The sequence below is a fragment of the Rattus norvegicus genome, chromosome X, assembly GCF_036323735.1.
Source record: "Rattus norvegicus strain BN/NHsdMcwi chromosome X, GRCr8, whole genome shotgun sequence".
Taxonomy (NCBI): domain Eukaryota; kingdom Metazoa; phylum Chordata; class Mammalia; order Rodentia; family Muridae; genus Rattus; species Rattus norvegicus.
In genome coordinates, this window is record NC_086039.1 from 68,634,079 (window position 1) to 68,706,167 (window position 72,089).

Consider the following 72,089-nt stretch of genomic DNA (forward strand, 5'->3'; position numbering starts at 1 on the left):
GGTATTCTATAAGAGCAACAAGTGCTCTTAATTACTGAGCCATCTCTCTAGTCACTCATCAGAGTAGTTGGAGAAAAGTGTCAATATCGAACATGTATTTATTTTTTCTTGTCATTTTTTCCTAAACAATCCAGTATAACATCTATTTACATAGAAATTGTAATCTACTAGGTATTACAAGTAGATCACAGAAAATTTCATGTTTATAAGACATGGTGTACCGATTACATGTAAATAACACATAACTTTTGTAAGGAGCTTGAGTACCTGCAGATTTTAGTATCTGTAGGATTGAGCATTCTTGCCACTAATCTCTTTGCTAGTCTCACTCAATAACAGCCTTTAGAAGTCAACTGGCAGAGTAATTATTAATTCCCATGGTAGCCCAGTATTTCCTGGTGGGGATATATCCTAATCTAAGCAGCCATTAACTATTGACAGTTAAGATTTTTAGTGCCCCCAAACATGAATGCACTTCAGTGTTTTTAAAATACTGCAAACACTAAGAGCACTACTTCATAACACCTTTTATACTTAAACGTTTTTAGGTATAATCAGGGATTTTCACTTCCGTGGGATGATATCACAGAGTGCTACCAATCAGATTGGATAATGTGTATCTGTTTTTTTTTTCCTGCTATACTAGAGACTGCACTTTGGGCGGTGAGCTTGCCTGGCAAGGGTTTGAGTGACGAAGGTATATCCCCAACCCTAATCTTGCACATTTAAATAATTCTCCCCGGTTGTCTTTCTGCAAGGCTGGAGCATTCTCATTTTCTTTTGCCATGTGTGGCCCTGTTTTGTGGCTTGACTGATCCTATGCAGATTCTTCTGGAATTTGAGGCACCAAAGGAAACACCAAAAGGCTGAAGAGATGTAGTCAATCACGCTTGCCTCAAATCACTTTAGAAAACCAACTCCATGTTTTGTAAACACATCCTTGTATGTGTTTTGAAAAGCATCCTACCTGAGTTGGCCAGAGTTGAATTGCGTTGCTGACAACCAAAAGAAATTTACAAACTCAGAGACAGAGCCTTGAACCTGGTCATAAGCCAAACACCAATCCCAGCTACAAACTCAGCTCTAATCCAGGCCACAGACTTGGTCCTCACCCAAGTTTGAAACGGAGGGCCAATCCTAACCCCACAATTCACTGAGCCCTGTCTGGCATTTCTCTAGTGGGATGCAAGGGGTTTCAGGTGAGCCAGCCAGTGGCTAAGCTGCAGCCAGATGTCTCTAGAGCCTGGGATTCAGATTAAAGTCTCCGTGACAACTAAACCCCTGGCTTCTGCAACGGAAGACAATTCCTTATAAGACAAAGCTGATACAGTTAAAGTTCGAGATGGTTGGTGAAGGAGGTGTGGGTTTCAGAAAATAACATAAAAAATGAACCTGGTGGGGCGGGATCAGAGGTTTAGTTTGTGGAGGTAGAGGATGACGGCAGGGAGCTCTGAATGGGGACAGATGGGGCTAGACTGAATTCTCTGTTGGGGTCCGGTTGGATCTTTATGAGACTGGGGACCTGTACCCAAAGATCTGCGCACAAAGAATTTCCATGGAGAAGTGCAGGCAGTCTGTAGGCCAAAGGCCTCCTTTGTCTCTCAGCTTCCTGGCACTCTGTTGACCTGCCTATTGGCCTCAGGAGGCCTAGCCTTTCTGCAAGCTGCCTTGACTTCCCATAGGCCCAAAGCCACCTGCCGCCATCCCCATCATCCTTCACCCTCCTCTCCAGCCTTCCTTCCTTCCTTGGCAGGGCTTCCCATTGCGTGCTTCCTGTGGCATTTCAGGGATTAGAACTTTGATTTTTGTGTTTGTGTGTGTGTTTTCCCCTGGGGGATCTAGTTTCTTTCTTTTTTCCCTGGAGTTAGTAGGATCTTGCCAATTCTAGCCTCAGTCTCAACTCAAGGAACACTATAAGGAATTAGTTAGGACTTTCTGGATGTAGGACTGAAGGGGTAAGCCAAAAGTGTGGGAAGAGGCCTACATTGTCAAATCCATACTGTCAGGCAAGTACCTTTACTCCTCACAGAAAGCCATGTCACCGTCATGTTCAGATGAGGAGCTAAGGCCAAGACATGTTAAAGGTTTCGGCTGAGGATACGCAGATGAAGCAGAGCTGGATTTTGGACCTGGAAGTCTGCATTCCAAGCCTAGCTACTTCAAGGCCTAAGGTTGGAAGAAGGTGATAACCTCAGTTCCCGCCTAAAAGGGATGCCTTCCAAGCGGGGAGATCCCCGGTGGAGCCTGAAAACAGTATCTGAGGAAGAGTACCCAGCCTAAGCAGGCAGCAGGTTGTAAGTAGACTGGGAAGGGCTGGAGGGGCCAGGCTGGGCTGACAGAGAAGCAGATTGTTCTCCACTCTGCCCTGAGTGCCGCCATCTACTAATAGTGTTGGGGTAATCGTGGTGGGTTACACAGAGTTGAAAGGTCACAACATAGTCATTCATAGACAAGAACTTTGGATTGCCCGGAGGCCTCACATTTCCATCTTGGCAATAGAGAGATTGTATTAGCTAATGGCTGAGACCCATGGCAGTTGCTGCCACTGTATGGGTGTGTGTGGGGGGGGGTCAGCCTAGGCAGGGAAGAAGCATTGTGGCCTCATCAGTAGGAGAGCTTTGCCCACAGAACATGACTTGGGGTAAGAGCGAGAGCAAATATATGCTTGGAAGGTGGATCAATTGCTGGCACAAAAATAGCTCCATTGGGCTGGCCTGGGATCTGAGCCCTGCCTCTGGCTGCCTCATTCACAAAAGAAGTGTAGAGGAGAAGCAAGCTGCAGGCTGGGATTGTGGGAAACAGGCCTTTGAAAATAGGAACACCACTCAGGGAGTTACAAGCAGGCAAGAAAGAGTTGGAAACACAACACTGTTAGTTGTCCTGAGAAGAGGAGCCAAAAGGGAGAAATTTTTTTTTCAAGCAAAAAACTGAGTTCAGAATTCCATCCAGGCAAGAGGTGCTGGAGTTTCTTCACAAGACTGCCAACCTAGGTATAGTGGTGATACAAGCCTCTATTTCCTGGCAGTCAGGAGACAGAAAGAAGAAGGGCAATCATAACATGTTCAAGACCAACCAGGGCTACATATACAGGGTAAATTCTAAGCCAACCAGAGTTAGTAAAACCCCAGGAAAAAATAAAAGCAGGTCAATATTCCTGCTTGCTGTGCCACCCTGAACAAATCTTTTTTTAACACCCTCTCTCCACAGTGTTCCCATCAGCACAGTAAGTTTGGGTCTAAATGCCCTCTAAGAAACCTGGCACTATTAGTATTCCAGAATCTTCTCTAAGAATGCTCTGAGTTCCAGCCATTTGAGTTTGATTGTGCCTCAGACACTGACAGTTGTTTTTCTGTACTAATGGACTGTGGGAGTCAGAGTAACCTTGGAGGCGGGCACTGAAGGCAGCCTGGAAGCCAAGGCAACAAGCTCTTTGTTATGGCCTAGAGGCTTGCTTTGAGGGGTACTCTACTTATTCTCCAGCTTTCTCTCTCTCGACCTCTATGGTACCTCCCCACCTGGTTCTCTGCCTGCAACATAGCCATCTCCCTCCTGTATCTAGCACCTTCACAGAAGTGACTCAGCATGCTTGCACTGCTGCTCCCGGACCTCTTTGCTGAACAGTTCCTTTCGCTTTACCTCTCAGTGCAGGCCACCATTGAACCCAGAGCCGAGGGAATGCTAAACAAGTACTCTACCACTGAGCCCTCTTTGTATTTTTATTCTGAGACAGGATTTTGCTATGTTCCTGAGGTTGGCCTTGGACGCATTCATTCTGTAGCCCAGATAGACTAGACTTTGAATTTCCGATCCTCTTGCCTCAGTCTCCCTAGCAGCTGTGATTACAGGCCTACGCCACTAGGCCCAGCCTGTCCCTTTTGATCTTAACTGAAATGACGCACACTTGCTTCTGAGAAGTCTTCCCTGGCCATTAGTTTAGGTCTAGTCAGACTCACCCATTGTGGTGTGTCTATAACCCCCATCACAATGGTAGGCATGCATACTATGTAAATATCTCTGTCTCCTTTCCAAATTAGCTATCTGAAGACAGTGGCTTTATGTACCTTGTTCACAGCTGGTGACCAGCAATCAGGACATTTTCAACCAACAAAGATTTCTTGCAAAGACAATCTCTAATAGCTGTTTTGTATTGTAGACCTTCTTGGGGGCAGGGTGAGATACAGACAGCGTCTCTCTTGCTCCTAGGAGAACGGTCTCCTTTTCAGATTTCATAGGTATAGAGACAGAGAGGCAGAGAGGTGACAGGTTTTGTCCTGCCAAGAGATCTTTGTCCTGAGCTAGTGTGGAGTCAGCCTTGACAGCAGGTTTGCCTGCTTCGCGTCCTGCTTTTTTTTTTTTTTTTTTTTTTGCCTGCCGCCAGCCAGCCAGCCAGCCACCCTTCAGAGGGAGAGGAGCAGCAGCTGTGGCCTCTCCTCTTGTTTCCATAGCAACCAGTGCTTACCTCCCGCTCATACTGGTTCCTAATTGCCTGATTACGTATCTCCCCCCACCACCACCACCTCAGCTTCAGAGCTTCTTGAGAGCAGGGTCCATGGTGAGCATTGCTGATCATTGCGTGGCTCTGGGCTCAATAAGTATTACTTAAATGAACAAAAATGAATACGTGACCATCCACGCACATGGGCTTTTAAAAGCTTTCATCGCAAACAAGGCACCTGGCAGCCTGTAATGGTTAAGGGAGGGGGATCTTGAGGATGCAGTGCTCCTCAGCTCACCTCTGCTGAGTGGCGTGGGTGGCCACCCCCACCCTTTTCTTTCCCCTGTTGCCTAGAGAAGCTCTTTAGAAAACAGGCAAAGGCCTACGTGGCCAGGGTTGTTGGCAGGAGGGGGGATGCTAGAGATGGCGTGACACCCTCCATACACGCATTTACTATCTTTTCCTGATAGAAAGAAGCCATCTCAAATGGCCAGCTTTTGCTTTGAGGAGTATTCAAAGCAACTGGGCTTCCGCACAAATCGAATGTTCGGATGACCATCTTGAAACTTGGCCTCTTCCCCTCTCCATTCCCATGACAACGACAGTAATCTAGTTCTCCACCATCTTCCACCTGAGCAGCTCCAACCGTAACCTCCCTGCCCCCACTCCTGTCCATTTCCTTTCCTCCCTCCTCCTCCCTTTGCTGCAGTTTTTCCATGGTGCAGACAAAACAATGGTGCCACACAGAAATCTTCCAATGTTATCCCCAGTCAGAGACACACGGGAGGTAGGTGCAGACATGATTTTTTTTGTGGCACAGAATATAAGTCACCAAGGCCCCAGAGTGGGACCATGTCGACTCCTCATGCATTCATCTTGTCTTTCACGCTGTTTGCCATACTCTGGACCAGACACTGAGCTCCTGAGCCTCAAGCTCACAAGGATGGGACCATGATGAGTTCCCATCTTAGTGGAAAGGACCAAATAAAAGACCTAGCACCATGATCTACCCTCTTCAGGGCGCTGTAGGAAGGTCAGTCAGTATGCTGGTGTGAATCAGCAGAACATCACAGATGAAGAACTAGGTATTCTATGAGAAGTCTTTGATATGGCAGTTGTGGTAATGAAAACCTGTAATCCCATCACTTGCAAACCAGGAGATAAAAGCAGGAAGCTCTCAAATTCTAGTTAGCCTGGGCTACATATCCAGATCCCATCTCAAGAAAAAAATGGGGGGGGGGTTGCAAATATTTTCCAGAAGGAAATCTGTGGTGCTGTGGGATTAAAGTATAGGTCACAGGGACATCATATAATAGGGAAGAAGACCAGAGAACAGGCTGGAAAGAGACCCAAGGCAGCTGTTGGGGAGGGCTTGGGAAGAACAGGCATCAGGAAAAGTTCAGAAGGATGCTGATGAAGACGTGGACACGTGTGTTTCCTCTATTCTATGACTCGCTCCAGATTTAAAGTCCAAGGGGAGTGTCTGGTAACTGCCAAAGCTTGCCTTCTGGTTACATTGGGCTGGGGACAGGAAGGCCATGTCCTTTCAGCTTTGTGCTGGGAGGCACATGTGGAACTCCTGTGTCACCAACCTCATTCCCAATGAGGCAACGGCCATTGCCTGAAATGAAACAGAAACCTGAGGAAGGAGCAGGAGTGAGATCGGCCCAGCCATGAAGTAGCCAAGCTGCATTCCCTGCTAGACAGTAGGGAAAAGGAGGAGGAGCGCATTCAGTGAAGGGAGCAGAGCAGAGCGGAGCTCAATTGGCTGGGCCTGGGATGCTAGGCTGCATTGTGTGGCTGGAGAAGACAGAAGGGAGAGTGCTTTACATGGATCAGGAATGGGGGGGGGGGCTGCAGCACTGGAGCCAGGCTGGGGGGGGGGGTAGCAAGGGTGTGAGAAGTCACAGATGTCTCAGTGAGAGCCAGTGAGATGGCTGGCTGGGTTAAAATACCTGCCCCCAAGCCTTATGACCTGAGTTCAGTTTCTAAAGTAGAAGTGGAGAATCTACTCTCACAAGTTATCTTTTGACTTCTACAACTGCTGTGGCACAAAACTGCTCCCGTGAATAAATAGATAAAGAAATGCAATAGCTCATTAAAAAAAAAAAAGACCAAATCAAAGCTGGGCGTGGCGGTACATACATCTTATCCCAATGCTTGAGAGGCTGGGGCCAACCTGCACTATACAGGGAATTCTGGTCCAGTCTAGGCTGCAGGATGAGACCTCATCTCAAAAACAAACAAACAAACAAACAAACAAAAACAAATCAAAAGTCTAGAGGCAGACCCAGTGGCATAGGCCTGTACTACCACCTCATCAGGAAGCAGAATCAAGAGGATCACAAGTTCAGAGCCTGCCTGTATAGCTTGATGAAATACTGACGCAAAATAAAATGCAAATACAGGCTGGGAATATAGCTCAGGGTTAGAATGCCTGTCTTGCAGATGAGATCAACAAGAAATGGCTTTCCAGCACTGTTCGCAGAGCATGACTCAACAGCAATTCAGGACCCAGAATCCTTGGCCATGTGAAGGTGAGTAAGACCTAGGAGGGAAGGGAACGCTCTCAACACCCACACATTCAATAGCAAGCGTCAGAGGCCTGGGTAGGAGTGGGGAGGGCCAGCAACCTCCATGAGCCCTCCCATAGTCTGCTACTGGAACATCAACGGATACTTTGGTGAGCAATGTGGAAATTCATGTCAGTTTTAAAATGTATACCTTAGCAAGTTGATCTCCAGGAATTTAATCCCAAAAAGGGATTTGATAACTGTGAAAAAGCAGACACATACACAAGGACATAAGCATTATTTGAAGGCGAGAAAAACAGAAACAGCCTCAGCATTAGGACTCCAAGGCCTGGCTTGCATGCTGGCCTTGCCCTGCCACAAATAGGGCCGGACAAGAATGGACATAGGTACCCAGGGGAGAAGGTAACTCTGCTCCCTCTCTTTTTCTCTCTCAAGTGTGGAGTTTTGTTAATTACACTGCAGCAGGCACATTAATTCCTCCAGATAAGCACACACGTTTCTGGGTCTCTGAGAGTACGTCTGCAAAGGCATTGCTGGAGATTTTACTTGAAGAGAGGAGAGAGCTGTAACAGAGGAGGGAGAATTCAGAGGGAGGCAAGTTGTTTTCTGCTTATACAGTTCAACCTGTTCCCTGAAAGTTACAAAAACAGCCTTGAGTGAGCTCCGGGGGAGTTTTGCAGAGGAGGAAGTGGGCCTTTACTTAATACTTTAAACACTTCTGCATTGTCTGAATGTTTTAGACTCCAAAGTGCCAGATCACAGAAGTCAAAAGTCACTCCAAACAATGAAGATACTTGCATTTGCAAAACGGGGAGAGACACAAACGAATAAGCGGCCTGACCGGGGAGCCTCCCCAGCAGGACTCCAAAGTCGGTCCTGCTGAAGTCCTGGAGCCGTCTCTCCGTACTGACCTGCACATTACTGATACAGGTAGTTAGCGATAGATAGCTCTGGCTTCTATCTGCCAGGCGGTAGCACATCCCTGCTTTGAGTTGTGACAATCTGCCATGTCTCCAGACTACCAGACCCCTTAGGGGTCAGAGGCACACCCAGTAGAGAAGTGCTTTGATATGCAGGCAGCTTCATTAAACCCCTCACCTCATGACTCTCTACCAACCACCTTCTGTAGCTTCCCTAGCCAATCCTCTACCACCCATGGTCTGTGCCCATGGGCCATTGGAGCCTCATTTTCCTCAACTCTAAAATGGGATTAATAAGATTCATGGCTCAAGGATAGCCAGATTCTCATCTGCTGATCTCATCTTGGATCTTCCCCAGAGGCTTTAAAACGTCTTTGGGACCGGCACAGCAACCACCTCTCTGGACCTCACTTCCTGCCCAGGTGCTACCCTCTCTTCTTTCAACTCAATCCTTCTTGAGCTGGATACATGATTCCCTCCACAAACCCATGATAGTCTTCTGTCCCTGTTCATAGCAAAGGACCCCGGTCACTTTTCAATACCCAAACTACAACCTGGCAGATGTTCTCAGTGTCGCCCACAGTCCCAGCCCCATAGGCAAGCTCATTTGTTTTACTTCCTAAGTGACTTTGGCTTTCAAAAGTATTTCTTTGGGAGGCAGATTTCTGTGAATTCTAGGACACCCTGGTCTAAATAGTGAGTTCTAGGCCAGCAAGGGCTATACAGTGAGACTCTGTCTTAAAAACAAGAACCACCACCACAACAAAACATTCGAAGTGCAGCTTGTTGGTGAGCATTTGTCTAGCCTGAACAAGGCTCTGGACTCCACCCAGCACACACAAAAACTGGGTATGCATTTTTAACTAGGCAACACATTGTTTATTTATAACCAGGTAATACATTTGAAACTCAAATACATCGCAGGATTTGGTGAGGAATCTCACTGCAAGTCCATCAACTTCTACACCTGCCCCTCCACCCTGCACACATAGGCTGATGACTGCTATGATCTGAGCCTGGCTATCCTTCGGTGCCTTCCTTATGGGAAACAGACACTGTATGTTCTCATTTCTCTTATCCTCCCATGAAACAAACAATAGTGAATACGCTGCTATGTACTTTGCTCGTCCCCCTAACAATGTATCTTGTCAATCTCTCTGTTCCGTACACAGAAAGCTTTATCAGTCTGTTTTTATACATACTATTCTCCTGGGTACAGCTTGCCTTGCTTATTTTGCTGGAGTATTTGCCAGCACCAGCTTTAGGGTAGTCTTTTGTGACTACAAACCATATAGAAATATATGCTTTTTGCACTTTCTTGTGGTGCTGGGGATGGAACTCAGGGCCTCATGCATACTAGACTAATGTTCTTACCACTGACCACTAATCTACATCCCCAGCCTGGTCTAAACATACCTTGTCTATCTGTTTTGGCCTCTTTTGTGTCTACTCTAGGGCAAGAGTAGACATCCGACCGAACCCAACAGAATAGCCTAAATTTGCTGTTCAAACCTTCGCTTGTCTGAATGCAGTTTTCAGAACACAGCTGTAAATCCCAGATGTGGTGTTGCGAACTTGCAATCCCAGCACTTAGGAGGCTAATGCAGGATTGCAAGATTGAGGCCAGCCTGAGCTACATAGCAGGAAAACTTTTATTTAAAAAAAAAAGTCATCACAAGCTGGAGTGATGGCTTAGCTATTGAAGGCTAGGCTCACATCCCAAAAAATAACCATCAAAGTACAACTGTGAGCATTGTTGTTGTGCTGCCAAAACCCCTCTCTGGCTCTCCTGTGATTTGGAGTAACCAGAAAACCCATTAGGTCTGTGTAACCATGTGGAGCCCCATCTCCCCTTCTTCCCCTTGCGTCATCCTCTGCTTCTCCCCTTACCATACCACTCTTGCTGACTACCTTAGGGTCCTTCTTTTGCATGTGCTGTCCCTGCCGTGCTCAGTTCAGCACATTGAACTTCAGACCTCAGTTTCCTTGTCAGCTCCTCAGGAGCTTTTGCTGTCCTCCCTCCTGGGTCAAATCTCTGAAGACTTCTAGGTTTTCCCAAGTGCACCATGCCTCTTCACCATAACCCTAGGGTGAGCTACAATTCCACTCTTCCTGCAGGATGGCTCAATTCATGGGTCGCTACACTCCCCCATGGAAACTGTGAGGTCCGAGGGCAGAGCCATTCCTGTCCTTGCTTACCCACCAAGGCTCTGAATGTAAGGGAACTGTTAAGTGATTCAACCAAAGACAGAGCCATCTCCAGGCTCTAGCAGAAGACGCACAGCATAGCGGGTGCACAGCGAATGCTGTGCTCGTCTTTCTTGCTTTCACTCAGTTGAACACACTGGAGCCTGATTGCCTAACATACACATTCAAGTGTGCCTGTTCTGTAACCACCAGGCCTGCAGCTTCTGCCTGGGGCCTCCTACTCCGTCATGTGACTCATTTGAAGGTTGCTCACCCTTTCCTGGAATCCCCCTCTTTTTTCTTGGTGTGATGCCCCAGGAGTCTCTACCCTCAACTACTTCCTCTCTGCCTTTTCTTCCTCTGCCCACTCATGAAATTCTGCAACTGGTACCCTCAGGTCTCTCTCAGGTGCCTTGTCTTCCCTGCATAAAACTGTTTTCTGGTCTTCTCATTTATGCCCAAAGCTTCTGCCAGCACATATGTGCAACCGCTGAATCTCATTTCCAGGTTTCTGTAATTCACCTCAGGTTCCCTAGTACATGAAATGCAATGTAACGAGAATGAATGTAAACAGAACCAGAGAGCAAAGATCCTGTCTGGGTTTGCTTACAATGTCCCGTTTCCCCAAGCTGGGCTTACCACCCGGTACTGGTGTAACTCCTATTGCCAAACCCATGAATGGGACGGGCCAAATGTAGAATGGGGACAGCTTCCTTCTGCAAAAGGGCTTTCCTCTCAGTAGGGAAGTAGGGCAGGGAAAAGGCTGGGACCTGGGTGCTGTGGCCTATCTTTTATTGTGTAGGCCCAGCCAAACGCTTCCCAACCAGAGAAAGAGGGAAGGTGATAGTCCAAGCACGATCTGCACACAGGAGCCAGCAGCCCCCCAATCAGCACTCTGTCTTCAGGTTCTTCGTAGAGATGATTAATCAACCCCCAGGGGGGAAAGTAGTCCCCGCTCATCGGTGAGCATGCATGTTCAGCCTCCTAGTCTCAATGGGGAAATGGCTATCCTGACCTATAGTAGTATTGCCAGAGACAAAGGGCATGAGATAGAGACCAGGCCACCTTGCTCCCAGTGCCAGGGCTTTGTCAGTCAAGGCCAGAGTTAGAGGAAGGCCCATTTGGAGAGGTAGAAGGATTCTGCTAGAGTCCCTGCCACATTGCTTGAGGCATAGCCTCTTATTGCAGGCCAATCTAAATGAAGGAACAAAGCTCTCTCCTGTTTGTCATGAGAAGTGGCATAGAAGAACAGAGTTTTCTAGGTCATAGCTGAGTAGGCCCCAGATCTACCCTTCTTACGATTTTAATGGAGAAAGCAAAGCTCTGTTCAAGGCAGAGAATGTCCTGTACGTGTTCAGCCCCACATCTCAAGCTTACCACTTGACTAGTGACCTTGGGCTAATTGGCCTTCCAGAGTTCACAGCTTGTGACCAGAGACCAGAGAGAGCCCACAAGTTTAAAGAAAGATACACAAGTAGAAGATGCAGTGTGGAAGGTGGTGGCGGGGGGAGGGGGGAGGGAGCTAAGGAGAGCAGTGGGGGGAGGAATAGGCAGGCTGAATGTGGGATCTTCAAGATGTGGTCAGTGAGGTCTCCTTACTGAGGGCCCATTAGAGCAGAATGTGAAAGTGGTGAGGGAGGGGACAGCAGTGCTCTATGCTGCATGATGAGGATGTCCTAGAGGGGGCCTTGCCTATCACATTGTCTTTTCTAGGATCACGGCCACAAAGCATTATGGAAAGATGTTCTTTGATATTTTTGGCCTGACCACAGGGACAGAAAAAGATACATCTTTTGTAAGATGTCTGACTAGAGAACTGAAAATTCATGACAGCCTGGGTCAGGTACTAACAATAGTGACCTTTAGTAACAGTAGCACATAATCTACCTAAGGCCTTATGCCAGACAGTATTTGTAATATATTTATAAGGTATGGCTGTCCATCCTCAGAATAAACATGAGTGTTGATTGCAATTCTTTCTTTAAAAAATATTTATTTAGTGTGTGTGTGTGTGTGTGTGTGTGTGTGTGCGTGTGTGTGTGTATGCGTGTGTGTTTATGTGTGCACCTAAGTCCTGGTACCCATAGGCTTGAATGTCCGATCCCGAAGAGCTGTAGTTACAGATTGTTGTAAGCCATCTGACTTGAACTCAGGTCCTTTGGAGGAATAGTACACATTCTTAACTGCTGAGCTATCTCACCAGCTGCTAGATGCCCATTTTTTGCTCATTTCATACATGAGAAATTGGAGGCTCAGCGTAGGTACAGAATTTGCCTAAGGTCAAGGAAGAGCAGCTAGGCTTTGATCTTTTTAGGAACAGGAGCAGACTGTACTAATGTGATCAGAACAGTGGACTGGAGACAGGAAGCACATGAGACTGTCCCTTGGCTTTGCAGCTATCATCAGAAGAGCTGGGAAGTTCAGATTCAGTTGAAAGTGATGGGCTGAATAGAGGGGTATGGAAGGAAGAGGATGGTAGATTTAGGCTAAAATGGGCTGCATTAACTTCATCTATTTCAAAATCAAGTCATATGTAGCGTGGCACCTGACCTGAGGGGCGGACTTGATTTGCTGTCTCCATAGGAAACGATGGAAGATGGCTTACCATCTCCCCTGGAGTGTGAGCTCTATGAATTCACATCCGGTGTTTGGTTAACTTGATGCTCTATCACTAGGGCCTAGCACATAGTAGGTGACTGCAAAGCAGTAAAACAAATGAGCAAATCCAAAAAGCAATGTTCTCTCTACTGTCATTTGCCAAGACTGTCCCTGCTAGGGACATTGCAATCTTTTCAAGGCGCCAGAGAGTCTGAACTTCTCCCTCATTAAGAAGGTAAGGCATGAAGTTCAGGAAGCATGGCCAAAGTAGAGCTTGGGGCAGTAATGACAGAGACCTTGGAGCTTCTGCCTGGGGCAGTAATAGCAGAGAACCAGAACAGCCATCATGGTGGAACATTCTGCTAAGTCCTTGATATCTGCTTCCTTGTTTCGTCTTTCTCCCAGGGAAGTAGGGGTTATTTTTCTCTACCCTAGATAACAGAAGAATCTATGGATAGAAGGCCATGCCCCAGCTCATACACTGTCACGATGTCATGACATTAGAGTTCAGTGCATAAATTCTGAATCTTGCAGGGCTTTGGCAAGGTGGACCAGCTGTTTAGTGTGGTCTCAGGCTAGGATGATATCAGAATTTCCTTCATGCTGGTATAGTGTCACACTCCTGGAACCTCCAGTACTCGAGAGGCTAAAGCAGGAAGATCACAAGTTGTGGGTCAGCCTGGGCTATATAAGGAAGCCACTGCTAAAACCAACAAAGAAACAGAAAGAAAGAAGATCCCTCTCCATTGTGTCCTGCCTGGCCAGCCATTCCCTAGTTCCCTCCTGTGAGCCTCTACCCGGAAGTTCAGTATGGGAGGTGGGCTGATCCTTCAGCTTCTCTGAAAGGGAACACTCCACTGCAGTTCCTCCCTCCCCCCTCAGAGGAGGGTTGGGCAGGCAAGGTAGAAAAGTGGAGAAACAGATCTTGTCTCCTGTGTTTGCCACCTCAGAGAGCGAGACTGGCTTTCTGAGCAGAGAGGGTCCTGCTCAGTAAACTGGGTGTGAGCCATCCCATAGGTGCTTCTGAGGAACAACTAAAATCACTGTGCATGTCTGATGCCAGGGGAGGGCTTCATCCCAGACCAGCCAGGAGCCAGAGAGGGGTCAGGAGCTTCCATTCATACAGCACATTGTCATACCTTTCTAGCGCCCTTCTGTCTAGTCTAGCTTTAGCCTGCTAGGGAGCATTATTGTTCCTGTCAGACTCAAAAATCATATGCCAAACAAAGGCAGGTAGTACTTCTGTAAGTCACAAGGGCAGACATTCCAAATTGAAAGCAATGTGATCTTCCAGTGTGTGGAAAGCCCCTTGACCTCCGAGGATCACACTCCTCTGCCTTCGGGTATCTGATCTGGGGGTGATAGTCACAGTCTTACCAAGGACTAGTACTGTTAATCACGTCTTCCAAAGCAAGAGTCAGTGTTCATTGAGGCTGTCCTCAGAGGCACATTGCATTGTGAGCCTCTCCCTAGTCTCCTCACCCTAAGGCAACAGCAGTAAAGAAGGAAACGGGGACTGTTGCATCTTGGAAAAAGGAAATCGAAATACAGTCACAGCAAGGGTTGGGACAGGAGTGAGATTTGCAGGTATGTAGGATGGTGCCCTCTGAGCTATGAAAACTATGTTCTTGACCATTCTTAGAAACTACGTATTGAACAAGCTGAAGCGCAATTCTCTATCATCCTGTCCCATCATTTCCTTCCATGCATGGCCCTGACTCACACTGTCAACTTGCTGCTGTGCACAGAATGGGTCTCTTCCTGCTGTTGCTCAGACAGCTTATTCTTTGCATTATTTGATCTCCCTAGCATCTACAAAGCGTCTAGGTACAGACTGACTTTTTATCTCTTCTCCTCAGTCCTTGGAATGCTCTTTCTGAGAGACCACATCTTTCTGCTCTTGCCCTTTTCCTGTTGTGTGTTTAGAACTTTGCTCAGACTGCTAGCTGTCGAGGCCAGCCTTCAGGCCTCTTGCCTCTTCAGAGTTTGTCTCTATGCTGCTGTGAATTCAGTCAATGCTATCGTCTACTTGACTGATTCTCTCTATGACCATACCTAATTTAGAGTTATCCCATTTAGTGAGATTCCCTCCTCCTTTATTTTCCTTTTCTTTTTGGTAGTAATGAAACTTGGAGCATTGTGTATGCCCAAGCAAGCACTTTACCACTCAGTTGTATTTCCAGCCTCAGGTTTTATAAAAGATTTTCTTTTCTTATTTCTCTTTCTGGTTTTGAGCAACTACACTGTGCCCATTTAAGGGATATAATTTTTTTACGCATCCCTCTGTATATCCTACACATGCTTACTTCCAACATCTGCTAGCTTATTCTCCAAAACATAATCTGGGGCAAAGTAAGATGGTTTCTCTTAAGTCAAGCAACAGGCCAGCAGAAGAACCAGTATTTAATCCCATAAAGGTGCTATGACTCCAGAATACTCAGTGACCTCTCATTTAGAAATAAGATGAGGAATGCTGCTGCTCAAATAGCCCCTGGCTAGCCCTCAGAGACCAAGCCGGTACTTATGACGTTAGCATACAGATGTCCCAGAAGTGACTGTCCCAAGGCTGCAAGGAATTGTCTCATGACCCCTGCATGCTATGGCCCCATGGAGGCAGAGTAAATTCCCATGGCCAAGGCTCTGAGAAGGCCAAAGATCTCCCTTCTGGGGTTCGGCAGGCTGAGCACAGCCCAGCTTCCTCCACAGTTTTCTATAGCCTCTTCTTCTGACTGGCGAAAGCTTGGGAGGGCCTTTCACTTTGCTGAGCCTTGACTTTCTCATCTGCATATTTCGATGACACTGAATGTTGTGCCCTGTAGGGATGGCAGGGACATTCACTAAAACAGCTCATGGAAGGAGCTGGGATCAGGAAGATGATCGCCTAGAACATAGCTATCATCTTTTTCTTTTTCTTTGATGCTCGGCATAGATATATATAAAATAGGTACCTTTCTGGGTCTCAGTTTCCATGTCTATGAAGTGGGCATGATAAGATATGTCTTAGAGAGGCATCGTTAGAGTAAAAGAAAGTGCGCTTAACTAGGTGGTGGTGGCTCTTTAATCCCAGCACTGGGGAGGCAGAGGCAGACAGTTCTTTGTTAGTTCAAGCCCAGCCAGTTCTATGGAGTGAGTTCTAGGACAGCTGGGTCTACACAGAGAAATAAACAAAAGGAAGGAAGGAAGAAAGGAAGGAAGAAAGGAAGGAAGGGGAGAAGAAGGAAGAAAGGAAGGAAGGAAGGGAGGAAGGGAGGGAGGGAGGAAGGAAGGATGTTTAGCATGTAAAAGAGATTTGAATATAGCCTGTTTCAAACCACACAAGTAAAAGATCACTCGACAGACCCTTTCCAGCCAATCAGGCAGTCATGATCTTGACTTGGGCGTTCAACGTTTTTAAAGCAAGTGACCCAATCTCCCCAAGTCACTTGTTTTACACACCTTATACTTCACTGTTCCTTTCCACCCGCCCCAAAGACCTTTTCAGTCTCCACCGCCTCTGAAGGAGCCCCACGGAGCCTGACTGGCTGGGTTGCCTGTACCAGCATATGCCTGGGATCCTCCCCATGTATTCCTGGAGCCCTTTACAAATGTGATCCTGGAACCCGGTCCCAGAACATGTCACACCCTGAGGGGATTGGAAGGATGAGATCAAGAGTGAGGTTGCTGCTGGGGTCTCTGGATATCCCCTGTCTAGACCTGCAGTCTACAAAGAGATGTCTCTCAGGTATCACTGAGGCTTGAGGGAAGACTGGGAGAAGCAAGAACTGACTTTGCTGCCTGCCTTGAGTTCTTTACAGTTTGGGTTTACCTTAGGAATTCCTAAGAGTGTCCTAAGAGTGCCCTAACACTTTAAGGTCATGAACTCAGTTACCCTCCTTATCCTGTAGTCACCCTTTCTAGAGACAAGGATCCAGGGAGACTAATCATGCTCTTGCATAGCGTAGGGTGGAAGCTGGGATCAGTAGGGTCTCCTTATAGTGCCTAGTGAGATTTTTTATGTTAATTTAGTGTGAGGGACTTGGTGCTAGTAAGCAGACACACAGTTGGAGTTCCAAATTCCCACTGTAGTCCCCAGAGAGGGAAGCCCTTGTAGGTAAGGGAGACCTCTTACTAGGAAGTCTCAGTTTAGGACATGATAGGAAATGGCCTGATTCTTGGGATTTCACCCATGTGGCCATGACAGTGTATTGCATAGGTGAAGGTGGGCCAGCACAAGCCTCCATTTGTTGTTGACTGCGGTTTCTTATAGCATGACTCTCTCCCCATTCTAGAGGACTCAACCTAAGTGGTCCTGAGTTCAGAGAGCAAAGAGTTGGGCTCTGGACAAAGGGAACCTGTTTAGAGGAGACCTCGATAATACCTCATACTTGGGATTCCTGGCTATTGAACTTCTAGATTTTGTCTCCCAGGTCATGGGGATGTCTGACTCTGAACATACAATTTGTATGTCCATCTGGTTCCATCTAGCCCAAGTCTGGCTCACCTCTGGGTCTTACTTTTCCTGTTCCTGTCACTAGGATTCAGAAGCCATTGCCAGAGCTTTGGGACAACCCCGTTGAGCTCAAGGAGACAGAGATTAGTGTCTTTACATACATTACTAGTTACAAACCACACCCTCCCAATGAAGGGTCATGAAGTAGCAGTACTAGGACACTGCCATCCCCTTTTGTCTCTCTGCATGTAGTTGGTTGGACAGAAGTTTAGAGAGGCCAGGGATCCCTTCATGATCACACAGCAGGAGAGCAGCAGCATCCTTCTCCCCACACAGGAGCCTATCTGTAGTGATGGTGCCTGGTGAGAAAAGCTGGAAGGGAAGCTGCAAGAGGAGCATGGGGTGAGAAGTGACCAGAAAGTCAAGATGGGCTGAGAGGTAGCCCACCCTGGAGTCATTAGCTCAGCTATCCTGCTGCTTCCATTGGTGAGGATTAGCACAAACATCCTTCCCCCTGCAGCCCTCCCTGCTGGCCAGCTGTGCAGGCTTTGGGTGGCGTGCCCCAGATGTGGGAGGCCCCAGGCTGGAGGCTGGACTTTCTCTCTAGTGACGTTGTGTGCTCTCCCAGCATCCCGAGGGCACAGGCCAGCCTCTGGCTCATCTCTGCTGTCAGGCCTGGTGAAGGACAGTCAGCATGCCTGGCTGATCAAAGGCACTCCCACCCTCTGGCTTCTCGAGTGTTGGGGCTGAAGGGGAGTATAGCAAGCCCAGATGCCATTTTGCCATGCTTTGAAGTCCCACTGCATTCAGAACAGGGCCTGGCTCTGGAGGGGGACTGCTCAAACACAAACGTAACAACAGTTCTTGACCTGGTGTTTGATGAGGAAGGAGAGCTGAGTCCTGCCATCTTTGACCAATCCTTTGACTTTGGTAGGCCACAGCCTTCCTGACTAAACCAGGAAGGTGTTGAATTTGGCTGAGTAAGGGCCAGGCTGACTGCCATCTTGCAACTATGATTTCTTTTCCTTCTTTTGGAAACCCAGAGCAGGCCCAAGTCAGCAGTACTCCGGCACTGAAGACAGAGTGATTGTCATTTCTAGGAGTGGGAACAAGTCATTTATTTGCTATACATTCATTCATTCATTCATTCATCCATTGTTGAAGTACCACTGCATTCCCTAGCCACGGAAATAGGGCACCCTCGCATGCTGCTTTACTGCCTATGAGTCCTACATCTGAACTGGCTTGCCCTTAGATTACCTCGGCTCTTCTGTAGGGTTAGGATGACTGTGTTGGTTTTGAACTTTCAATCAGCAGTGACCACAGCCAGCAGATGCTTGGCTGAGTCTAACTCCAGCCAAATTAAGTAACTAAAGCAACTACAAAAAGCTTTCTCATGCTCACAATCTTGTTGGGATGTCTTAAGAGAAAAGGCAGACACACACCAAGGCAAGGAAGAATGTCACAGAGCCAAGGTACAGTAAGCCTATATGTCTGGGACTGGACCTCTATGTGGGTATTGGTATTGGGAATTCTTTCTTTCCTTACGTGTGTATAATCTGGGAATGGGACCTGGGGCTTCACACACACTAAGCAAGTATTGTACAGTTGTGCTACACATTGTAGAATTAGCAACTTTTCTCACCCTTCTTCTTCCTCCCCTCTCAGTTTTTTTCTGAGATATCATCTTTTTTTTTTCTTCTTTTTTTTTCCAGAGCTGGGGAGATAGCATCTTTATATGTAGCTCAGGCTGTCCCCAAACTTTGTGATCCTTGCCCAAGCCTCTGAGCACTGGAATTATAGGTATACCTGACTTGGGAATCATTTGTTAAATGCTTCTTTGCAGGAGGCTGGCTGTTAGAAGCAAGGAGAGGGAACTCTGTTCATTTCTGGCCTTTTCCTCTAGAAAAATCCTTCCTTCCTTGCCCCTTCTCCAGCCACTGAGGCCTAGGCCCAAGCTAATCTTATTAAGTCCTTTGACCTCTTCAAATAACCCAACAATAATGTTCCTGGTCTTTCTGAATTTGCTGGTCTTGAATCAAATTTCAAAAAATCCCTTGATTTTATTTATTTGTGTGTGTGTGTGTGTGTGTGTGTGTGTGTGTGTGTGTGTGTGTGTATACACACACATACATGTCTATGAATGCCAGAAGAAGATATTAGATTCCCTGGAGCTGAAGTTAAGCAGTTCCTAACTGTGGACCTCTCCTTAGTTCTCAAACAGTAGACGCAGGGTTTGGCCTCTTGCAGAAGTCCTCACTGTTCACAGTATGGGTGCTAGGAATGGAACCTGAACTTGGGCCCTCTGGAAGAGCAGCAAGCACTCTGAACTGCTGAGTCATCTTCAAATATCTTCTCTTTCTTTTGTATGTATGTCCTTCAGTGTTACAAGAGGAGAAGCCCACACAGCCATCTCCCTCTCTGGGCTCAATGGCCTTGTGCTTGGCTCTGGCCTACTTCACAGCCCTGTGTTACCTTGGGGTCAGGGATGAAAGCAGGCTGCCCAAACTCTCAGCCATCTGCTGAGAAGTACATCCAAATCCTTGCTTGTCCCAGAAGAATCAGTCAGGGGTGAGCCAATCTGCTTACGGTCCCCAGCGCCAAAGGTCCTTGTCACAGCCTCTAAAGAGTCAGGCTGTGCAGAGGGTGGCCAGGCTGGACTTGAGAACTGCATTGAGGACTATCTGCTGTTGACCTTCTCACAGCTACATTCCCATAAAGGACCCCTAGACCTCCACAGAGCACACTGAGTGAATGCATCCTAGGGAGTGTGGGGAAGGGGAGAAGTTATAGTGTGAGAAAAGCGAGGTTGCCCCCTGTGACTTTAGAGGTATTGGGGACTTGCTCAAAGTTTTGCCAGTGACAGTGAACAGAGATCTACTCCAGGTGAAGACCAGGCTTCCCCAGGACCAAGGCATCCCCTGAATAGCATACACACATTCACATACATGCATGCATACTTGTGGATGTGCACATGCCTATGCCTACATGCACAGCGTACAGATGGGAAATCAGGCCTTGTGGAGAGAAAGAAAAACACCAAATTCAGGTTAAGAAGTCAGCGGGGCTAGAAGGCAGATCTATAGGTCCTCTGGCTGTGTATGGGTCAGTTTCATGCCTGTCTTTTTTTCCCTCCAAAGGTCTACAGTAGCTGTTCCTAACTGTGGACCTCTCCTTAGTTCTCAAACAGTAGATGCAGGGTTTGGCCTCTTGCAGAAGTCCTCACTGTTCACAGAACAGCCACCTCCTCACTCTTGGCCTTTCTCTTTCAATAGCATGTGTGGAGAAACTGTTGGGCCAGAAAGATTCCATGAAAGAGGTTGGACGCAGGCAGGGTAGCTCAGGCTGGGTGTGGGGGTGGGGTGGGGAGGGGCTGCTGGCAGCTAGCTCTTCCATCATAGCCCCCAGAACCCAGAACTACAAAGACCCTGAGGGTGGTGAAGAGGAAGTGAGATGAAGCTGACTTGCTAAGTAGCCTGCCCTTGGCCCCCCTCATCTGCCTGCCTGGCTAAAGAGGCGAGGCCCTGAGGAATGATAATAACCATCGCTCCCGTCTGGATGGCCCCTTCACACACCACTAACTGCCTTCCACTCAGCCTCCTCGTCTCCCCCCACACACAAGCACAAGTGGTAGAAATGATCCCCTTGGCCAGATGGCAGCTCAGAGAGCACAAGGAAACCTGCCTGAGGCTGTCGGTGGTGACATTAACCTGAGACTCAGGGTACCACATTGCATGCTTATATGCCCCTTAGATTCCTGTGGTGCTTAAAGACTTGGAACTAGGCTTTCTTTGCCGGCTAGGGGGCAAACTGCTTAGCATCTCTAGGCTGGAAGGGACTGTAGGGGGAAATGGTTGCAGATGGAGGGAGGGCGCCAAGGGAGGATAGAACTAAAAAGACCCAATCTATGCTTATCCCGAGTTACCTTCATTTTGAAGAATTTTTGTTGAGTTTTTCTGGAAAACAGAACGACTGGCAGACATCCTCTTAGTTGTCCTTCATGTGGGAATGTCTTCCAGTTCATTCTTGAATAATATTTTCGTTGGACATGGAAATCTCGGTTGGCCGCTCTTTTCTTCTGGGACTTACAATAAAGTATTATGGCACTTTCTCGTGGCCCCCATGTTATAACACGCGCCTCCTTATGTAGTCAGGTCTCTCCTGAGGTGAGCTACAACTCCAGTCCTTCCTAGTGTGTCCTGGGAAGAGCCCTACATGCTACTCAAGCTTATGATTTTCATCACTGTCCTGAAAGCACAAGGCTGGATGGCCAGACTGGGGCCTCTCTTGGGACTCTGGCATTCTCTGAATCTCAAAGTTATCTAACTCCGCAAGACTGATCAGCTCCCAGTGTAGAAGAAAGAAGGCCTGCAGAGGTACCTGCTGGCCTTGTTTCCTCTCATGGACAGGGCCTGTATCCTGTGCCTTTTGCTCTTTCTACTTTGGCCTGCCCTAGCCCTTGGCAGCCTACTGAGTCAGGGATAGCTCTTATCAGTCCAGCCCTATGTCCTTTGTTTTCTTCTCACCCAGACCATTGCAAATCATTTCCTTGCTGGGAGGTGGCATCCTGAAGGACCACCATGTGTCTCCCACATCAGGATCCCTATGTTGCAGTCTGGTGGCTGGCTTGCCACAGCCCATCTGTGAGCCTTAGTGTTCTCTGTGCCTGGGAGATCTCTTCTTCTCTACCTGCAGTGCATCAGCATTTGCATCTGTAAATTAAAGTGATGATACTATACCATGAAGTTGACATGAGACATTTTGAACAGTGCTTGGCCCATAACAAATACAGTCAGCCTTTGATAGGCAGGTTCTGTATCTGAGAACCCAACCAATCAGATTGAAAGCGTTCAAGGAGGCGGGGTTGGGGATTTAGCTCAGTGGTAGAGCGCTTGCCTAGGAAGCTCAAGGCCCTGGGTTCGGTCCCCAGCTCCGAAAAAAAGAACCAAAAAAAAAAAAAAAAGAAAGAAAGCGTTCAAGGAGAAGGCTACGACCATACTAAATAGCCCAGCAACACAGCTATTTACAAAGAATTTACATTGTATTAGGTATCATAAGTCCCCTAGAGATGATTTAAAGTATACGAGAGGGTGTGTAGGTTATATGCAAATCCTATGCTATTTTGCATAAAGGACTTGTGTATCTGTAGGGCTGAGCATTCCCTGAGGGCCCAGAACCCAGCTCCTAGGAGCCGGAGGGACTGACTCTACTCAAGAGAGATTAGTTCATCATTAGAGGGGTCAGTGACACTATCATACCACAGCAGCACAAAGGTGCCAGAAACCGACTCCCTATGTTCAAATCCTGTGTCACCTCAATCAAGTCATTTAACCTCTATGTGCCCACATTCTCATCTTTAAATGGCAGCCAATCAGAGGCCCACGTCACTAGGCTGTCACAAGGCTCAGAGAAGACAGTACATATAAGCTCTTAGCCTGGAGTTGAGCTGTGAGCTCCGATGTACATGAGCTAGGAGGAAGATTGCTCTGGCTATTGAGAAAGAAGGACAACGAGACTATTGGGGAGGGGTTGGCTGTAGCTTGTGCTAGGGAGGGACCCCTGTGTCCTTGAGATAGCCCTTGGACCCTACCAGGTTCCCAGCAGGTTGGTGGCATTCACACCTCTGCCACCTATGGTGACCTCTTCTCTTGGCTTCAGTTACCCTGCCTCATGTCCAACTTCAAGGCCCCCTTTGGGAGGCCTCCTCAAGTTTCAGCACATCAACTAAGCATCTTGTGGGTCACGGGATGCTTGCCCAGACCTGTGTGGGGTGTAATTGTTATCCCTGGCTGTGTGGGCCTGGCTGTGAGTTGGCCTGCTCAGCCGTCCACATGGTAAGATATGACATAAAATGGACACATTTACAGTTTTGACCAAAACTGGAGAGAAAGCCATTTTTCATCAGTCTCCTTCCCCCGAGCAGTTTTAGAATTTATAAGAGTGGAGCAAGGCCCAGGACTGCGCTTCTGGGTATCTGGCCCTGGGTCTCAGTGAACTGAGCTGGAAGAGGTCACAAAGGTAAAGGCAAGTCAGGATTTTGGGGTTTCTGCTGCATCTGCCTGCTGACATTTCCTGGTGGAAGGTAGAACTGAAGAAGATGGCTTTTAAAAAACCCTAATTTTGAGGGAGACAGCTCTGCACTAGAACCCTAGATGATTGTCTGAGCTCTGGCCTCTGACATGACCATGGGGCTGGCTCTTTTTTCTCTCAGGCCTCACTTCACTTGTGCATCTATCCCATGAGCAGTTTGGCACAGATGTGGCTGAGGCACCTGTCTCCCACGTGGTTACATTCTAGTAGCCTTTCAAACTCTCGTCTCAGGGTGGAGCTGGTCCAGGGCCTGCCCTCACACGTGTTGTGAGTAGACTAAAGCTTCATTACAATAGATTGATACAAGTCCAGACAAACAACCAAGCTAGACCCCTCCCTGCAAGCCTCCAACAAGGCCTGTCGCCCAGTCTTGAGCCACCCTTGCCTACCTAGTGTCCCAGTCTTGGCAGCCCAGGGCTTGAAGGCAAAGCTTAGCTGCTGCCTAGCAGGAATGTGGCTCGGTTTATTTTGGTCCTCTAAATTGGAAGGCTGGAGGCTCTCATTTAGCATTCCCTGCTTGGAGCTGGAACCCAGGCTGGGGTGGCCTGCCTCAGCTGCCAAGCACAAGCCCCCCACCAGACCACAAGCCAACCTCAGAGCTGCTTGTGGCTGGCCCTGCATAGCAACACCACAGACAACAAGGCCCCTTAACTCTCCTAGCATTGTCGTTTGGGGGGGGGGGTGAGGCTCCACTGTCGTGAGAGATCAGCAGAAAGGGGCCTGAACCAGGGTGGGCTCAGCCAGTCCCTGTGCCCTATCTGGGCACCTGCCCTCTAAGCACCTTTGCAGAGCCATGGGGATTTTTTTTCATAGAGTGAAAAAGGAGGCAGTAGAAATGAAGGCCTCGGGCCCAGAGGGCCATTGGGCTTTGAGGGAAGGGCCAGCTGTTTTCCATCCTCACTGAGGGCTGAGGGAAAGGAAACAGGCTGGAAAAACAAGGAGAGGGGCCGAAGTCTCCAAAGACCAGCTTTCCAGCCCTGGCTTACTGTGGAGAAGTGACCAGCCCTCCAGCCGTCCCCCTTCAACCCACCTTCCATGCTGTTACCAAAGGCACCTTGCCAGCAAAGGCTTGATCGGATTATCTCTTTAATTAAAACATTTCAATGGCTCCCTATCATCTACAAGGGGAAATCCGCCTCCCATTCAAGGACCTGACCTAAGGCCCCTTACAATGTGGCCCCTGCCTACCTTTTCTGCACAACTCCCAAGGTCTTTCCACCCCCACACACCACAATAACCTGCCAGCTGCCTTGGGCTTCCCCCCAGACCTCCCATGTTGTGTCAGGCCTCCATTTTGTCCCCCAGCCTGGGAAATCCTTTCTTGTCTGCCTTGGCAAATGCTTCCTTGCTGCTAATACTCCAGCTCAAATGGTTCCAATTCCAGGCCAGGTGTGGTGGTACAGGCCTGCAATCCCAGCTCTTGGGAGGCAGAGGCAGGAGAATTGTGAGTTCAAGGCTAGACTAGTCTACACAGTAAGCCTTTATCTCAAAACAGAAAGCCCCAAATCTTGTGTAACAGATGTCCCTCAGTGGTAGGGCAGTAGCCTAGCATATGCAGGTCCTGGTTCCATCCCTGAACTGTAAGGAAAAATGTTTCTGGTTCTGGTAGGAAGTTACCTATCCTCTGTCTTTTGCTTCCACGGTGCTAATGTCAGGCTTATAGCCACTCCAAAAGTAATTGCTAAGCACTTGTCATATGCCAAGCACTGTTCTAGGCACAAGGAACACACTGTAAAGTCCACAGGCCTCAGCCGCTGTCCCTGGGGAACTTCACATAGATGAGCAAGGCAGCCAATAACTTCGTGCATAACATAAGGTCAGTGATATGCGTAACAGGTGTGTGAGCTCTGGGCCATCAGCTCTGGTCTGTGGTACCTGCTGGATTCTTTGGGAAGTTAGTCCCATCAAGGTGACATTGTAGAATAGAAGGTTGAAACAAGGAAGTGACAGCCATCTCTTGCCCACTCTCCTCATTCTCTGAATGCCCAGATCATTTCCGGGTTTTCGAATGTACACTTCCTATTTGCACACAGCGAAATGTACTAGTACTTAGTGTGGATGGCAAGTTCCATAAAGTTTTACATGTCGGTCAACATGCGTAACCATCTCTTAGACTGAGATCTAGGACATTCCCAGTGCTCCAACAGGCTCGTGTGTGTCCTTCTGATCAATGTCTTGCTACATTTCCTTTTGCTCCTAGGGCTCAGGTTTGCTTGCTCTTGAGTTGCTCTTTTTGAGCATGTTTGGTGTCTTTTACTCGATTTAGCAGAGCTTCTAGAAGATTTGTCTGTGTCGTTGCATACTGAGGGAGTCCATTCTTTTTATGACAGTGTGGCACTCCATCATGCGATTGTCCCTAGGTGCCTTCCATTACTGTTTGCCAGCCTCCTCCTTGGGTGTAAGAAATGGCAGCGTGAAACAGAAAAAGGAGCCTAAGTCTTGGCCCCTGACAATGGCGGGTATAATGTGGGCTCAGCCTCTCCTAAGCTGGGGGATCTGGAGAAGGCACTGCTCATGTGTGTGTCTGTGAGTGTGGAGATCAGAGGTCAACCTCAGGAGCCTAACAAGGAGCTTTGTTTTTGTGAGACAAAGTCTCTCACTGGGCCTTGCTGCTTGCTGATTAGGTTGGGCTGGCTAATGGGCAAGCCCTGGCTATCCTCCTGTCTGTGCTCACCCATGCGAGTGCATCACATCACCACAGCCTACCTTTTATATGAGCTCTTTTGGAATGCTTGTGCCTTAAGTACTTTATGTCGGAGCTATCTTCCTAGCCCCGTTCCCTTTCTGTATCTTTTGATTGCTTTGGTTTGGCTTTGCTTTGGGGTAGCAAAGCCTCAGGCTGACCTCAAATCCTCAGATCATAACACCTAGGTGCTTCTCTTTTGTCTTTTACTTCTCAAAATGAATAGTGTTGTGGTCAGCCCTCTTACAGGGTTGCCAAAGATTTGGTGAGACTACGCCCAGGAAGCCATGCATGTTAGCCTTGGTACACCAGGCTCAGGACCCTCCCTTGCTTAGCTTAAACATATGGGGAGCAGTGGGTAGAGTATGCCAATAAGCATGTGGGTAGACGTAGTGACTGTTGTGACTGTTGGCGGGTACATACAAAGTTTCCTCAGATTACTTTTGAGGTGACGGGGGATTGAGAGGCCAGAGACACTTGCATGGTAGAGAGACTCAGTGTTTGAGCTGCTGACTGAGCTCCTTCCATAGTCCCTGTTCTGAGGAAAGAAGTAAGGCACTCATGACCCCTGCCACCAGCCAGGGGAAAGCAGGAACCAAGGGCGTTCCTAGTGGGTCTTTGCTTGAGAGCCCAGACAAGACCCGGGAAGTTGTTTTGTAAGTTCACACAGCTTAGTGTGTACCAGAGCAGAGAGACTCAAATCTAACTGTGCTTGGCTCAAAGTCAGTGGCCTCAGGGCGTTTTGTAGACCTTGAAGCAGTTCAGCTAGGAAAGCACACTGTGTTCTAGCCTGGAGGACCTTGGGTCTGGTATCATCTGCGATATATGGGGGTATCAGAGCTCCTGCAAGCACATGCCCTTACAATGGGTACACCTACACACCATGGCCTCTCTTCCCTATCTGTTTCCTGAGGAGGGGAGAGTGGAGGAGGAGTGCCTAATGGGAACCATGTATCTCAGCTCTAGGTTCCCATGCCCCCAGCTCCTGCCCACAAGGGGCCTTGTCTTTAATGTTGCTGCTTCGGAGCCTCTCCTTACTTCACTTTGTTCTCAGTGGCCTTGAAGGACATTATTTGTGCACGGCAGGTTCTTTTCTGTTCACTTGTTATCTGTGCCAAATCCTGGCCCTTGGATAACCCCCAAACAGACAAGACTAATGGCTACAAAGTCCGAAGCTCCCAATCCTGGTTCTGTTCTTCCTGGGTATCATTGGGCCACTCCTTTCTCTTCGGCCACTTTCCCATCCTTCTGATTGCTGATGCACAAGGGCTTTGTTAGCAGGTAGCAAAAGCTAACAGAAGGAACGGAGCTGAGCCGAGCAGCTCAAGGTCAGGAGCTGAGAGCCTGAAGGGAGAAGAGCAGAGTCTGTTCTGTTTAGGACTGAAGCTTGCATCAGGCTCTAAGTTTGGGACCTGACGGATCTGGACCGTGTTGAGGCTAATCTCTCAACCTACGTTCACTACGGCATTGTGGAACAGCAGTTGAGCACCAGGCCACAGGGTCAGAGCCTGAGACACAGCCATATATAGAAGATGGACTCTGCTCCTGCCAGGGAGAAACTGCAACAAGCAGGTTCTTCAGTGGGGCCTGAACACTATAATACCTGCCCTCTTGCTTGTAGGGAGAAATCGGAGAAATTTGGGTCCCCAGTGTTGATAGCAACAAGGAGAGTTAAAACTCAAGATGAGGCCCACCTTCACATTTGACCACTATCCCTCCTTTACCCAAGGCTTGGAAATCATACCTGGGAAAAACTTGGCTTTCAATAGGTTCTTCCCCAGGTGTCCACAGCCAGCCTTACAGTCCCCTCTCCTGCACTCTTGCACCTTTTGTTTAGCCAGGCAGACATGGTTCCTCCCTTTCTTCTATTTGTGCCTACCTCTGGAACTGGGATTTGGGTTCCTGCAGGACAGAGCCTCCCGATTCTGCACCTCTAGCTTTTAAGCCACACTGTAGCAGACATAGAGAATTTACCCGATGGGTACCTGAGTTCCCCAAAGCTGATTTCTCACACACCCTCAATACTTGAGTTCTGGGGGCAGGCAGCTTGGGTTTGCACTGACTGACAGACTGTGACCCTGTGACCTTATCTTTTGGTGTCTTGTCTTTCTATTGGAAAACTATCGATGAGTAAACACGGATATCTTAAGGTTGCTGGGACACGCAGAACAGTGGCTGAGGCATAGTCAATGTTCAGAAAGCTCTAGCTCTTCCACTTTGCTACTGCTTCCACATCTCCTAGGCAACCACTGCAGCACCATCTCACATGACAGATAAAGCGTCTTCCCGAGCAGACTACGCAGACTAGCAGAAATGGCTGTTCCTCATACAGCTGGCCCTACCTGTCTGTAGGTTCCTCTCTCATATACAGATGCCACATCTGGGGATCAAAAAAAAAACCACTTGAAAAATTACATCTGCAATGAGCATGTAAAGGCCTTTTTTTCTTGTCATTAAGCAGAGCAGTTTAACAGTAACCATAATATTTCCTCTGCATTGTATTGCTTGGGGTTGAAGGTGGGATCTTATTCATATCAGGCAAGAACTCTACTACAGAGTCACCTCTTTGCCTGCTGTATGAAGTATTAGAAGTCATTAAAAGTGTATTTAACTGGATGTCCTATTGTGTGCCTGAGTTCCCAGTACTCGGAGGCTGAAACAGGGGAATGAATAATAGTAAGTCCCAGGCCAGCCTAGGCTACAGAGTGAGATCGTGTTTCAATAAAATAAAAGTCCCCAAAGTAAATAAACAAAAAGTTATTTCTATGGGAGAATATGGGTAGATTACATGCAAATACTATGCTATTTGGTATTAAAGACTTAAGGATTGGTAGATTTTGGTGTCCAGAACAGGGACAGACTCTCACGAAGATGAAGGGTGGTTATGCCACTGGAAGACTGAGCATCGGACAAACTCTTTTCAAACTTATTCATACATAGGGGTGGTGTGCAGCTGGAGGCTGGATTTCCTGTTTTAGTTTATTTTCTTAGTTTGGAGTTTTGTGTGTGTGCACACACACGCGCGCGCGCGCACGCACAGACATAAACACACACACAGAGTTTTTTCTTTTTGTTTTCGTTTGCTTTTGTTTTCGTTTTGAGTTAAGACCTCACACCATAGCCTAGACTGGTTTCAAACTCGGTGTATCCAAAGCTGGCCAGGAATTCACAATTCTCCTGCTTTAGCTTTCAGAGTGCTAGGATTACAGGACGTACACCCCCATGTCTAGCCAAGACTCCACATTTTAACACTTTCTTACATTTAGTGTTGTGTAAATGTGCTTGCACATGTCGTGCATACAGGTAAGCCACAGTGGGCATATGTGAAAGGCAGAAGACAACTTGCAGAAATCAGTTGCCTCCTTCCACCATGTGGGTTCTGGGGATCTTAGCTCATAGGTCTTGGTGGCATGCCCCTTTATTGACTGAGCCATCTTGACAGCCATCTGCAATTCTTTGTTTTGTCATGTTGTTTTGAAACAATCTCATTGGGTAGCTCAGGGTTGTTTGAAAGTTACAGCAATCCTCCTGTCTCTGTTTCTTGAATGCTAAGATCCAGCAGATACCAGTAACACCAAGAAAGAGTCTATTTCTGATAAACACCTGGGTCGTGTTGCTGGCCCAGAGCTCCACATTTTGAGTATCTCTTGCTGATATTTAACCCACAAGGGCAGCTCTATACATCTGTAAAGCATTTAGAGAGTATCAAAGCCCATGACAGATGCTTCCTGAACTCTTGTAACAAACAAGTCTGAAGGACGTGTTGCCATTTCTGCTTTATAGATAAGAAAACTGGGACTCAGGGAAATCAAATTACTGTCCCAAGGTTACAGAGCTCACAGGTAGCCCAGAAAGGATTTTAACTCAGGCCTGGATGACTCCAAATCTTATTGTTCCCCTTCTAGAAAGTCATAATCAGGGTAATATTCTTGTGAAAGTCATAGCACTTGCCTAGCCACTACTTGCCTCCTGGGGATCGAGAGCTGCTGGAATATATGTGGGTAGTTAGAAGATGCATGAAGGTCCTTGGCTTTCCAGGGGATAGCCTCTTGGTGAGGCTTTATGGTTCTCAAAGGTAGTTAGGCCCAATACCACTGAGTGTCACTGGCCCAAATCCAATATAATGAGGTCTCAACCAGAAGGCCCATTTCTGCACTCAAGGGGAAGCCATCCTGTGTTTTCAAGGGTTTTATGCTGTGAGGTAACCCACAGCCTAAGTAGGTAGATCTTGGTGTTTCTGGTAACTCCGTGGTTCATAGTCACTCAGTCCTAGCCAACCACAAAAAAATTTTTCCCTTGCATGTCGGGCTGGAGAGATGGCTCAGTGGCTGCTCTTCCATGGAACTTGGGGTTCAATTTCCTGTTTCCCCATGGCATCTCACAGCTATCTGTAACTCCAGTCCCAGGGGATCTGACACCCTCTTGTGGTCTCTGCAAGACATATGCACATGGTACATAAACATGCATGCAAGCAAAACGCTCACACACAGAATAAAAATAAAAAGATTCAAATTTTATTTAAAAAAAGAAGGGGCTGGAGAGATGGCTCAGTGGATAAGAGCACTGGCTGCTCTTCCAGGGATCCTGAGTTCAATTCCCAGCACCAACATGGCAGCTCACAACTGTCTGTAACTCCTGTTCCAGGGGATTTGACACCTTCACACAGACATACCTGCAGGCACAATACCAATACACATAAAATTAAAAGAAAAAAAATCAAAGGAAGAAATGAAAAATGCTCACATCTTCTAGATTCCAGATCATCTCTTTCCCTTCTTAATGAGGCCACAGCAGCCGACAGCAATGAACTCGGATTCTTAAAAGATATTTCCTCGGTCTTCTTGCCCTATAAATATTGAGAATTTGGTTTCTGGAGCCTGAACAACCCTTAGAAGTATAAGTCAAAGTATGTGTGGATCTGATGTTTTCTGGGCTCGCCATCCATAGCTTTCACTATTTCTTTACTCCTTTAGCAAATGCCTGAATGTCAACTCCACACACGTCCCAGTTGGGCACTAGGATGGGTGATGGTGATGACTGACAGGGATCTCTGCCTCAGAGGAGCCTCCAGCACGGAAGCCTGGAGGAAGCTGATATCTACATTTAAACACAGACTTGAGTCTGGAGCCTGACTGGCTTCTGTTAAGTTTCATTTCATCACCACTATTGGAAAGCAGCATTAATACCTTCAAAAGACTTACCTACGTTCACTTTATTTTATACACATGAGTGTTTTACCTACATGTCTGTATATGTACTATGTTTGAGCCCAGTGCCCGGAAAGGCCAGAAGAGGGTGTTAAACCACCTAGAGCTGGAATTACAGACGTTGTAAGTTACTGTGTAGGTTCTGGGAATAGAAACTGGGTCTTTTGCAAGGGCAGCAAGTACTCTTAACTGCTGAGCCATCTCTCCAGCCCAGTCACTAACATTTTTGAAGTTAGGCCCAAGTGAGGTACAGAGTAAAGTGGGACAGGGCATGCCTGAGGTCATACAGAAAATCAGCAATAGACCCCCAAACAAAGCCCCAGGCTTTAGAGCTCCCAGCGTGGGGCACTGACCAACCCACGTATGAAATGTTGAAGTGGGCTTGGAGCCAATCCATGGAGCTGCAAAGAATGACCACTTCATGCCTGGGATCCCTGGGCCTGGTGTGCTTTTATAGCTAAGGAAGCTACTCCTACCTCCACCCCCATTCTTAGCTAATCCATTTCTAACACAGATTGCCTGGGGGAACCTCACCCCCACAGCTCTCTCACCCCACAGGCAGCTGTTCTCCTTCTAGCCTGCTGGGTGGGCTCCGGACCTTCCTGGGGCCTCTCTCCCTGAGATGGCCCAGCTGGCGGGTCCAGCTGGGGGTTTTAAGGAGGATGGGGCCCATCTGGAGGGGCCTTAGAGTGAGGCAGAGGGACCAGGAGGGAGGAAGAGCCCCCTGGGAACCTATGCCTGGGCTTGGGGAGATCTCAGAGTGGTGCACAAAACAGCTCCCTGGGTTGGTGTCTAAGGGCACCTTCGGAGGCCTGGAAGGACTCTGAGAGATCACATCTGTTTTCCCAGTCTCCCTCTAGGATGCACTTCTGCAGGCTGTAAATTTACATTTTGAAAGGTTTTGAGTTGACTAGTGAATACCCTCCCTGCCCAATACTCCTTGGCACCCCTTTTCTTTCTTTTCTGATAACTATTGGGGTCCAGGTGCCAGGTGATATTTGGATCCACAGTTAGAGAACTCTTCCCTCTGTCCTGAAGGCTTGCTCTGTCTCGTGGCGGGGAGACAAACCATAGTCATTCACTCCCATGAGATGCCCAGTGCTTTGCATTCTCTGAGAAGGGAGGAAATGACTCTGATGAGGGCTGGAAGAGTGAGGAAATGCCTTCTAGAAAAGAAGGAGGACCAGCAAATGGCTCAGCAAGCAGGTCAAGCTACTTCCTATGCAAGCCTGACAACTTGAGTTCAAGCCACCAGAGCCTAAATAAAGAGGGAAGGAGAGAACTGACTTCATAGAGTTGTCCTCTGACCTCCATGTGCCATGCCATGTGTATCCCAAAAATATTAATAATATTTACAAAATAACAAGAAAAGAGAATGAGAAAGGGCAGATGGCCTTCTCTGGCCTTCAGGGGGCTGTGCTTCTAGCTGGTTAGATTCCCATTTAGGTGACCAACTGCTTTTCTACTTTCTAGGGCAGGAGAGCCATTTTCTGAGGAGGAGTGAGAGGGGGAGAAGGAGGGAGAGAAGGAGGGAAAAAGGAGGGAGAGAGGGAATATTGGGGCACCTCAAGCTCTACCAGAGTTCTTCTTTTGTCCCTGTGGTTTCTACCCTCAGATCACAGTACTGTCGTCCATGCTCTTTGAGGTCTGAAGGGTCACTGTCATTATTTCACTTCGTTAAGCTCCTCTCCAAGCCACACTCTCCAGTTTCTTTCACTGTTTTCCACCAGGCCAGGGAGAGCCCTTCCTCTCTAGTGTGTTTTGCCTCCCTGGCTGTGCTACAGAGTAGCTGTAGCACCCTAACGCATGCTGCCTACAGGAGATGCTGAATCCCAGGGCTCTCTATTATAACCCTGTTCTAGAAACTTGACTTTCCCATTCTGTAGGACTCCAGCCCAAGACTTGGGGACTCTTTTGGTAAACCCCATCTATCACTGGTGCCTGTTTGCCTCTATTCCCGGGTTCACCTGGTTTCTGTTTCCTGTCTACATTGTGGGCTGTGATAAAATGGAGGGTCACGATCTCTTTGTCTCAAGACCCTCTTTTAGCCATATCTGCTATGACTCTTTCCCCAAGCCAGGAACCATTGGAGGGATCTAGGGACATACATGTGATGTCTTCGGAGGCCATCGTTTCAGCCTACTCTAGGATCTTAAGAACCTGCCTGGGTACATGGATGCAAGAATAAGTTACCTTAAATTTCTCCTTGTGATATTTGTTTTGTCAGCCCTTCAAAGTGTTTTAGGAACACTTTGGAAAATAGACCTTGAAAGTTGGTGAGATTAGCTCTCCCAACCTCTGATTGGACCTGTGCTCCCAATATGGTCAGCAAGCGGCCATGTCTGTGCATGCACCAGGAGAAAGCTGGCTCTGCAAAGCCATTGTGCAAAGCCCCTGTCAAGTACCCAGAGTGTGTCAGGATGTCTGGAGGTCAGAATTCAGCCTCTGACATGCTGCCTTGTGTCCTCAAGAGCCCAGAGGAAGCATCAAGTACATGTTGGAGTGGATGGTTGGTCCTGAGGAAGAGCAAGGTGCCAAGCCTAAAGCCAGATGGCCTTTCCTGCTCCGGGGATTGGGGATGCATCAGAGAACAATAGGTTGTAGCCATGGCTTCTGCCCCATTGGGAGCATCCAGTCTCTCAGAGAGAAGAGCAAGATGTTTTCAAGGTCACAGAATAGGCTGGACAAAAAAGGCACCTAGAGACATCAGATTCCAGTCCCTGCAACTACCCCCACCCCAACATTATATGATTTCAGAAAAGAATCTTGGCAGATGAGACTAAAAATTGTCTCTGAAATAAGGAGATTGTTATCCTAGATTTTTATCCCAGAGACCCTCACTGTGATTACAGAAGAGACAAGTATCCTTTTATGAGGGAGCAGAAGGAAAACAGCTTGACCAGAAAAAAAAAAAAAAAGAAAGAAAAGGAAGGCCATGTGACTATGGAGGTGGAGATTGTGGTGAATCAGCCACAAACCAAGGACTTCTAGTAGCCACCAGAAGCTGAAAGAGCCAAAGACCGAATCTCCCCCTAGCTACTGGAGGGGACATGACCAGCTGACTCTTTGATTTCAGATCAGATACTGAATTTGGCCTCAGATCCAGGAAAGACTCAGCTGTTTTTCTGCTGTTTTTCAGTGATCAGTTTAGAAGTCAAGGTCTTGGAGATGCTAGGCCAGTCCTCTCTTCCCAGCTCCTGTCAAGTACCCAGTGTGTGTCAGTAGCTACCAGAAACAGACAGGTAATCAGCAGACAGAAAAGGGGCCCAGACCAAGAAAGGAAGGGAAACTGAAGGCAAATGCAGGAAGCAACTGCAAGGCAGTTGAAAGAAGAGGCCCCGGCAGAAGGCAGAGGTAGAGCTCTCGATACTATGGGAGTTGGGTACATTAGGGCTGACCAGACTCAATGACTCTCAGACTTCAGAGGCCGTATGTGTATGAAAGGCTATCTGCTGCCAAGTTAGGCCTTCCTCTCCCCCTCAGGAAAGGTACACAGCACTCTATCACCAGAAGATGGACAGGGAGATAAGACGAATCCAGGTTCAGACTTAGCATGGCCACATCCCAGAGCTCACTACCTCTCTGACCTCAGCCTACCAGCTGAGGAAATGAAGAAGCTGATAACGCCATTGCTTACCAGTGACAAGAACTGATGGAGAGTAGGAATGCTGCCTCCCCAGCATCTGGACCACAGGCCCATAGTAGGCAGCTCCGGTTCCATGGTTGTGCCTCCTCCTCCTCTTTGGCTCCACCCTCTGACTGCAACCTGGCTCAGCTTCTCAGCACAGTGCAGAGATGGGGGGGGGGTGATATTGGCTATTTATAACATGGGATGCCATAAACACTTCCACAAGTATTTCCTGATCAACTAAATCTGACAGAAGTTGCAGAAGTAATACATTTGGAGCATCCTGCTACTTTCTTGCACTGAGGTCATCAAAAATGTGTGAGGGTTGTTTTTGTCTTATAGCCATTTGGACATTTCTTTTTAAAATTAATTAAATAATTAATTAATTAACATCTCGAACGATGCTCCCCCTCTCAGTCCCTCCCTCACAGAGTCCTCCCATCCCTCTTCCCCTTCTCCTGTATGAGGACACAATTGAAATGCTCCTAATGGGCTACACCCTTCCCTTGCTTCTAGCCCTCTAGAATGCTTGGGCTAACTCTGTCCTGCCTATTTTGGGGAGACAGCCTGGGATGTCTTCTCAGTCAGGTTTGTGGTCCCAGTGAAGTTTCTAGCTCTCTGTTCAAACACGGGACTAAACAAGCTAATGTTTTCAAGGACGATACATTTTCCATGACAAGAACCAACCCCCATCCCCACCCCAACCCCACAGCCTAGCTGAGTGATCTCAGGGAACTTTGGTGGCTTTCCTTGTCTTCCCTTTCTGTGAAATGAGGTGAGAGGAGTCAGCCATTCACGGATCCACTCAGAAGAAGTCAGTGAGGAAGTATACAAAAAGATCTCTGACACATGCGCCCACCCATTCAGGACAGTTTAGCTCAGTCTCTTTTCAAGTGAAGGTCTCCAGCAGGCAGTAAGGAGTTTAATTCCTGGCCTCTCCAAGGCCTCCCTTCAGTGAGCCTGCCTCCCTGCTCTTTCTTGCCCTGCTGCTCACGAACCAGGCTTCTGGGAGGCCAAGCTTCTAGGTTTTCTTTCTACTACCCATGACCTTTCCAAGACAGCCAATGCCCACTTTCTCACTAACCAAGCTGCTAATGGACTTCGGTGGGTGAGTACTCTGGTCATTAGTGAGGCTTTCTGTGTTCCATCCAGTCCTGATCCCTCTGCTGGCCCCTCCTATAGCAGCGTGGTCGGTAGTCGGTTAGAATGCCCAGACTAACTTTCCCAGAGCCTTAGCACTCAGCAGCCCAGCAGGCCTCCCACAGCTCAGAGGCAATGGGCACAGGAGGTGGCTGGCAGCAACCTGGGACAATAAATGCTGAGGTGAGGACCAAGCTGTGGTCTTTGTTCCTCCCTCTGCTGCCACTGGCAGTGAATTGCCCTGATCTCACTCCAGGCTTCTGCCTGTACCACTCCCTCACGGAAGAAATCTCTTGCCAACAGGAGCAACCAACACACAGGTAGCCTACTCTTTAAAGGACTCTATCTGGAAGGCCTGCACTCCCAGGGACTTTGTGCATCATTCCTTTTTGCTATAGAAGGAAGCTTTGTGTGTGCTTTGTCCCCTGTGATTCCCTCACTAGGCAGAATCTGACCTAGATGGCTGCTCCTTTTCATGGGAGTGAATAGAGCAAGCTAGTGAGAGACAGCACATAGAAAAGATGGCGGGGATGACTAGAGTGGAAACCAGAGACTTCATATCTGAACCTCAGAAATGAGACCTGAAGCTTGGGCTTAGGAGAGCTGTAGGTCTTGAGGTATGTGGAATTCGCACTTAATGCTTATGCCTCTCAGATAGTGTTGGAGGCCTTGCTGCCCTCAGAGAGGACTGGCTATGGTGAGAGCTACCTGAGATAAAAATCTGTGTCTGCTTCTTTTGTGTACGGCCACTTGCCCTTCCTCTTACCATTGTGTGCAGCAAGGCACTTACCAGAAAACCATGGGCCCAAATAAACTACTTCTCCTCATAAATAATCCAGTCTCAAATACTGTGTCATAGCAACAGGAAATGGACCAGAACAAAACTCATTCAGTCAGCACTGACAAATGCATCTACATCCTTTAAGAGAACTGCCAGGGATCTGTGCTAATGCGGGGTCAGAACTAGGCTCTGTGATCAGGAGAGAGCAGCTGGCTACAAGCTGCGTGATCTCTGCCAGGGAACCTGGTCTCTTTCTGAGCCATAGCTTCCTCATCTGTGCCGTGGCGCTCAACTAAGTACTTTCCTCTCCTATCAGGCCTATCAAGAAGCCTCTCATCGAGGAGAGTCCAAATCAATTTCTGAATATTTAGGAGGTCTCAAGAGAAGGACAAGGACCCAAGGAGGAAGGTAAAAGGACTGCAGCTAGCTGTAGCTTACATGCTGTAAAGAACTAACACGATGAGGCCTTAAATCCAAGAACACGAGCTAGAAAGGATGTTCTAAGGAATTGACATCTGTGCGGAGACATGTTCGACATGAAGGAGGTGGCCAGGAGAAGAACTGTGGAGAGTGTGCTCCAGATGGAGAACAGAGTCAATGCAAGGGTCCTGAGGTATAAAGCGGTTTGTGGCTTCTAGGCACAGATGTCTGTAATTGGAACAGAGCAAGTAAGGGGAAAGTGATTACAGATGAAGACAGAGAAGTTGGCAGGGCCCAAAACTGTAGAGAATTTTATAGGCCACGGGTAAGAACTTCACATTTTACTCTGAGGGACATGGGAAACCCTGGGGCTGGGGTAGGGGGCTGAAGTGATTGGCTTGAAGAGCTGTTGGGGGGCAATCTTAGAAACAGGGAGGCCAAGAAGGTGCTGTTGAGGCAGGGTGGCAGTGGGAAAGCCCATTCAGGACTGGCAGCCCCTCAAGCTGTAGGAAGGTAGCCGGGCTGGGACACGTGGAGAAGTGAAGATGTTGCCGACTCCTTCATGAAGTGGGTTAAACTCATCCAGTCTTCCTGACACCCCTCGGAGATTAAGTTCATGTACTTTCAGTGGGTAGAAGAGGATGGGGAGGCTTAAAGGGGCAAGTGGCTTGCTCAAGATTACACAGCAAGAAAGTGGTCAGCTGGAGTGGGAAGCGGGCTTCTGGACAAGAGAGCGTCTATATTTTTCTTCCACTGTACACTGGACTGGAGCTAGGCTCCACCTTTGGGTTCCCTATTCTCAGGGGCCAGCTCTGAAGAGACATTCTAAGTGCAACGCAGAGCCTGCCTGGCCAGCCTTATGCTCCCTCCTGTAACCTTAGTGTGTTCATCTATAAAGTGTAGAGCAGGCCCATTGTCTCCATAGCAACTTGAGCAGCTAAACGGAATAAGAAGGTATGGAAAACTCCCTCGTCTCTCCCCTCCTAGCCTGCATCGAGCTGGACCCACACGCCCAGTGGGATGCCAAGGGCCCCCCTTAGAAGCTAGCTAGCAGCCTGAGGCAGAGCTTTGCTCACTGCTGCTGCCTGGCTCCATTTCATTTATTTCTTCAGGGCTCAGGCAAATGGGAGTTGTGCTGTCATACCAGAAGGACACAGCAGAAAGAAGCAAAGCTTACTTCCTTCTCAACAGACAGAAACCATACTGCTCTGGGGACACCCCAAAAGCCCCTCCAAAGCCCAGCACCATTCCAAGCTGCAAGGAAGCCTGTGTTCTTTCTAGCACAGCACTCTACGGGTACACCTAGAGGAGCTGTGAGTCAGACGTGAGAGATTTGGTCCAGAGCACACAGATAGAGAGGGTTGGGCCGGAAATGAAATCCTGGTCATCCTCCCCACAAGTACACTGTGTTGCTAGTCATGGCTGCAGGCAGCCTGCTGTGCACAGCCGGAAAGTGCACATGCCCAGCACATGCCCGAGCTTTAGGCAAAGGTTCCTGTGATAAATAAATGTTCAAAATCACTAACAGCCCCCCAACCCATGTTCCCTGTCCCTAGGATATGAAATTCCGTCCTGATCATCCCCCAAAGAAGGGCTCATTTCCCCCCTACCAGCACCCAGGGCCTAGGAGGCACATACCCCTGCCTCTTATAATATAGCCCACTCGCCTTCCTCCGTGGAGACTGGCTTCACCCAAGGTAACTGGCACCCACAATGCCCCTCCTTGTAGCCTCATCACTGACCCCAACCCTGACCCCCTTCAACTGTGGCAAGCAAGAGCATGAGGGCACACAGAGGCCATGCAGAAACTGGTGCTGAGCTGGCCCTGAGGGACCTCACATTGGTGAGCAAGAAAGAGGCCATGGCCTCTGGGGGTGAGGGAGCTAGCAAGGGATTATGGGCTCCTCGCTTGGAAATGATTGGTCGTGACAAGCTCACTGCAGGGACAAAGCCATGTGAAATTGACCTCATCACCAGCGATCAGATCAGCTTGTGTAGTGTGAGGGGAATGTGAGGGGATGTTCAGCTGGGCGATGACCTAGTTAGGGCCTTAAAGAGGCAGAGCAGCTGCCCCACTCTGGGGAGGAGGAGGCAAGGGACTCTAGGGGCAGGCCCCTGGGGAGCTGCAGGTGGAGGACAGCCATTCCCATGCAGCCCTCAGCTGCCCCACAGGATATCTGAGATCTTCCAACTGGGGTCCAGCCTTGCAGGACTGAGGAACAAGGATCGAAGGGGCCAGCCGGGAGTCAAGGGCCACATTCCCACACCTGTCCAGACAGAAGAACAATGGGACACAGTACATACTAGGGATTCCTAGAGGGTAGGAATGGAAGAGAGACCCTAGAAACCAGGGAGAGAATGTATCTAATGACAAATTATTGACTGCGCCTTTAGCACTATTCAGAATACTTCCCACATATTAAATCACATTCAAAGTGACCAATGAGACAGACACTCTGCAGATCTCCATTTTATAGACGGGGCTTGGTGAGACTTAGAGCTTTTATGTAGTCATGCTCGAGAGATGCGGTGCTGGAGGCTGTGCTGCTCTTCGCTCACAGTGACAGGGTTGACCAAATGTGACAGGCCAAATAAAGACACCACTAGGAGGTGGCCCGTTCCTTTGAGGCCATGCCTTTCCATCAGGCCCTAGGGGCACAGAGGGGCTGAGAACTGGGGCAGGAAGGAGAGGGTGTCAGGAACTCCAGGAACAGGTGCCCGCTTTTCCCTTGGAGCCTGTTTCCTGACACTTGCATGAGGGGAGGGAGGGACATGTGGCCAGCTGGGCAGAGCAGACCCCCTTTCTGCCAAGTGTTGCCTTAGGGGATATGATTCCTGCAGGCTGGGAGTTCAAGGGGGGGTGGTGGCGGTGATTCAAGGTGGGGGTGGGGTTTCTGGTGGGACACATGGTATTAACTCTTTCATTGGTAATATGTGTGTGTAGAAAACTAAGCCCAGAGCCTGGTAGGGAAGAGAAAGACACTCCCAAAATATGCAGCCGGCAGCAGTCCTCAGGAGGTGAGGGTCAGAGCAACAGCTGCAGCATGAAGCATCCTGGTTGGCTTCCGGGAACCATTCCAGAGAGGCCTGAAATTTCTCCCTTGAGGGCTAGAAGCATACACAAGATGCCTGTCACCCTCCCCCCACCCCAAAAGATTTGAAGAGCACCTGAGGCCAGTGCCTAGGGTCTCCAGCACGAGCTGATGGGCCACATAGAACTGGTCAGGCCCAGAGAGACCAGCCCCCATTCCAAGTTTGCTGTGGGCCTAGGAGTTAAGGTTGAGAGACTCTTATGAGCTCAGACCCTCTGTGCTGGGGTTGACTAACAGAAACATTAGCTGACTGGATTGTTCTGTTCTCTCTCCAAAAGGTAGCCAGTCCTAAAGTGCCCCCAGGGTAGGCCTTTCTGCCATCTTGATCCTGTGCACCCTGTCCCCTGAGTACCCAGGAATGAGGTCTTAAGGTCTTGGCAGAGATAAACTGGTTTTACAACTTCTTTCCCATTCTCCGTGTACCTTGATTTCTGGCCACTTTCTATCCCCCACTGCGTGAAACTGAACAACTAAAACACTGGTTCTTAACCTGTGGGTAGTGACCCCTTTGGGATCAAATGACCGTTTCACAGAGATCACCTAAGACTATTGGAAAACACAGATATTTTTACATTATGATTCCTAAAAATAGTAAACTGACAGTTATGAGGTAGCAACGAAAATAATTCCATGGTTTAGGGTCAGCACAACATGAGGAACTATATTAAAGCGTCACAGCATTAGGGAAGTTGAGAACCACTGCTGTTGGTGGTAGGGGGTACACAACGATGTGTGACCAGCAGCCCTGTCTGGAATGTTTCTGGTGCTTCACCCAGGTTGCTTTGGAAGCTAAGGCGCCCTCTCTCAGCAAGCAGTGCGATGATTCTAATTTGAAGGGATTCTGTTTCTCTCTTGAGGACCCGGGGTGGGAGAGAGAGAGAGAGAGAGAGAGAGAGAGAGAGAGAGAGAGAGAGAGAGAGAGAGAGAGAGAGGCAAGAGAGAGAGAGACTGGGCCTAGGCAAAGAAAGAGTTTACTCCTTCAGGAAGACTTTGGAAGGGTGATCAAAGGGCAGACAGAACTGGGTGGTCTAGTGATCTCAAGGGTGACACAGCTGCTGGGAAACAGTTCAGGACAGGTCTTTTTGGTCAGGCTGAACTGTTATGCAAGGGGACAGCTGTCTCTAGGAAGAGTGAGACCTGAGACCTGTGTGCCTGGAGAGGTGGAAATGGAGGCTGTGTAGGACAACCATGTGAAGCAACGTAAGGGGGCCAGTGATAGAAGATGGCACCTTCTGCCTTCACGATCCCTTTTGTGCGCATGTCTTTGTGTCAATTAATACAGACCCAAGGGATATTTGTCTTCTTGTCAACTCTCCTTGCTGAAATATTTGTGCAAGTACTTAAAGCTAGAAGCAAAACAAAAGGCTTACGAACAAGTCCAGGGTATAGTAAGAGGAGGGAAAAGAAAGGAGGGAAGGGTAGAGAATCTCAAAAATGAGGAACACACAAGAAACAGAATCACGAACAGAAAAGGAGGCACAAATGCAGGGGCCGGGGACACAGAGAAAGGGAATATAGGAAAGGTTTCAAGGGCACCCAGACTAGGAAGGAAGTTATAGCAACAGAGACCATCCCCTGACTCCATTTGCTTCTGTCCCTGTCTCAGCAGTTGGGAGGCTTTGGGGTAGGAGTGGGGCTGTACAAATTACTTCCAAGCTGAGGTAGTGGTGGCCCACTGCTCCTTCAGAGGCTGGGGAGATAACTGGGGCCAAAGAGACTTTTGGTGGCAGCTACTGACAGGAGTGAGGGTGGGGGGCAGTGCATGGGTAAGAGGTGGAGGGAAGATCCGTTGCTCTTCCTGAAAGGAAGCCAGAGGCAGAAGAGGCTTGAGGCCCACGCAAGTGGGTGAGGGTGAAGAACTCCTCAGGAATGAGACAGGCAGCTTCTGAGCTGAGAGAGGGGCTGCCGCTGCCATCCTCAGATCCTGGGGAACACATCCTCCTGAGCAAAAGAGAAAATCCTGCTGTGCTGCTTTAAATAGCCACACATTCTGACAAGGCTTATTCACACCTTCACATCAGACTCTTGTACAGAGTTTCCCCACATCTAGGCAGCAATCTCTATGGTTCTGCAATTATATACCTAACCATTTATGCCTTTCATTGCTATGTATGGCCACATCCGCATCTATAACTGTGTCTGTGCTATTGGAGTCGACGCTACGCCTATATGGTCTATATGGGACTGTCTCTGGCCATTGCCCTCTACCCATTTAGGAGCGGCTTGGAGACCTAGGGGTTGGAGCCTCTGCTTTTTCACCTTCCTGGCTCCATAGCCATAGCATGGCTTCGTGGGACTTGTGCAGAACCAGCTTTCCCACTTTTCCTTTCCCGTAGATATGTGGCCATCTTAGGTTTGGACCAAGCTCATCCTGGCTGAGCTTTGTAAGGCAGAAGCAACTGCTTTAGCCTGCATCTGTGGTAATGAGGAAGGCAAGAGAGCATAAAGAAGGCTAAGCCGGGCGAATAGTGGGAAGAGGAGAGGGAGCCAGGAATAGGAGAGCAATTAAGTAGTTGTAAACTTTAATTATGGGTGGCCCAGCAGTGTCACCAACCTGTGTGGAACCTAGGACAAAATCTTGCCTTTCTGGGCTTTGAGGTCCCCACCCATACCATCGTTAAAGTCCTCCTAAGATGACAGCTGACAAACCTTTCAGATCCTGGCATCTTACCACTGGAGAGCTTTGAGCATAACAGCCCAGTGTAGTCAGAGGGATAAGTGTGGGTGGCCACAGTGCCATGGTTCCGAACACGCATGCCGCCCCTAATGATGGGTAGATGACATCTATCTGCACCTTCGATGCCCCTTAGAGAATGTGGGAATGGTAATAGTACTATAAGGTACTGTACATACATCATGCACTGCTCTGCGCAGCATCTGGGTGGAGTACCTGCTGCCCATTACTAGTCACAGGTTACCATACCCACTGATTCCATGTTTTGCAAGAGATAGGTCAAGGGGCAGCATCACTGGAGGATGAAGGAAAAAGAAGTAAAAGATCCTCTCACACGCCACTCGTTTTCTTCTCTAATTTTCCTTTTGACTTTTCGAAATAGTCTTGATATTTAGTCCAGGCTGAACTGGAATTCTCTACAGGCAATCAGACAGCCCAGGTGCCTCAGAGGACTTAGTCGGTGCACTTAGATTTAGTTGGGAGTAATCCCTTCTCTGGGTTTCTGGCTGTGTCTACCAAAGACCCTGCTTTAGGACTGCCCGCCGCCCCTCCTGCTGACCAGGACATAGTCCCTTGGCACACAACTATTTCCTAAGGCGCCCTTCTAGGGATTCTCTCTCACTCAAGGCCCAAGGTCCACAGGATGTCCCATTCCCCAGAGAGCCAGTGCTATCTGGAAGCCTCCCATGGAGCCTGTAGGCAGATTTGTCTCTCAGACCCACAGAGTCAACAAGCAGAGTCCAGGGTTCCAAGGTGGCAGCCAGCCTCAGCTTTCGCAGGGCAAGCATTACTGGCCTGCTCTATCACAACTAGCCTACTACCGAGCACTTCTGACTTAGGCAGGCACTGATTGGTGCTGTTTTTGTGTTTGTTTTGTCATGCTGAGAAGGAACCCTAGGGCCTCAAGTATGCTAAACAAGTGCCCTAACCACCAGCCCCGTTCTAAAAGCCCCAAGGCCCCTATGGGGCAGGTGCGCACATTTCAATTGGATTTGCACTCAAAAGCTAAGGCCAGAGGGAGCCCAATAACACATTATCTCAAGGCGATTGCTGTTGCTTCCTTAAATCTGGGTTTGTGTTGATCCCCAGCCAGTCTTCAGGTCCCCTACAGATTTCTTCCTTGTCTTCAGGTCACCTAGTCTATACCCTCGGGCTCAAAGCCCAGGCCTCTTCTACTTTACCTCACTGCCTCCCCTGGAAGGGTAGCCCTCCTGCTCCCTGCCCCAAAGACAACCGAAGAGGCCGTCCCTTCCCCCTTCCTTATTGTTGACAGCTCCAGCGCCTTCCAGTCAGCCTCTCCAGGAGGACAATTCCGACTGGCCAACGGGTGTCTCTGCCTGCCCTTCTCCACCCCGGCTCCCACGTGGGGAGCCCGGCTCCCTGGCTTAGGCTGTCCCATTCACACAGAGCCTTCCCCCATTGTCCAGGCCTGTCACTCAAGCCTAGAATTAGCATTTCTAAAGCCATCTCTTAGACACTACTAAGACCTAGACGAAAAAGAAGATCACTTTGAAACACTCACTTTGGGAAAGGATCTTGCTAGAGAGGAAAGCTTAGCTTTAGATTCAGGGTTCCAGGACTCAGTGTGTTCACTGTTAAAATGGGGAGAACCGCTCTCTTTCCTCTCTACAAGTAGAACGCCAAAGCTTTCTAAATTCAGAGTGGTGAAGTGGAGTGGCACCTGGGGCCCCAGAACAACTAACTACCTGTAACTTGCCCGCGGTTTCTTGAGCTCTGTTATTCTGGATCCTCCATTCTCCACCCACATGCCAAGGAAGACATGGAGTTTTGTCAAAACTGGTTTTCCCTGCCCTAACCCAAGCGGCCTTTGTTAGGGCCCTGGCAGGATGGGGCATGAATGGGGTGACTTCTTTGCCCTGGCATCTGCAACCCGCCTAAACAACTTGGGTGGAGAGACAGCGCCACCCAGTGGTTGCCTGGGCAGTAAGCCAATCTTTCCTGAGCTGGGTCCTTACAGACCTCTGGCTTCTGGGTGTTCCGCAGAGCTACCTCTCCAGAGAAATACTTTCAAAACTCGAGGAACTGCACTGGCATTGGTTTAGCGAAGGAGCAACTCAGCTCAGCTCAGCTTTTGCCTTCATCCCTTGCGCTCCTCCCGTCACACAGCCGATTCCTTATCCCTACCCGCGAGGCTCTTTCTTCCACTGCAGGTTCTATTGTTGCTAACCAGGCCTTTTCCATCCCTTTACCTCACGTTCCTTCATCTGGAAAATGGTAGGCAGGATACTCCTTAGTAACCCTCTGTCCTTCCTGATGGGCTGGGGAAATAGGAAGTAGGGTTTTTGTGGGCTAGAAGGAGGGTGTGTGCTTGTGGTATAAGGCACTTCTCCAAGCCAATAGGCTACCACCACCATGGCTCCGGTTCTACCCTGCCAGGCATTAGCAAAAGCTTGGTCAGGACAGGGAAAACAGTTCTGAGGTAACCCCATGTCTCCCCTGCCTGGAGATGCACAATCTACTGATCATCCTGGATGAACACCAAAGAAACGGAGCTGCTCCTTCCCACACCTTCTTTCTTTGCTTCAAAGCTCCGCTTACATGTCCTTCCTGCCTCCTGCCTTCCTCACTTGCTTGTTTACTGTAAGATGCGAGCCACCTTCTTCCAGACTGATAGGAAGCAAAAGGTGGCACTGGTGATCCCAGGCTCCAATTTAAGTCATCCCCACGCCATTCCACTCCACAGTGAGGGAGATTTCCGTAGCAGGAAGCAACAGGAACCCATGAGGGGAGAGGGAAGTTAGCTGTCAGCCCCAGCCATCTGAAGCACTCAGCAGACCTCCCTCCCTGGGGGCCTCCCACTCGGCGGACATCCCCCTGGGCCTCCTGGCATGCTCCTCTGGGATCTTGGCTCTGTGCTGGAGGGGGGCAAAGGGATTCCAGGCTCCCTTGCTTTGGGTGAGGAGAGGCATTTGAGCCGGGAAGATTTTTTTTTTTTCTGTCTAGAGTTCACAGAAGAGTCCAGAAATATGGAGCTAATGGAGAGAACCGAGGAGCCTGGAGATGGAAGTTGAGTAATTAGTGAGGAAGCGGCCTACCCAAAAGCTGAGAACAGTTGGCACCAGAGATCTGCCGCACCAGGGTCAGGGCTCTTCAGCCCCTTGCTGTAAGTTCCCATAGCTTAGGAGCATAGTCTGGGTGTGGGGTGCTGTGTTTGAGAAGAGCCCCCATCCAGAACAGCTCTCCTCAAACTGTTATTGTTATTAGAATGATATATGAGGGTCTGCCCAGAGAAAGTATTGTGCAACTAAAAACATGAGGATTGGGACTGGTGTTGTAGCTTAGTATACACAAAACCGTGGGTTTAATTCCCCAGTCCCAGTCAAAAGAAAACCATTGAGGTTTAAAGGCACAGATTTAAGCCATTCTTACATCCTACAAATAGGGAAACTGAGGCCAGAAAAGTAAATTAACATGCCCTGGCACACAGAATAGGGCTGTCTACCCACAGAGTCTGAAATAAACACTTCTAAGAAGAGCAGATGGAAGATGGCTAAGACAGTAGACACACTTTTGGTGAAGTCTGAGGACTGAGGTCTGAAGGTTAAGGGAGAGAACTGAACTCAGGGATGTCCTCTGACATCCATCTGCAGACTCCCACATACATGCACATACATAAATACATACATGAAAGGGGGGGACTAAGATACTTTAAAAAGAGCAATTGAATTCCATGAAAATTTCTAATTCCTCTTCAGTTTATATATAATCATGCAAACTGTAAAACCCGCCACCTTCTTTGGAGGGCAGCAGTAATTAGGGACATGTTTGCAAGCCATATTCCTGGCTAGTCTGGAAAACATAGCCATTCTCCTGCTTCAATCTCCCGAGTGCTGGGATCACAACTGTATAGCACTGCAACCAAGACGATCTTAGCCTGTCTGACAAGAAGTCACGTAAGCACCATTAAAGACATTTGCTGAAATGTTGGGCGTGATCTAAAAATCATAATAAACCCATGAGTATAAGCAAAGGGTTTGTTGAAGTGGACTAAATTGTTTTTACTTGTTCAAGCCAGGGTGCATGTGTAGCAGGGGCGGTGGCGGCAGTGGCGTTGGTCGTGGGTATTGGCTGCTGCCGCTGCTGCCGCTGCTGCGAATGTCTGGATTATTTTCCATCCTGAGTTTGATATTAGCTTCACTAATGTTTGATATGAAGTGGAAGTAGGAAAAGCCTTCTGTTGCTTTGAGGTTGAAATATGCAAGATGCAGCTGTAAAGACAAAGGAGCATTTCCCACTTGAACAGACTCCTTTTGTCCTCAAGCTCCTGGCAGGTGCTAGGGAACTTTGGCCTTCCCTTAGCTCTCCATGGACTGGCATGTATCACAGAGCCACATTCAGAGACAATGGAGCATGGGCTCCTGCTTCTCCTTGTGAAATTTGTCTCTAGGAATGCTTTTATCCTAGGCTGCTTTCCCTCTCTCATCGTGGGCAGGATATCAGAAAAATAAATCTTGCCATGTCATGGTAGCACATACATGTCATCCTAACAGACTACTGAGACAGGAAATCACCAGGAGTTCAAAACTAGCCAGGAAATTCCAGACCAGCCTGAGCTAGATAATGAAAGCTCATCTCTAAAAACAAATAAACAGAACCAACAGTCTAATGGTCTAAGCAGCTAGGGTAAGGTATCACTATACCTTAGAAAGAAGCTACCAACAGAACAGTGAATGACAAACAAAGAATGGGTGGACTAGGCACTGGTTTGAATGGAATGGGTGAACTAGGCACTGTTTTGGATTATCCCTGTTCCTTGTTTATGTACCCTCCCTCACACCGTCCTATGCCCCTAGCAGGCAGAGTAGGTGGCTGTCTGCTATTGACTTCACTCAGTGAGGCTCTACCAAGCCCCTTTGCTCTCTGAGCCTCAGTTTCTTTAATCTGTAAAAAGGGGGACTAAGGAAGTCACAATAGCAATCAACCCCAGAATGGGGGAAACAATTAGCAATCACATATGAGATAAGATTCTAGTGCTTGGAACGTATAAAACACTCCGACAATTCAAGAATAAAAAGATAATTCAACCTTTCAAAATGAGCAAGGATAATTTGGAGAAATAAGTTCTTTCCAAAGAAGCGGTTTAAATTTCCATTAACGCGGAAAGTTGTTTATCGTCATAGTCATTAAGGAAACACAAGTCAAAACTACAGAGACGGGTTTGTGGGTAAAGGTAAATAGACTTCCACCCTGACAACCTGAGGTCCATCATCGAAACCCATATGGACACACACACACACACACACACACACACACACACACACACACACACAGCAACACCAAAACTATCGTTGAGATTTCACCTCACATTCACTGTCACACTAGAATAAAATAAAAATCAAAACCCAGAAAATAGTAACTGTTGCTAAAGATGCAGATTAAAAAAAAAAACCCAAAACCTTTGTGCATTCTTAGTAAGACACAGAGCAATCCAATCGGTGAGGAAAACAGCTCAAAAGATTAAACCTAGGGCTAAGCATGTTGGCACGTACCTGTGATTCCAAAACAGAGTCAGGAGGATTACAAGTTTAAGACCAGCACTGGCTACACAGTAAAACCCTGTCTTCATAACCTAGGAGCGGCCAGAGCCTTTAAGTCCAGCACTGGTGAGGCAGCGCAGGTGGGCCTTCATGAGCTCAAGGCAACTGCACCCCCTATTTTCCAATCCCCTACCCCAACTACAAATCGAGTACTAGGCCAGCCAGAGCTATACAGTGAGACCTCGTCTCAAAAGAAAAAATTCAGAGGGGCTGGAGACATGGCTCAGCAGTTAAGAGCACTACTGCTCTTCCAGAGGACTGGGTTCGGTTCCCAGTACCCACATAGTGACTAACAACAGTCTGTAACTCCAGTTCCAGGAAATCTGATGCTCTTTTCTGGCCTCTGCAGAAATTGGACACACATGGTGCAGAGACATACACAGGGAAGATACTCAGACAGATGAAATTTTGAAAATTCAAAAAAAAAAGACAAAACAAATTGTAAAACCTGAAATTACCATATTGCCATTGCTTTATTTCCGTTTCTGTGATTAGAATACCCTGCCACTCCCCCACAAAAAATAACTTAGGGGAGAAAGGGTTTTCTTAGCTCCTAATTCCAGGTCACAGTCCATCACTGCAGGGAAGTCACAGCGGCAGGAGCTTGAACCAGCTGGTCAGACATCCACAGTCGAGAGCAGAGAGGAAAGAACACATGAGTGCTCACTTTCTTGCTAGTATTCAGCTTGATTTCTCTAGTCTTACTCAGTTCAGAACCCTCTACCTAGGGCATGGTACTTCCCACAGTGGTCTGTGTCTTTCCTACAACAATGAATTTAATTAGGACAAATCCTCAGAGGTGTGTCCACAGGCCAACCCAGTGTAGACAGTCCCTCACTGAGACTTTCTTCCCAAGCGATTCTGGGTTTTGTCAAGTTGACAAGTAAAACTAACCATCACACCTATCATATAGCAATTTTAATATTAAGTGTGTACCTGCGAGCACACCTCCACACACAGCCTACACATGAAGGTTCATAGCAACATTATTCATAATAACCCAGAGGTAGAAGTGAGCCCCAAAGTCTCGTCAACTGATTAATGAACAAGCAAAAAGCCGTATGTCCGTACAGTAGAATACTCTTTATCACTAGAAGGGAATGAAGCACTACTGATACAGGGTACAATATTGACAGACCTTGGAAACATTACAGTAAGGTACAAAGGGCATATATTAATGATTCCATTTATATGAAGTATTCATAACAGCAGATGTATAACAATAGCTAATAAGCCAATATTGTTAATGGGGTCTATGGGCAAAGGGGATAGAATTTAAATCCTGGAGGCAGTGTAAACACTGTGAAATGAAACGCTGCTGAGAGTTGTCTGCAGTTTTTTAAAAAGACACGGAACAGATTAAATATTATTTTGGTCCTGGAATTGAACCTAGGACCTTATGCAAGTTTGGTGACTGCTCTACCATGGAACTCTATCTCCAATCCCTTTTTAATTGCACACTTTAAAGGGGGAAACGTTGATGATATGTGAATCATATCTTATTTTTTAAAAGAATGAATTATAGTGGTGATTTACCAATTTGGCAGACTCACAAGCCGCCCCTCTGCATGAAAGCCTGTATGTTTAACATGCCCCTGGAGGGATTCAGATGCAGCCAGGTTTGGGAGCCTCTGGACTAGCTCTCCCATTCTCAGCTCTGCTCGCATCTGTAATGAGGGGGACCTGTAAACAGTTGCACACAACCCTTTTCTCTATGGGAGCTGGCCCCTCTCGGGTTCTGCATGCCCTGAAACAACCAGACCTCACACCCTAAGAAGGACCTGTTGCATTAACTACAGAAACAGACCCCTCTTGTGCTCCTGGGGCCGCAGGGGGGGTTTCCCCAGACCTCTGCAAGCCTCTGCAGTGGTCTGCTGATGTTGGCTTCCCCAAACGAGGGCTTCGTTCCTTTCCCCTCCCCCCCTCTTCTTCCTCCAGAGCTTCCTTCTATGGAGTCTGAGATCTACTATCCCTTGCTTTGACCACACCAATGCCAAACCTTTGCAGCAGGCAATGGGGTGAAGGAAGTTGGACCCCACTAGGGGACCTGACAGAGGAGCAAGCCACGGGGATAAACCTTAGACACCCGGGAAACTGCCTGCTGTGGGCAGCCTGGCTCTAGGGCCTAGCACAGATTACAAAGAAAGATCTTAGAGAAGCAAGCCCAAGCAGTTGAGTGCCTCTGGCTCCTGCCTCATGACCAAGGATGCAAGTATCTGTGAAAGCCTAGAAGACCCTGGACCTTGCTGGTCAGCTGCAAGCTGTTGGGGAATCTTGGCCTGCCCTGCCTGTCTGAGGCTCAGATTATCCTCCCTCCTCCCGAGGACTATGGCATTAACTGAGAGACAGCCATGTGCTGGGCACAACATGACATGCTCTGAGCTACTTCATATAATCTTCATGGTGACATCTGACAGTGGGAATTCCTCTTTTCTCAGGGTCTCTGAAACGTATTCATTCACAGAACCAATATTTACTGGGCAGTGATGTACCAGGCACTTGGCTAAATGCTGAAAATAACAACAGTGGGTGAGATCCTTTTACTTTTGGGGATTCCATTTTGTTTCTGGCCACAGAAGGAACTCTCTTGAAGTGATTGGGCTGAGCTATTCAGCCCTGCCCACGGGTTCCTATATCCTCCTGCCTCAGTTTCTCCCTACATGTGTAGATCCTCTTCACTGGAAGCACTCAGGTTGTCCTATGGTTGGTAGTGCCAGGAAGTGGGGAAAGCATTGTTCACATCTTGTCATCATGGCTCTTGCCCATTCACTCCACCCTTGTTTAATTGATTGGCAGCGACTTTCCTTTAAATGGGCTTACTTCGGGACAACACAAACCTTTGAGGCTTACCTCTGTGCCAAACTGCAAGGTCCATTGTATCTGTTGTCTGGTCTAGTTCTGTTGTCTTCCTAATAAACCTTCAAGTGAGTATGTCCAGCTGTGGCTGTGGCTGTGGTTGTGGCTCCCTGGTAGAATGCCGACCTAGTGTGTGCAAGCCCCAGCACACAAAAATAAGTTAGTTATTCACGCCATAAGAGTGTTTATTTATGTGCCACTTACAATCTGATAATGCCAGTCACATGAATGTGCTCTGGGGAAGGATGAGGACAAACAGTATGAGTCCCCCTGCTTCATGGAGGAGAATGTCACCTATGTCAAGAAGCAGCTTTGGTAAACCCTGAGCATACTGGGTTCAGAAATACCCCACTGGAAAGCAGTGTGGTATAGGAGAGACTCCAGGAAGAGATGAGGAAGAAGGGTAGTGGCCAGTGGTGAGGCCCTTATAATGTGAATGATGCTTCCCAAGCTCCCCAGTACCTGATCAATCACCAATTTACAGAAGACCTGAGAAAGATGCAATGAGAGGTCTAGGGCTGGAGCACCATTGAGGAAGCCTGGCAATGTTTCTACATTATGCAAATTCTGTGTGCCCTTAATATGATAGCACAGTTCAGGCCAAATCTATTCATATTTGATAAGATTGGAGAGCCTGGATCATGGTGGCTCCCTGGCCCTGACCAAATAATTTCATTGTACCTCACTTTCCCCATTTGAAGAAAGAGGACCTTCCTTACACCATGGCTCTGAGGAGTAGCTGACACAAAATGTATGAATGGAGCCTCACCCAAATATTATCCTGACTATTCAAAGAATTCAGTACACATGCTTTGGCTCCTTTGGTTTGTAAGGCAATGTTCCAAGCATCTGACTGTGGCGGGGAGGGGGGAGGGAAGGGGGAGGGGTGTGAAGGGGTGTGAGATGAGCACAGTGCTGTCCTTACAGCTGAGGAGCCAAAACAGACAAACTGTTTGGCTTGATCCCTATGAAATGGCCAACATTCAACCAGCTTTTGGCCCACAACCCAGTACTACTCTGACGTCCGGATCAGAGAGCAAAGTAAGCACAAAACAGGATGGGGGAGGGGAGAGACTTTCTGGAAGAATAAGGGCTGGCTCCTCCAATCAGTCTGCTTCCAGAGACTTGAAGGTCTTGAAGGGGTGGGCTGCAGTGGGCTGAGAGTCAGGCAGCCAAGCCTGCCAGGCTGGAAGTATCGAAGGGCAGTTGAGCCCAGGGAGCTGGGTGGGACTCGTTGTGGAGGGTCTTAGCTGGTGACTTTGAAATTGAGCCTTAGGGGTTGGCAAACAGAAGCTGCTATCGTTCCTTCATGTTTAGTGAGCTGAGTAGCCCAAAGTGGTCCAGCAGCTTTGTAACTCTGCCACAGGAAGCAGTGGTGGCAGCAGGAGAAACTAGCCAAAAAAGGAAGGTTCTGGAAGGGAGCTGGGAAAATGTATTCTTGAATGGCCAAGAGAGGCTGAGGAATGTTTTCCCCTGGAGACCTTGTAGGGAAGTCTTTAATAAAGTCTGGTTCTAGAACTGTTCTGCCCAGAGGCCCTGGACCAGATGACCTATTTGGGATCTTTCCAGTCTGCAGCTTAGGTGATCTCATAGTTCCTTATTCCTCCGGATAGGGTAACCTCTCCCAATCACACTCATTGGGGTTATTCCTCCCCTTAGAGATCCCAGGTTCCCAGAGCCACAGCTCTTCCGGTTGATGATTCACAACATTGTCAGCAAAATCATGCCAGTGTCTAGCCGCCATCCTCCTTGCTGTCAGCCTGAGTCAGCAGAGCTGTTCTCCCAATGTCCCTTAGAGGTGATAAAGCATAGATTAGCCCACCGAGACAAGATACACCTCACCAGTACAGTGGATTTTTAACTCAAAGAGCCTGGATCTGGGTCTTGGCAAGTTGTATGAGCTTGAGAAAGTCTTTTATGGGCAGGGAGTAAGTAAACTGACATTTGTGGATTGTTACTAGATGCTCTATACTTATTTACTGGATGAATCTGATAGAGGCATTATCTTTATTTCATGGGAAGGGGAGTTGAGCGAGGCTCCATGCTGCTCACCACTTATTCACGGTCCAACTGCTAAGTCCTATAGCTACAGTTGAAGGAAGGTTCATACCTTAGAGTCTGGTGACAGCTGCTGCTTTATCATGCACAGTCTTGGTTTCTACTACCTATAAACTGGTGGATGAATTTTCTAGGAGGAGTCAAAAGATATGTATCTGCAGGGTATGATGGCATATGCCTGCACTCCAGTAGTAGGGGCAAGAGGATCAAGAGTTTGAGGCTAGCTTGGGCTGTATAGTATAACCTGGTCTCAAAAGTCAAAACAAAACTCCCTACATATGGCACGGGAGGGACATATGTACCAAAAAGTGCAGCTACTAAGAATTGTAAAGCTCAACCCTAGCCACACCTCTAGGCTTCTTTACTTTGGTCGTTTCCGTTTCAGTTCTTACTTCATTGGATGGTCATATACATATACATGGCAGCGTGAGGAATGGAACCGTAGGGCCTTGTGCATGCTATGCAAGTACTCTACCATTGAGTCATCCCAGCCCTGTCAAGCCTTTCTTTAGTATGTTTGCTTGCCTCATTCACTTGGGAGCATCTCCAGGGCGTGCTGCCTGCCCTGGCTCGTGGTAGCGTGCAAGAAGCCCAGCTTAAGTGGCTGGTGGATGCGCAGCTTTCCTCTGACTTGTAATGCCTTTTTAGAGTTCCAATTGCCCTCCCTCCTCTCAGCTGCAGACCCATAATCTGCACACAGAAGCTAGCATCCTCCCTCCTACCTGCCGCCAGTCATGCTGACCTTGGCCAGCTGGATCCCAGTCTTCAGCATGTAGCTTTAGCCTCTTTGAAAGCTCTTTACACAATTCTATTGCTCTACCGTTGCCAGGCTACTGATCAAATAAATGACATGCTTCGGTTATGCTCATATGCTGTACACTTTCCTAATTCTGTACCCTGGCTCCAGTGCTTTGACAGAATGTCCTTGCTCATCCAATGTCCCCATTTGTGAAGTCCCTCCTGACCGCTCACTTTCAACATCCCATGCATCCCCACCACAAAGCAATAACATTTACCGGGCTCCTCATACCTTCTACCTTCTGAGGACTTAACTGCATCCCATTGTGTGACCACAGGCAAGCTCCTACCTCTATTCTGGGTCTTGGTCTCCAATCTCTACCCGTGTCCAGTGACTCCCCCCAAATTTGCCTTTTATGATCTGGCCTTTGGAAAGGTTATGAGGTGACAAGTCACAAAAAAAGAGTCCCAAGTAGGCCCTTCGAGGCTTGACAGCATGTGCTTCACTCCCGGACCTACAAATCAGCTTTTCAGATATTACATGCTAATTGGCTTGCTTAATAAAGGGATAAATAAATATCTACTTAACATGATTACTGTCAGAGTCCTGAGCTCCAGAGCCTTTCCATCCTTGGGGTTTTACTACAGGAGAAGCTAATTAGCTCTAATTAGGCAACTCCCAGGTGCCCCAGAAAGAGAAAATGGGGGGGGAGGAAGGCAGGTGGGGAAGGGGCAGGAAAGGGACATATCTCACCCATTCTTCCCTCCCGTGCAGTCTACTCAGGCCTGGCCTACTACAGACTCTTCAGGTACCTGGTTCAGAACTTCATCCAGCTGAGATCAGGGAAGGAAACATTTGGAGAAGCTACTAGGCACCATGTTCTCTGCACAATCTCATTTGATTCTCATAGTGAAGCAAGAATTAGTTGTGGCCCTACTCTGTGGATGGGGAAATTGGGATGGGGAAATTAGAACCAAGCACAGGGAGGCAGAGGTGCCCAGCTGGATTCCATTCCGAGGCCACAAGCATTGTCTGGCTCTTATTGTTCCTCTAGAAAACAGTGTATGGACTCTGTGGGGGCAGCTTAGGGGCAATCTGCCAAGAGAGGTTTTCCAGAGTGAACCAAACTGGCCACAGTCAGAGCTGATCCAGGAGCTAGGGAAGTTGGACACACTTTGGATGTCCCATCTTCACTGCCATGAATCAAGTCTCTTTCCTGAATGAAAAGCCCCTGCCCTCAAGTAGGTCCTTGAAATCTGTAGATATCTGAGTAGTCGATCACATAAGGGCAAGAAGTAGCTCAAATGGACCAGGTTTTCAGGATGGTACCCAAAGAGGAGGAAGATGAGCTCCAGGCCAGCCAGGGCTACATAGCAAGAGCTTGCTATAAAAGTGATATCTACTCTCTTCTGTCATGTCGTGTCTCCGAGAAAGGTTCCTAGGAGTTCAAGTTTGAATCTGGGTTTGGTTCTGTTCTGCCCTTTCTTGGTTATGTGCTCTTAGACATGCCCCCTTTTGCCCCTGTTTTTACTGCCACCATTCTGAATGTGTCATCACAATTCTTACCTGGTCATACTGACTTCCTGTTTGCTTCCTTCTTCCTCTGGAATCTATTCTTCATGCTATGGTTAAACAGATCTTGTGAGATTCCCCTGGCTATGTCCCTTGAAGTCCTCTCATGGAGCTGGCATGATTAGGCCTCTGTCTGCTATTCTGAACTCATTTCGGGCTATACTTCTTCCTTGCTTGCCGACTACCACTTTGGTCTCCTTAGTGTTACTTGAAAGGTATTTCCCTCGCTTCTACCCCAGAGCCTTCATGCCTACTGTTCTCACCACCTCACTGTCTTGGTTTTAACTATCTGTATTGCTGGCTCCTCCTTTCTCAGTGTCATACTAGAGGTGAAATCCAAGGCACTGAGCATGCTAGGTAAGTGTGTGACAGTTGAGCCTCAGTTCTTTCCTAGCTACCCTGGCTCACTTAGTACTCACTCTATAGCCCAGGCAGTCCTTAAACATCCCATCCTCCTTCTTCAACTTCCCATGTCACTGTGGTTACAGACCTACATCACCAGTCCCAGGTTCCCTTTCCTTCTTCAGTATTACCTCCTCAGAGACATAGTTTCTTAAACAGCAGCATGCCTGTTGGTCTCAATTTCAGTACTCTTTTGGGTGCCTTCCAAACACCACAATTGGCAATTATTTTTCATTCCATTTTAAAGTGTGTTTATTGACTATTTCCTTCCACTCCCGTAGAAGACGAAGTTGATGACGGTTTTCATCATACGTGTACCTCAGACAGTGCTTGGCACATAGTAGGGCCTCAACGTGGACTTGTTATGCAGATAGATGGCAGATGTTTGCATCAATGAATGAATGAACAGTTCTTAAAACTGCTGTAAGGATTAAATGAGCTAATGCCTGTTACATGTCTGGCAGAGAGCCCAGGAAAGAGCACAGCTCAATAGCTAACCTTAGAATGTGCATGTGACCTGTGGCCTGGCACCCAGCTGCTTTCTGAGCTAGCCTCACCCAAGCCAGCTAGTTTTCCATCCTCATAGCCTGTTGCCTACAAGACCCAGCTCCTGCTGCCATGGAAACAGCTTGTTCTCACCTGTAGGTGGTATTATGCTGGGGTGGAGAGCCTGCAGCGGATGTTAAACCATTGGTAGATTAAGATGGCCCGTAGTGGGAAATTAACAAACACGACAAGTGAGGACTGTCTGTTTCCTCTGGCTTCCTGGGGAGCCATTTTACCAGTATGCTCCCAGTAGACTCCACTACTACTGCATGACTAGCAAAGTGCCCACCCCATGTTCTTGGGCTTGCACTGAGCTCACTGCCTTAAAGGCCCAGCTTAAGCATCCATTCCTCCTCTACTGCTGCTGACAGTCTCCGTGAAACCAAGCAGGAACTCACAAGCCAGCATTTCTAGATATTCATTTTTGTCCTCTTTCTTTGAGTTTGCATGAGAAGCTCACTTTAAACCCTCCTGAAAGCAGAGGCATGGTGTGTGTGTGTGTGTGTGTGTGTGTGTGTGTGTGTATGTGAAATCAGAGGCATGGTGTGTGTGTGTGTGTGTGTGTGTGTGTGTGTATGTAAATCAGAGGCATGGTGTGTGTGTGTGTGTGTCTATGTGAAATCAGAGGCATGGTGTGTGTGTGTGTATGTGTGTCTATGTGAAATCAGAGGCATGGTGTGTGTGTGTATGTGTGTCTATGTGAAATCAGAGGCATGGTGTGTGTGTGTGTCTATGTATGTGCATGTGTGTGTGTGTGTATGTGTGTCTATGTGAAATCAGAGGCATGGTGTGTGTGTGTGTGTCTATGTATGTGTATGTGTGTATGTGTGTGTGTATGTGTATGTGTGTCTATGTGAAATCAGAGGCATGGTGTGTGTGTGTATGTGTGTCTGTGTGAAAGCAGAGGCATGGTGTTTGTGTGTGTGTGTGTGTGTGTATGTGAAATCAGAGGCATGGTGTGTGTGTGTGTCTATGTATGTGTGTGTGTGTGTGTGTGTGTGTGTGTGTGTGTGTGTTTCTGTCCCCACCCTGCCCTCCGGCACCTGGCACACACTGGACAATAATAAATGCTTCCTAGAGAATAGCAGCAGGACGGTAGGCTAAGGAAATGGGAGCTCTACATTCGGCTCAGCCACTGATTTACAGAGGAAACTCTAGCTATCCTCTTCCCCTTCCTCAGTGCACCCATCTAAAATGATACTGATGGTTTCTGAGCTTACTTGAAAAGCAAGCTTGCAAGGGAATACTCAGTAACTCACACACTAAGGGATATTATTATTTTATGCAAAACCCCTTAAGTATTTCCCAAGCTAGTAGCATCCCTTTGGCCCATCTGCTGTAATAGAAGACTCAGAAGCGCCATTAGAAATATTGAACTCAAAACCTCTGCTCTGCAGTTAATACCAGCCGGGGTTTATTTGAGCACTGAGTATGTACCAGGTACATTCTAAACACTTTCTGTATGTGGATAAAATAATTTAGCCTTCACAATAATGATGTTAAAAGTTCTATACTATTATCCATGTCCATTTTCTGCATGAAAGAAGCATGATCCAGAGAGGTCAACCAGCATACTCAGGCCATCCAGTGGCAAACCTTAACCTCATGGCAGTCTGTTCCTGAAATCTAACCACTCTGCAACACTGCCTTCTTATCTCTCAGAGGAACTGGCTTCCTTTCAGAGGCCCTGAGACCACAAGGTAGCCAGAAATCTACTTTCTCACAACAGTTCAAACAGTCCCACTGTGGCCAAGCTTTACTAAAAGGCATAAGCCCTTATGGGGAACATTGGGTTTTTGGCCCCTTTATGTTGTACCTATGTGACCTTGACCAAGTCCCTTGCTTCTCTGAGCCTTAGCTGCTATATCTGTTTCACATGAGTGTGTGTGTGTGTGTGTGTGTGTGTGTGTGTGTGTGTGTGAACATATTGCTTTAAATCGCCTCTTCCGATTCTCCTGGAAGGCTCTAAGGAGAAATTATTCCTCTCATTTTATATAAGTATGCTCAGAAAGGCTAATGTCTTCCCTAGAGCCTCAGAGTTAGGAAGAGTGGAAACAGGATTCAAACCTGAAAATTCATACTCCTTTTACTTACGCTGCTCTAGACTAGGTTAAGAATCATGGAAAAATTAAAAAAGAGCACGGCACTCACCCATTAGCAGCCTCAGTGGATGCCTGGAACCATGGTCACCACTGTACAAAAGGGGAGAGCTCAGGACTTTCCACCTCACCTAAAGAAGTACTCTTGAGATTCTCTTCAATGTATTTGAAAGGCTGCCATCAGTACATGTACACTTTGGAGCCACTGCTGTGTAAAATAAAGGTCATCTTACCACAAGCACCCTAAGAACACCACAGATTAATAGCCAAAGAAGCTACCAGATGATTAATAATGGGTGGGCAGTGTATACAGCATGTATATGCTAGAATAAAGGGAAGATTAGCATCTCCAGCAGGACAGGACAAAACACTTCAACATTTCATCATGCTACTCAAAACCGTGAGCAATAGGAAGTTTGTGAATTGTTTATTTCTAGAACTTTCCGTTAATATGTTTGGAGTTGATTAGATAGTCGAAGCCTCTCAATGTGGAGCATCTGATAACTCTGAACAGAGTTCTCACACATTCTGTTCCCAGTTTCCTTTACTCTTAACATCTTGCATTATCAGGATGATACACTTGTCAGAATTAATAAACCAAAACGTACACACTATTGTTAATTGCGGTTAGACATTCTTAGTTGTTCATGTACTGTCCCATAGCCTTCTCAGTGAAGCTGTTAGTGTCACCATCGTTATTATGTCTTCTTGGGTTCCTCTCTGCTAGGCCAGTTTCTTGAACTCACCATGACAGTTCTGAGAAGGAGTGCTCAGGTATTTGGTAACTCAACCAGAATTTGTCTGCTATTTCCCACGGGGATTAACTGGAGTTATGGGTTTCAGGGAAGAAGGCCACGGAGGTAAAAGTTCCTTTCTTATCGTAACACATCACAGTCATATCTTATCAACAAGACTCATCACTCTAGACATTGGTCACCTGACAGGGAGAGTGCTTATTGCATTCACCACTGTAAAGTCACTTTTCCTCCTTTTCCATAGGCCACTGTTTGCAAGGACGTCACTTCACACTGCCACACTTAAAGGATGGAGACGAGGACACCTCATGCCCCTTCTTGTGTGAGGAAGTGCTACATAAATTATTTGCAATTCTTCTGCTCCAGGGATTTGCCTCTTCTCCTCTACTTATTTATTTATTTAATTGTTTATTTATATCGCCATAGGCTCATGGGGGAGTTTCTGTATACTTTAGGTTACTAGCCAATACTACATTATTTATTTGGTTGCTCAAACTGTTCTCACTTGGCAGTTCTTTCAGCTGGCCCCTACTTCCCTTTGCCACTTCCCCATCGCCGTGGGTTTACGTTTTTGAGCACTTCCTTCATGTCTGGTACTACAAACCATTCCAGGCTCATTGCGTGTTTCCTGCTTCAGCACTGGGATCAACCACGTGTGCGAGGAGACTGATTTCCTTTTAATTGGAAGGTGAATGAAAAAGCCAGCTAGAGGCTCCGGACATGTTTGGCTCTACAAGACCCTGTTGACTAACGGGGCAAGGCGGTATGTGTATATATTCTATCTAGTGTATGTACACACACCTGTAACTACTCCTCTGTGCAACCATCTGTAGCTCTGTGAAGCTTCTACCATAGTTCAGATTGTTGTCTAGCCTCCCACTCAAATGCATTGCCACATAGATTATTCCAGCTCCCCCTTGCTTAACATAAATACATTCCCCTCCAACAGTGAGCAGCCTGGCTCCTGCCATCAAACCCACACTCTTTCTATAGCCTTGCTCCCTTACTCCTGCCAGATTCCCAAGGCTTGCATGACAGTTGACATGGTGAGTAGCTATGTTCATTTTTTTTTTCCTGGGCTCTGGACAGCTTTCGGTGGTGGGCTATGATTTTTGGGCCCTGGGAAATCCCCATTGGTTTGTTTCTATTGGCAATCTTCAAAGGCCTGGGATGCTTTGTCTCAGTACTTGTCTGTGGCCGATTGAGCCATTAGAGCATTGTTCATGTTGTAGAGGCCCCTCGACCACTGGCTGGCACGCTAGACTTACAGTCCTCTGTTTGGTCATCTTTCCCTTTAACCAGTCATGGGAGCTCTTGCTCAATCATGTGCTTCTATCTAGTGGGTTTGACTGACTGTGACGGAGGACCCTCAGGTGTCCCTGGCATAGGCAATCTGCAGCAGGAAGGATTAAGGTTCTTTTGAGCAGAGTTCCTATTAGATCAGCTTGGTGATCATCACCTTGGAGCAGTATGCTCACTGGATCCATGTGATCGGGGTCCCTGGCCAGCCCTAAACCTCAAGTTTTCTGTGCTTTGGAGTCCTTTCTTCTGCTGCAGAAGAGCTAACTAACAGTGGTCGCTCCCCCCAGGGTGACATTCTCTGGTTCACATCAACCCAGCCTGTACGTCCATTTTGGGGTCCTCTGACTGGCACACTTAAAGTCAGACAGAGTCCCTGAAGATTTCCAAGATCACATGCCTCATGTTTTCCTGCAGCTCTGAGGTCAGGCCCATATCCAGGAAACTGGTCTGGCAGGAAGATTGATCCCACGGGCTAACATGGTACCTTTTTATTTAGGTATTTGTTTCAGGATCATAGGAGGACTTAGATTGTAGAATGTTGCTAATGTGTTGAGTGGAATTGCTTTTGTAGAAAGGCTATCAACACCCCCCTCCCCATACCTAGGGCAGACTTTCCTTGGAACTTACGGAGTTAAGAGTAGAGAGTGTCCTGCAAGGAAGTCTTGAAGATATTTAGCATAAGGCATTCCTTATTTGCACTCAGCTCCCTTTTGTCCTACACCCCTCCAGAATCTGCCCTGGTCCACCTCTGGGGGTGAAGAGAGGAATAAATCCCAGTCCCTGCCTCTAGCAACTTCCAGGCTAATAGGGGCACAAGCACAGAAACTGTCCCTTTAAATAATATACTAAAAAGAACAACAGTAATAATAACAGCAGATACCACTTATTGAGTTTTTACTATGCCTAGGCATTGGGTGTTTAGCAAGCACCATTGATTTGTTCTCAGTGACCTCCTAGGTGTCACTATTATCCCCACACAGGGGCAGCTGAGGCTTGGCAATGGGAATCGATGGAAGTGTGAGGGCTATGATTGTAACTCACATCTCTCCAGCTCCACAGTCTGATTCTTTTACACTCTCAGACCTTGAACCTGCAGCCAAGTGTGGTAAGGCAACTTGCCCAGAAGAAAAGGGGCTGGATCCAGTGCCCTCTGCCCTCAGTTCCACAGAGAAGCCATAATGCCTTGCCAAGAAGACAGTGGCATGTGTCCCTGGTCCTCGCTCCTTCTACCATGGTCCCATCTCCTGGCATGGTCCCAGAGACAGGCAGGCCATGTGGCTAGCATATCTCCCTGTCAGCACTGCCAGGCCACAGCTGGCCCACCTTCATGCGCCCCCCTCCCGTGCCCAGCCCTCTCTCCTCAGCCAACCACACAGTCCTCCTTCCGTTCAGCATTCTTGCCAGCTGGTGTGTGAGCCCTGTGTGAGGAGATGAGGTTGCTATGGCAGCTGTGGAGGGCTAGTGTGGAGGGGGGGTACCCTGATGCAGAGCTGCTGACCTCTCTGGGAAGGGAGGCTATGGCCCCAGGCCTGGTAAGTGCTTCAGCAGGTCACCTCAGACAGCCTACCCCCACCCTCTCTGGCCTTCTGCCTGCACCGGGTGTGTTTTAAGAGCTCTCACCACACAGAGAAAGGGATGAGCCAGGGAGGAAAAATGCCCAGGCTCTTCAGAGCTCAAGCCCAATATAGCAGAACTAATTTGAAATGTCACTTAGGGCAGTCTCACTCCCAGCCAGCAAAAAGCTGGTTTATTTACATAGTTGGCTATGGCAGGAGGCCAAGAACCTTGTCATGCCAAGGCGTAGGGGATGGATGGCTAGGAGCCCTGCTTGTGTCCCCTCGGCCTGGAACCTTGCTCTGACTTACAATCTGGAAGCCCCTGTGTGCACAAGGGCCCTCAAGAAAGCCTTACCCCACTCTAGGGAGTGTTCACCCACCTCACCCCTTTCACAACCTAGGGCAAGGCACGGAGACTAGTGACCACCTTGGTGCCAGTTTGTGTTAGGCACAGCACTGCATGTCTGGCATGATTTTCTTATTGGGCACTTATGAAAGAGGGACTATCTCTATGTCCCAAGTCAGGAAGCTGGGCCTAAGGAAGATGAATGATTTTCTTAGGGTTCTATAGCCATTAAGAAAGTTGCAACCAGGATTCAAATCCAGGTCAATCTGGCTCCGGAGGCTATGTCTTTCCCCTATATCTGGGCTTTGTACTTTGGCTTTCGTCATCCAAGCTACTACCCGGGATATGGCTTATCTAGAACACGAGACTACCAATTGACTACCAGCCATATGTGTTATTGGGGATGAACCCCAGGGCATGCTGGGCCAGCATATATACCAACCAGTGGGCTGCACCCCTAGCTCCTGATGGCCTTTAAAAATAGAGTCCCCATACTCCCTCTTGGATTGCCCAGTGAACCACTAGACTGAAGTCAACAGTCCTATGGTGGGCAGGGTAGTTCAAGCCCCCAGGAAGAGAATGGTGCTTACTTATGTGCTTCAGACATAGAAGCACCTAGGTTCTATCTGATATGGGCATGTGGAAGTGACAGTCTTAGCTGACTATGCTTTGTTTGTCATGGACTGAGCATCTCCCCTCTGACTAGATGGATGTAAATGTTGGGAGCTCAGAGAGAAAGATGTAGTCTGTGTTCATGTGGATCTTTGAGACACTGTCTACAATAATATAGCAAGATTGGCTAATAGTGGCAGGTCTACGCCAGGAACTGTTTTAAGGCGCCAGGGCTCAGAGAGAGGACTTATTGCTATTCGGTAAAGAAACAAAGTGTTGAGAGACACAGCATTTTGCCCAGGGTCACTCAGCTGGCAAGAGATAACAGTGGGGTCTGAATTTATGCAGACTCTTGTCAAAGCCCATATTTTAAATTTTTAAGCATTTATGCATATGGGTGTTTTACCAGCATGTATGTCTGTGAGCCATGTGTGCTCCTGGCATCTGAGAGACCAGAACAAGGTATCAGATCTCTTGGAACTAGAGTTAACAAACAGTTGTGAGCCACCATGTGGGTGTTGGGAATGGAACTTGGATCCTCTGGATGAGCAGTCAGTGCTCTTAATCACTGACCTATCTCTTGAGCCACCCACCCGCTGCCCATACTTACTTTTAATTCACCATTGTCTGAAATGAAAGGGAAAGGTTACATAAAGGCGAGGAACCTTGGTTTGCCAAGGGTACTGCAGTAAGCAAGCAAGAGACTCATTTGCCAGTTGAACCATTCCTTGAGCACTTCTTCTTCAGAGTGTTGTCCCGGGAAAGGGTGCTGGAAGTGGTCCAATCTTTGCTCAGAGAAATCCAGCCACTCTAACAGGCTATGCCTTGGCTTTTCTTAGGGCTCTTGCTACTTCTTGGCACTGAGGACTCAGCTAGCCATCTAGCCAGCACCCAAAGGAGCCAACTGACGAAGGTCTGCCTTCTTGTCATGGCCCCAGGGAGAAGATATGGCTAGAATCAGTTGGTAGTCATTTAAGGATGTTGGTGCAGCACTGAGATGGGGAGGAGTATGGAGACGGTCCACAATAGGCCAGGATGTGGCAGATAGTTGGTTAGTGGGCAGGTCCTGGGCTGAAGAGACAAACATGCCGCCAGGTAGAAGGAGGAGCCACTTGGCCCAAACAGGAGATTCTGCTCACCATGTAGTTCTCCTTGAGATTCAAGACCAAGAGATCAATTCTAGAAGGCTCAGAAGAGAAAGGGTGACTTGGTCTGGTGATAGGGCAGAAGGCTTCAGGTCCTAGAGAACCTAGGCCATTGGATACAAAAGACCCTGGCTCACACTTAAAGCTGCTGTCTGATTACTAGTGACTTGTTTATCTTTCTGTGATTCTTTTACCAAGATAGCTCACAAGGGAATAGAGACCTCCACAGTGTAAAAGTTAAGATAGCTTCTTCCTGTATCGGTCCTCCTTGGGTGCCCGTCAGCCATATATCCTCTTACTGGACAGGACAGCACAGACCTGCGTTTGCAAACACCATGAGCTCAGGGAGGTTAGTTTTTTTATTTTATGTGTACAAATACTTACCTGCTATACCCCATGAATATCTGGTACCCAAAGAGGCAAGAAGAGGGTGCTGGTTCCCCCAGAATTGGAGACTGATGCGAGCTGCCATGTGGGTTTTGGGAATTGAAGCTTGGGTTTTCTGCAAGAAAGAGTCAGGGTTCTTAACTACTGAGTCATGAGAGATGTCTCCAGGCCCACATTTCTACCCCAGAGAGTTTTATATGAGAAGTATTTCTTGACCTAGAAACCTAAGGAGGCGTAGGCAGGAAAGTGGCTTCTGCATGGGTAGACAGCCTTGCCAAGGACCAAGTTGGCTCAGAACGGGTGTTGAGGCTGACTTAAAGAACAAGGACAGTCCTGGCTGGCTCATCAGTGGCATAGCTACTGACCTCAGAGGCTCAGCTGGGGAGGGGTGGCAGCTTTAGGGAAACTTCTGTGGGAAAACTCACTTGGCCAGGTCCTAATTCCAAATATGCTTCAGACACTGCTATAATTGTAGAACCATCCAGGTTTCCTCAACACTATGCCTGTCCCTCATTCACACAGCACTACCATCTCCCTGTCTCCCACTCCCAACTGGGCAATCACCAAATCCCCTAGCCCCTCCCATCTCAATTCCCAAACCATTCTGTCTTCTATGTTTTCCTGCCTTGTGCCATTTACTGTGAACACTGCAGTAGTTGGGGTGACAGGAGCACATTGTCATTTACTGAGTGCTTCAGTAGGCCAGGTTCTGTGCTGAGCAGTTACATAGATTTGCTCACTTAACCTTCCTGCTGACAACCTTCTGGGAGGTGCATTGCTTTATAGGCACTGTTTTTACAGAGGAGAGAAACTGGGGGGCAGAAAAGCAAAAGCGCCTTTCTTAAGGGCATTCAAACTCAGGCAATCTGACCTTAGAGCCACAGGCAACCATAAAGCTCCTGGCCCCTCTCTAGGTGCTGCCTGCTATTCCTTTCCCTTCCATTTCTCACTCGCTGCCAAAGCAGTTTCTGCAAAACCTGACTCCGACTAGCTGTTCCACTAGCTGGCTCAGTGCCTCATCTGGGCTTATGGAAAGGATCCACCCATGTTCCTACTGCCACTGTCCTGGTCCAGGCTGCCCACACCTCTCACACGACTATCAGCTGCTTGATGGCAGGAGATGCATCTGTCTAGTTCACCAGCAAAGTGCTCATTACACAGCTGAGCTGGTACTCATAGAGTCTCAGTGTCTCCTGTCTTTGCTCACCCAATACATATCCCACGAAGGCAAGAAGGTTCTTTCCACGCACAGCTCTGGAGATCACAACGCATAAGCCACAGCTTTTATTAAAGCCCACCAAAGCAAGGGCAAGTCAGTTCCACCTTTCACTTTGTTCCCACTGCTCCTCAGCCTGGCTTACTGTTAGTTGGCTTTCTAGCCCTGTTCTCTAAATATCTCTACCTGCGTTGTCTTTGGTGGTAGTGAGTAGTTGCTTTTAAGATGGTCCAAATTGAGAGATGCTGTCCATGCAAAATTCATGGCAGATTTTGGAGATTAAGTAGGGGAAAAAAGAATGTCAAACACTTTCATCATTTTTTTTCTATATTGATTTCATGTTACAATGAATGTATTTCACAGATACTGAGGTAACAGGCACTTAGAAGCCACTTTCGTTAAAAAGTATTGACTCCTCACTTTGGCCCACAAGGTGGCTAAAGCCAGGTGACTAAAGCCTCTGCCTTCCTCTTGGGTCAGTACTCTCTACCTTGGCTCAGGCTTCCTGTTTGACTCTACATAAGATAAGAGTCATTGTGGCTTGTCTACCTAACCCAGCTCATCCTGTGAGCCAACAAGGCTGAGCCAGACAGGCTCCACCCCATGAGGACAATTATCTATGAAGGAGAAGCTACATCCTGAACACATTGTCTTGTAGGAACCGCAGTGGTCCCCTTAGAGATACGGCAGCAATGAATAACTTACCACAACTTATCCATCACCTTGTAGGACTGGAGCTGAGACAAGATGGTGGGAGCACACCTTAATCAGGACTGGTTAATTATCCATATCCCTTGACTGATACCCTATTCTTCCTTTGTTTAAAAGTAAAGTTCAGATCAGCACCTCAAAGAGAAATTTGGGGTCAACCAGTTCTCTCTATTTGTTCCGTTTCCCAGTGCATGATTAAATCTCCTTCCTCTCCTTTTCATCGGTTCCCCTCTTTAATTAGCATATTGGAAAGAGTAGTAAAGCCTGTTGTGGCTGTTGGAGCACAGGCCCCAAATCTCTGGTTACATTGGAAGGCTTTTTAAAATGTAGCCTGCTAAAATCTCCAAGCTCTGTAAGTAACTCGGGTAACATGTTTATTACACAGAATCAATGACACTTCTCAGGGCTCTACAGTATGTTGGGGACATTTCTGTGACGCTCTCCTGGAACCTGGCATGGATTGGAGTGGTTTCACCAACTCAGCATAGATAAACTAAAGTGTGTGTTTCACTGGGTGTTGAGGAGATGGCAGGGTAGACCAAAGCCCCTAGCTAAGGTAATGTCATTTATGCCTTTGTCTCAGTGCCCAAGAACTTGGTTCCTAGAGATCATCAGTTGAACCCTGGGAAGGTAAGAAGAGAAAAACTGGGGATTTCCTCATGGGTAAAGGGCAATAAAGGCCTGGGGGAAGGGGAACTAATTTCACAGACTGTGAGCAAGTGTTGTTCCATATTGAGGCAGAGATTTCAGAGCAGGGGACTTCGGTCAGAGGATTGAGCTCAAAATCCATCTCTCCTGGGACCATGTATGGGCTGAGCATCCCTAACATGAAAATCGAAGTCCCAACTACTCTAAAACTCAAAATGGTTTTTTGTTTTTAGGATGCAGACAACATCATAAGTAGAAAAATCCATAATCAAAGTTCTGGCATCCTAACATTTTCTAAAATTACTGTCAGAGCTGGGCATGGTGGTGTACAACTGTAATCCTGACACCTAGGAAGACGAGGCAGGAGAGTTATAAGGACATGGCCAGCCTGATCTAATAATGAGACTTGATTACACACACACACACACACACACACACACACACACACACACACACACGGTTCTATAAATATTTTTATGTAAATTCATAAAATTAATTTCATGTTTAGCTTGAAGACCTATCCTCAAGATATCTCATTGTATATATTCAAATATTCTAGGTATTTCAAATCTATTCAAATGTGACAATTGTTCACAGAAAACTGTTCATAGAAAAATCTAGTGCATTTATCTATTATTTTAAAAAGATTTCAAATCTGAAACACTTGATATGAGACATTTAAAATAAAGGACAATCAGTCTCTACTAAAGATCATTGAATTAGAGCTGGTGGGATGGCTACAGGATAAAGGCATTTGCTAAACAATCCTGATGACTCCTGTGAAGTGGGTCAGAGAGAATCTACTTTAGAAATGTGTCCTCTGACCTCCACGTGCACAACAGTGCACATCACTCCACACACAGCATTTAATAATAATAATAATAAAATTCGAAGAGACTCTTGAGTTGTATTTTTCAAACGGGCTGCTTGTGTGATGTGTAAATTATATTTCAGTAAAGACGCTGCTACATAAAAAAAATGAAAAAAGCATTTATAAACTCTGCAGCCAGGAGAAAAGAGCTTCCCCTATCTGTGCCTTGGTTTTCACGCTGTGAAAGGAGATAATAATGTACTTATCTTCTCACAGGGTTGCTACGAGAATGGAAAGAACCAACACACATGAGGAAGTCCTGTTATGCCCACAGCAGTGGCATGTTTAGTACTGGCTGTCATCTTCTGTGCCGAGTACTGTGCTAGTCATGTACTACAGAGTATTTTATTGCATCCTCACCATGATAATGTCACAGTGTGGATGCATGACCATATCCATTATGGAGGATGCAGAAACTAGTCATAAGATGCTTGACTGTGATGTGTATGTTGGCAAAGCTAGGTTTGGCTGTTAGGATTCCCATCCCCCACATTTGGTCATACCTCTCCAGTCTCTGGACTCTTAGCTTCATGCAGGGCCCTAAAGTCTCAGGTATGGCCTCCCCTAGATGCTGATGAGATGCTACAGGGTTTCTTCTAAGAAGACACACTTTTGTGCCTATGGCTACTTTATCAGGGTGCCTCCTTGGCAATGGAGGCTTGTCCCAGGACTCAAAGCAGACCTAAAATCAAGAACTATTGGGTCATGCTGCTTCACCCATGCATCTGAAGCTGATTTCCAGGTCAGCCATATGAAGATTTGTCTCAGGGCTCTCCACTATTTACAGGATCCCAGAAGCTGCTCTCAGGGACTTTGGGCAGGCACATTCTCCTAATGCTCTTCATTTTCTCCTTTTAAAAAATACCTCAAGTTCACATTGGTGACTAACTCACTCAGAGCAAGGAATCAAACCTAGATCTCATTCACTCACCAACTCCATTCATTCATATTTCTTATTCATTCATTCGTCACCTATTAGGTGTTGAGGATACAAATATGAATTGATTTCTGCTATGGAAAAAAGGCTGGAGAGAACTGAGAAAGGAGAAACACATGACAGCTGGGAAGGGTGTGTGTGTGTGAAGTGTATGCATGTGTGTGGGGGGTGGGGACTGGCAGGCAGAGACTGTCTCCTAGACAAAGCATTTCTTGTAGAATAAATATCATTTCACTAAGAGTAGAGAAATGAGGAGGCAAGGGCGTTTTCAGGGAAGGGAAACGACTTGGGCAAGCCTGGTAAAATGTGGTGTTTTGGGTGGGTGGTGAGAGACGAAATGGCATGTAGTAGGGGACATGGTGAGAGGCTGCTCTCATCCTGTGCTTTATAGGTCATCTGTGACAGCTCAAGGCAGCAGGAATGGGCTTGGTGGGCTTGAGAAGCCACTGAGGGTTTGGGGCCTGGCCAGTTTGGTTTCAGAGAGACCACTGTGCTAGCAGAGTGAGGAAAGATCCAGAGGGGCCAATGTGGAGGCAGAAGACCTTGGGAAAAGGTCAGAGAAAGGAAATAAACATCACTGTGTATCCCCCCCCACCCCCTGGGGAGGATAGAAGGGAGGAGTCTCCCAAGGCTTGTAACTAAGGTTTCAGTGCAGGAGTTGGAGGCAAGGCAGGGAAAATCTAGTCCTAGACTCTGGCTTAAGTAGCCACAAGGTTGCTGGGCCCTGAGGCAGGAACATTCAAAGGCAAGAATGGTGCCAACTGGGATACTAGACCACTATATTGAGAGCATCAAGGCACACAATGAACCAGAGAGACAGCCCTCTGCTCCCTGTGAACCCTCAGCGGGGGTTCTTTTTAATGTTTGTTTGTTCCAGACAGGGATTCTGGCTGGCTTCAAATTTACTTTTAATCCTCTTTTCTGATCTGGGATTCCAAATTGTGCCACCAGGATCTTCCTGATTCAGAGTCTCATGTTCCTCATTCTACTCTGTCTAGGGACTTCAGCTGTCCTCTGCAAATATATGGTGCCAGTGACAGGGAATGTAGGGTCTAGAAACAGGAAGCAGCGAGGTCTCTAAGAATGTCACAAGACTCAGAGTAGGACCTGACAACTAAAAGCTTACCTTATGCAGCCTAATTCCCAGAAATCCTCTCCAGAAACTGAAATTTCTATCAGAGCCCTTCCCCCAGCCCCCATCACACCCCAGCCAGGGAAAGAGCTAGAAGAACTCTGGGTACTGCTAAGGAGAGGACCAACTAAAGTGTGATTTGCATATGATTTGCATAAGACAATCTGTTCTCTGGTAATTTTCAAGTGAAAATGTTATCACCACTCCCTGGAGGGTCACTGCGTGATTTTTCTCTCCTTTGTTCTTTCCTGCACACAGACTGCCCCAGGTCTGCCCTCTAGGAAGGCCTAATGGGGAGGAGGAGCTGAAGTGGGCACAGGGGAAAGAGAGGGGCAGTGTCCTGGTTCAAGGGCTGACATTCCCACCCCAGAGCACAGTAGAGACCACAACCCCCTCCAGCTTACAGTGCCCACCTAGGCTGCTTCTTGCTACCCATGACCCCCGGATGCTGCCCTGCTCTGGGACCTCTCTAGGGGCCCAGTTACTAAGTCAAGCCCAGGCAGTTCAAGGCACAGGCCTGGCTCAGGGGATACTTTCTAATAGGTGGATAATTGCCTCTGTTAATTGCAATTTGATTTTAGTAATTTTTCTCTAAGAGCTTAAGAGGCCTCAGGCTCAGACATGGAGAAAGGGGAGTAGGGGTGGAGCCAACAAGCTGGGGTCCAATCATTCAGATTTTATCACCTACTAGTCCATCCCAGTGGGTCTGGGACCTGAGCAGCAACTCACCCGGTGTCTCAGTCTCAACAAACACATGCTGGAGAGGACTCTGAGGACCAGCAGGCTCCAGGGAATGGCTTGGCAACACCTCTAGAAGGGGGTTGTTGGCAGACTGAGCGAGTACATTGCCTGAGCCCCATCACAAGGACTGCAGGCCTTGCAGCCGGAGCTGGGACATTTGTCTGGGACTCTCCCAGTCCCTCCTACCCGTTATAGGGACTGCCACCATCTCTTCCCTCATTAGCCAGCTTTATCCTCCAGGGGTCCTCAGAGCATGTGGTTTTGGAACCCTGTGACCTCATGGACCACTGTTTCTAGTCCTAGATTTTCTGGCATTTATTAGGTGGCCCAAGCTGGCCTTAAATCCTAAATGATCTTGTCCCAGTCTCTTGAGCTAAGATGCCCATGGTGAGCCCCCTCGGTCTGTTATTTATTTATTTATTTATTTATTTGGTCTTAAAACAGGGAAATGATGCTATCCCTACAGTGGAGTTGTAGTGAAGATTGAAAACAGTTATTGTGAACGGGATTCTCCACCCAGCATCCAGCACTTACAAAGTTCTCTGTAAGTGATGGTTGGGCTCTGGCTTTTATGATTAGTGATCTCAGGGTACTCGGGATTCACTCCTCACCTTGCAGCTGGTACCCACATAGGGGACTAGGGAAGGGGGCACCCTGAGGTTAGAGCCTGCCTGGGATGATGCTAGAGGCTGGGAGCAGAAAGCTGACAGGCTGCAGTATCCTGAGCAGAAGCTACCCCATTGAAAGCTGAGTACCCTGGAACAGAGGCTGCATACTTACTTGCCAATCCACTGTTCACCACTCCTGTCTCCCTTCGAAATTGCCATGTTCCCACTCAGACAGAAGAGCACTAGGAGGAAGGGGAATCTAGAATCGGAGAAGTTTGTGAAGGAGTTTGTTGCCCTTGTAAAGTCACTTAGAGACAAATGGGCCAGGCTTCCAGCTCCTTTGTTGGCTTGTTAGCTGTGTCTTTGGGTACGGTTTTCAGCCTCAGTTTGCTCCTGGGTTTCCACATAGAATGGCTACAGGATTAGCTAGGATAACAGGCAGCAGCATGCTTCATAAATAGCCATTTCCTCCCC